Raw genomic sequence first — 72,089 nt, 5'->3', positions numbered from 1 at the left:
TTTATCAAATTAATTTCTGTACAAAACATATCCACGAACACTGGGATTCTATGTCTCCAATTTTGACTTCTTTGGCACCATTTCAAAGAGCACCTGAGTTCAGGATCTGACCGACTGTCCTTTGACGTCACTTGTGTATGGATGAGCCACAATAACAATGAATAGAATAGCCATATTTGGGATTTCACCCAAACATCAGATAATTGCAAATAGATATATGTTGTAGGGACATACGCACCCTTATAATCACAAAGATGGACTTATCCGTAGCCATATAAGTATAAGTAAGTATAGACCGCTCAATGAGAGCTATCCGGATGCCGTACACAGACGACTCCCCATGGACTTACTAATCTTCCTGTATCAGTAACCCTGTTCTGGATATAAATGTTCTTCGTATTCTCCCCAGCCGTCGTGTTTTCCTACTTTCACCTTTCCCGACTCCACTACAATGGTGATAAGGATGTAAAAAAAAGAAAATAAAAGAACTCGCGCGCAAAACTTACACTCTCCAGCTTTACGAAATAGTCAATTGTAAACTCTCTAAGTTACAACGCAATATCTCAAAAATTCAACGACGAAAAAATTGCAACATACAAAAAACGTCTGCACAAAAATGTATCTACTCAAAGAAATTCTGAGTAGAAGTTTTTTCATGCTTGCTAACAAAGAAAGAAGAAAAGAGCAATCTTGATTTAATTTGCCGTAGAACGGGTCAACGCAATTGTTTATCCAAATTACATATGGACTTTATGTTGAAGATGTCTTTTCTGTTACGGAAATTTCGGGAAATGAATTTGTTTTATGACAAAGTAGGTATTGTGACCGACAAGTTGTTTGTGTGAACTATACGGAGAGAGGAAAAGGAAAAGAGACAGTGTGAAAAAGGCACATATTAATTTTACGGGCTTGGAAGCCATTTTTTGTTTTGATTACTTAAAAAAAAAAAAAGTGTTTCTCTTTTTTTTTTTTTCGTCCAACCCATTTTTTGCAACAACATGAACGCACACTGAAAGAAAATGATACCTTCTATTATTTTTCTCACCTATCAATTTTTTAAAGCACTTTAAAACAAAGCCTATTTTCGGTTGGTTAAACTTTTGGTCACCAGCGCAGTGAGGAAAATACTGCTTGCATAACGATATCTATTATTGAAAACTGTAACCTGGAACAATTTTTTTTAACCGTAACTTTGCTGAACACAAGTGGACTTGTATATTTTACATTGTATGTGTTATATCGTATATTTTACATTGTATGTGTAATATTGTATATTTTATAATGTATTCAATATTTCATGCGTTATATTGCATGGTGTATGTAGTACATTGAACTTTTTTTTCTCTACGGTAAAACAAAAATCTGTCCCCATTTCTGAACTATTGACATATAAGAGACAAAAGGAGCCCGTGTCAACGAGAAAATATGTGTATAAAAAATTAATCAATAATTTTTGCACTTCTGTTACAGCTACTGAAGAGTATACTTGTCCATAAATTATAAAAGTTTTCCCTTGCTGTTACTTCCATTTAAGTTACAAATACCCTTAAAAAAAATTTAAAAAAATTCTCTTCGAGAAAATAAAATAAAGAGATACGATGTAAGATATGAAATAGACGATAACCCGTCTAATTGAATTTCAAATGGACCATCAAAGAAGAGCTGACGATAGACTATAGCAGGTAGCATAAAGAATGATCCAAATGCAAAAGAGATTTGATGACAAACTTTTTGCATTGCAAACAGAGCAGAAAGAAAGAACTGAAGCAATCCTCCAGGTTATAATGAATAAGAATCAAGCTACAGAGGGGATACAGCGTTTTCCCAGAGTCTGGTACTAAGTACAATAAATAATTTCAGCTACTGTCCTGAAGAAAATCAAGCATTTGAAACGTATTTCAGACGGTATGAAGATCTGTACAATATCGACTGTGGAAATTGGGCAGACCAAAATAAAAATCCGTTTGTTACTCAGCAAATTAGGTACTACAGAACACGACAAATTTGCCGACTATATCTTGCCACAAATGACTAGCGATAGGATGTTTACGGAAACCGTTAAACGACTAACTGAACTATTTAGTTCGAAATCGTCGCTGTTCCATAGACGGTGAATATGCTTGCACCTTACGAAAAAAGACGACTTGGACTACATGACTTTCGCCTCGATTGTTAACAAACGCTGTGACGATTTTAAATTGTCAGAATTGAGTGCCGATGATATCAAGTGCCTCATATTTCTCCAGGGATAAACTCCGACAAGAGACTCTCAGATCCGTCGAAGAGTTTTGTCAAAATTGGAAAGTGGCCCAGGCTTAACTGTACAAAATATGGAAGAAGATTGCCAAAGAATCATTAGTATCAAGAAAGACTCAAAGAACATCGAAGAAACCGATATTGCACACATAAATAACATACAGAGAAGAACAAAGGGGTACTCTAAAAAAATAAAACGAAAACTAGACGCTATCTGCCATTTAAGCACGAAAGACAAGGTACCCAGAAGCCATCAACCCTTTGTTCCCGCTGCAGAAACTTGCATTGGTACAAGGATTGCCTTTCTCGTACCAAAGAATGTTTTAATTGTAAAAAACTAGGACACAAAAAGCCCACACTGCAAATGTCAGAAGAAAAGTAAAATTCGGGTTCAACAGACGAGAATGAATGAGAAAGACGAAAATAACAGTCGAAAATACGTCTTAGTTAGAATTTTAAACAAGGACGTTAAATTACAGCTAGACTCAGGGTCGGACTTATCAATAATAAATTTACAGACGTGGAGAAAATTAAAGAGACCGACTATGCATAAAACTGGCAAGTCATCAAAAACAGTAACTGTAGAAAAAATAAATTTTGAAGAACTAACTACAAATGTCACTTTTAATGGTACAACCAAAAAACTGAAATTATTTGTGCTCAAGAACACAGAAAATTTGTTTGGGCCGATTGGTATCAAGAATTTATTCTGTAGGATGTACCGATCAACACCTTTTGCCAAAAAGTAGAATCGTTTTCTACCGAAAAACAAGAACTTAAAGTAAATCTAAAAAGGCTTTTTTCCTGAAATTTTTTCAACGGGTTTGGGTAAATGTAGGAAAGCAACAGCCAAATTTTAACTGGAACCCAATGCAAATCCAGTTTTTAGGAAAAAAAGGAACATACCATTCGCTTCGCTAGAGAAAATTAATGAGAAACTTGACAGACTAGTCAAGACCGGCATCTTATGTTAAGTGGAATTCAGCCAATGGGCAGCTCCTACCGTGTACGTAAAAAAAAAATCGAAGGAAATCCGCGTTTGCGCTGACTTTTCGACTGGGCTAAACATCGTCTTGAAAGAATACCATTAACCACTGCCTAGTCCCGAGGAGATTTTCGCAAAACTGAACGAAGGTAAGATCTTCTCTAAGATCGATCTCAGTGAGGCTTATCTTCAGATTCCGGTTGAGGAAAATAGCTCAAAGCTACTTTGCATAAACACCCACAGGGGTTTATACACATTTGAGAGACTAGCATTTGGAGTTAAGGCCGCTCCGGCGATTTTTCAGTAAATAATGGATACTATGCTAGACGAACTGGATCTCGCAATAGCATACTTTGACGATATAATTACCATCATCAAATCCAAGGAACAACATAGAGAGCACATACTGAAAGTATTTTCAGGGATACAGGATTTCAGTTTCAAAGTTAAGGAAAGTTCGAATTTTTCCTGTAAGAAATTAAATACCTAGGATACATAATTGACAAAGAAGAAAAGAGACGAGATCCTGACAGGACAACTGCAATAAAGAACATGCCAACTTCCGGGAACGTCGCCGAACTACAAAGCTTTCTAGGACTGGCCAACTATTACCAGTCATTTATTCCCAACATGCATAATCTGCGGACCAACTTAACAAAATTTTAAAGAAAGACAGTACTTGGGAATTGAAATTTGAATGCCAGGGGATATTCAACAAAATAAACACTGCACTGACATCCGACCTATCTCTTACACATTACAATCCAGAATTAGGTATTATAGCTGCCAGCAACGCAAGCTCTCATGGCATAGGCGCTTGCATACTACACAAAATGCCGGATGGAAGCAAGAAACCAGTGGCACACGCGTCACGCACGTTATTTCCTTCGGAAAAACATTACTCGCAGATTGAGACGGAAGCCCTCGCAATAATATTCGCAGTAAGAAAGCACCATCGTTATTTGCATGGAAGATTTTTTTTTAATTTGCAAACTGACCATAAACCGCTCCGTACTATCTTCGGTTCGACGATAGAACTCCCTGTGTAGACAGCAAACAGATTGCTTGGATGGGGTACGATCTTACTTAACTATAACTTTGTTAGAATGCCTACCCTAACAAAAAATTGGTCATGCTGACGGATTGTCAAGGACAATTCCAAGTCAAAGCGAACCACTAGAAGAGACTGGTATCGCGTCTTAAAAAAATGACAGTGAAATCAAGAATCTGATGTTTACCGTTATTAAAGAACTACCAGTTACCCTACAGGTAACTTGTAGAGAAATGCGTGACTTACCTGGATAGACCACGTGCGGGTCGGTCACCAAAAATAAATAAAAAGAAAGAAAAGAAACGGTCAAGACTCTTATTTATAGAGTAGTGATCACGTGAGTTAGAAGAATATGCAAATAGAGGTGAACGATTTTGCGATATAAAAAGCCTGTGTTGTTAAGAGGAGGGGCAGACTGTTGGCAGAAGTCAGTGCTGTCAGACGTGCTTTAGAGTTTTGTTATTATATGCTGTGTTCGATTGTTGGGAGAGAGAAAAGAGAAGAGGAGGAACCAAGAAGACATTCTGCAGATACTTGACTTTGTGTTGGTTTTAAGCTATTTCGGCGCTTGGTGTACGGTTACTAACAATGGACAGATTCGACATTCGCTTAATACCCGAGTTCGACGGATCTACCACTGGACCGGCTGTCGTTGAATGGATTGAAAAGGCAGAGAAAATCTGTAAACTGTGCAAAATTAAAGAACCAGCCACAGTTATCCCTTTGAGGCTAACCGGAGGGGCCTATGCAGTCTACCAACAACTCGGGGATGAACCAGACTGGGATGAAATCAAGCAGAGCCTGTATACAGCGTTTGGTACAGATCCATTTGTTGCGTGGCAACAGTTCACGAGCCGGACACTTCAACCCAAGGAAACAGTCGACGTGTACCTAGCCGACCTGCGAAAATTATCTGTACCGTTTGGTGGGGTCAACGATAAAATATTAAGCTGTGCTTTTTTGGTAGGCCTACCCGAGGAGGTCAGTAAACTGTTGCGGGCATCATCAAGAATCGATGAATTGTCAACTGATGAGTTATTGGCCCGAGCTCGAAACATCTGTAAGGAACAGGAACCAATTGCAGCAGCAGCTCGTTTTCGACATGGAGGCAATGTGGACTCTCTTCCAGATAGTAACAAGCATGCCACCCCAGTGTGCTATAAATGTGGGGAGGCCAATCATTTTGCTAAAGAGTGCCGGAGTGATAGGAGAGGTGTATATCCACAATCAAAGAGACCAGTACAATGCTATCGCTGCAATAAGTTTGGGCACATATCTCGCAACTGTTCGGGAAACGAAGTTGGGGGCAAGGTACTATCGCTACCCTTGCCCCCTGCCAACCAATAAACACAGGATTGCCTGTAATTAGCGTTAAACTTGATGATGTGCAGTGTTCAGCACTTATAGACACGGGGTGTTCCCGGTCTATAATTAGTGCCCATTGCTGTCCGGTGTGGCGGAAGAACCCAGCCGGCGTTATGACCATCAATGGCTTATCACGGGTATGTTGTGGTGAAGGGACAGTCACAATCTGCACTGAGAAGGGTGACACAGCTAAAGTTGACGTTCTGGTGATGCAGGAGCAACCCCTTGGCTACGACATGTTGCTTGGAATTGATGCAATACAAGCACTAAGAGGCGTTACAATCACAGCAGCTAGAGGTATCAGGCTTGGAGAAGGGAAAGACGTATGTGCAGCCATGTCGATTGAAGAAAAGGACTTCTGTGCTACATTTGATGACAACGAAAGGGTGTGGACTGCAAAGTGGAAATGGGCCATGGGCCAGGAACCAGATCGGCTGTGCAACACGATTCCAGAGTATGCAGTTTCTACCAAGAATAGGGCCGCATATGAAGAAGAACTTCAGATGTGGATTGACAACGGTTGGTTAATACCATACCCACAGGAACGTCTGGGACCACCCAAGGGATTAATTCCGCTCATGGCTGTTGAACAACCTACCAAAGAAAAAATTCGTCCCGTAATGGATTACCGAGAGTTGAATCGGCATGTTGATGCGTTTACCGGAAACGCAGATGTGTGCGCTGCTAAACTGAGAGAGTGGCGTCAAAAAGGGAGCAATGTAGCACTTCTGGATCTAAAGAGGGCCTACCTGCAGATACGTGTCCATGAGTCATTATGTCCGTTTCAGACAGTACTACTCAAGGGAAAACTATATTGTTTGACACGTTTGGGTTTTGGCCTAAACGTAGCACCCTTGATTATGACAACCATTATTAAAACTGTTTTGATGCAGGATGAGACCACAGCAAAAGCTGCTTCAGCCTACATAGATGACATCTATGTTAATGAGGACATAATGTCTGCGGATGCAGTTCGAATAAAACTGAAAGCGTTTGGGTTAATAAGCAAAGACCCTAAGCGCCTAAAGGATGGAGTGCCCGTGCTAGGCCTCGAGGTCTGGGAGGAGGGCAATACGTTGCAATGGAAACGAGGGAGCCCACTTCCAAAGTTACCCAATGTATTAACAAGACGTACTGTGTTTTCTATCTGTGGTAAATTGGTAGGACATCTACCTGTCTGTGGATGGCTCCGATCGGCAAGAGGAGTGGTGAAAAGACGAGTGACTACAGTAACAAAAGGATGGGACGATGTTGCGGATGATGATTCTCTCCAACAAATGATGGCTGAAATGTTGTCCAGAGTGCATAGGAATGACCCTGCCCGGGGGAGTGGCAAGTGTCTGGAAACGAACTAAATGCATGGGTTGACGCAAGTTCGTTGGCTACAGGTGCCGTGTTGGAGCAACTAGGTGTTGTTGTGGAAGATGCATGCTGGCTTCATCCGAAAAATGATGCCCAACATATAAATTTGGCAGAACTTGATGCCACGTTAAAAGGTCTTAATCTCGCATTGCAATGGCAGACTAATGTTGTGCATCTCCACACTGACTCATTGTGTGTTTACCATTGGTTAACCGACACCTTGACTGGAAAGGCTCGAGTTAAGACTAGAGCTGCAAGTGAAATGCTAGTACGAAGGAGACTAGCAATAATTAAGCGTCTAGTTGACGAATACAGCTTGCAGGTAGAAATTACGTTAGTCTCGTCGATGCAGAATTTGGCTGATAGCTTGACTCGAGTACCAAAGAGGTGGATCGATGCAATGAGGCAGGGATCCGATCTTCAACAACAAACATGCGCGACTGTAACGGATCAATTAACACCTGACCAGATCCGTATGATACACCAGCAGATTGGACATCCTGGAATTCAGAGGACTGCATATTTTGTCCGAAGAGTATGCCCTGCAACTACAAAAGCATCAGTGAAAGCAGCCATACGTTCGTGTGAAGAGTGTCAGAGAATTGATCCGGCACCATCCCAATGGCAAAAAGGGAAGCTCGAGGTGGAGGGCAACTGGCAGCGAGTAGGGATGGACATAACACATTATGGGGACAAACATTTTTTGACCATGACGGATTGTGGCCCGACGCGTTTCACAATATGGCGCCTGTTGACACGACAGGATGCAGCCAGCATTATACAACAGTTGAGAGCCGTATTTTTTGAACGTGGTGCCCCGATTGAAATTCTGACTGATAATGCCGCCACATTTCGATGTCAAGAATTTCAGAAATTCGTGCACGAATGGGGGATTAAAATGCATTATCGGTGTGCATATTATCCCGAGGGTAATGGTATAGCAGAACGGTGTCACCACACCATCAAAAGAATTGCAGCCAGGACGCAGTGCTCTATTCCAGAAGCTGTGTACTGGTATAATATAACACCCAAGGACAATGCAACACCAGCAACTGCACCAGCCAATGGGATTTACCAATATGAACAGCGTGTGAAAGGAGTTGATGCCATACCATCAGTGGTGAGTGTTGTCAATACACCATATCAGGTGGGAGACCTTGTTTGGATAAAACCCCCAAATGCTGGGTGCACTACGAAATTTTTCCGGGGAAAAATAGACGAAATCATAAGTCCTCAGACCATGTTGATTGGTGGCATACCACGTCACGTAAAAGATATCCGCCCTTGTTATACCTCTTCTGATTCTGAGGACGATGAGGAGGATCACACACCGTTCAGAGATGATCCTGATCACTTACTGCCCCTTCAGGTGAGCATAGAAACACCACCAACAGAACCAGATGAGGGAATGATGGGATATACTGATGACAATAGTGAGGAGAGCGATGGACACAAGGAAGTAATGTCTCATCGAAATACTCGACAGAGACGAATACTGCCCACCCCCCGTGATTGCGAAACCCCGCGAGAAGGGATGATGGAGCATACCGAGGAGATAACGCCTCCGATTCTTCGGAGAAGTACCCGACAAAGACGGATACTGCCCCCCTGCCCTGATTGTGAGACACCGCCTATGGAACCACGAGACGGGATAATGGAACAGTAATGATGGTGGTAATGAAGAAAACAGCAATGAGGAATTGCTGCCCCCAATTCTTCGAAGGAGTACCCGCCAACGACGATTGCCCGCATGTCCTGTTTGTGATCATGAGATCAGGGGGGAGTGTGGAGAAATGCGTGACTTACCTGGATAGACCACGTGCGGGTCGGTCACCAAAAATAAATAAAAAGAAAGAAAAGAAACGGTCAAGACTCTTATTTATAGAGTAGTGATCACGTGAGTTAGAAGAATATGCAAATAGAGGTGAACGATTTTGCGATATAAAAAGCCTGTGTTGTTAAGAGGAGGGGCAGACTGTTGGCAGAAGTCAGTGCTGTCAGACGTGCTTTAGAGTTTTGTTATTATATGCTGTGTTCGATTGTTGGGAGAGAGAAAAGAGAAGAGGAGGAACCAAGAAGACATTCTGCAGATACTTGACTTTGTGTTGGTTTTAAATGCGAAGTTCAAGAAGACGAATTCATTTGCTCCACAAAACAAAAAATCATGGAAAAACATTGACAGAAAGCGAACATTTTCTCCTTGTATGACAGCGTACTAGTATATAGTGAAAGTGTTGTTATACCGAAGACTTTACAGAAACGAAGAGATTTTCACGCAGGGCGTCCAGGGACGAATACAATGAAAAGCCTTATGCGGAGTTATGTAGTCATCTCAAATTTTGTGGATTCTTGCAAGGGTTGTTCTCTAGCAGCTAAAGCACCACCAATCACCTACAAACCATGGTCAAAGGCAGACTAACCTTGGTCGAGAATACATGTGGATTTCGCAGAACCAGTGGAGGATGTCTACTACTTGATTGTAGTAGATAGCTATTCAAAATGGCCAGATGTACTCAGGTGCAAGAGACCCACCACAGTGGTCACTGTCTCTTTACTCCATGAACTTTTTGTCCGATTTGGCGTTGTCGATTGCTTAGACAACGGAGCACAGTTCACATCAACTGACTTTAAGGAATTCTGCGACAGTTTGCAAATAAAACGCATTACTATACCTCCGTATCATCGAAGATCAAATGGGCAGATAGAACGTTTCGTAGACACTTTGAAAAGAGCATTGAAGAAAGCTTCGGGAACACCTTCAGATAAGGCTTTACAATAGTTCTTACATGTTTACAGGATCACATCGAACCCGAATACCCCTGAAGAAACGTCTCCTGCAGAGGCCATGTTTGCACGAAAAATACGACCAGTTTTCGAAAAACTACTGACAAAACAAGCAAATTCAGGTAGGACTACTACCGTTCCTACAAAATGTATAACCCATAAGAAAAGGCTTTCTTTTAAAGCATACGGAAACAATACATCCTTTTGGAGACAGGGAACAATTGACAAAATAATTGGAAACACAAACTACATCGTTCCATGCCCTACCACCACTCACAAGAGACATATAAATCAAATTAGACGTTGTCGTAACGATGACAAAGGCACACTTCAAGTCAAAGAAGGGGCTAGCGATACGTTATATGATATGTTCGATATCGAGCCTCCCCAATAAAACTTAGAACATCGCCGATCGACAAGGAAGAGAAAGGTTACTGATCCCCTTATCATCGAACCAAAAAGGAAGATATATAAACGCCCCCCCCCCCGGAACAATAAAGCGTGGGAGACATTTTCACTTTAATAGATATTGTTGTGGGGATATACACACCCTTATACTCACAAAGATGGACTTACCCATTAGCCATATAAGCAGCAAGTATAGACCGCTCAATGAGAGCTATCCGGATGTCGTACAGAGACGACTCCCCACGGACTTACTAATATTCCTGTATCAGTAACCCTGTTCTGGATATAAATGCTCTTCGTATTCTCACCAGTCGTCGTGTTTTCTTACTTTCACTTTTCCCGACTCTACTACAACATGCATATATAAAAGTTTATAATAATAGATAGCGTTCGTATACTTTATATATATATATATATATATATATATATATATATATATATATATATATATATCTGGTTGACATAGCTTGTCTTATGGCGATAAAGCATTCACAATAATTACATTCACATTGCTTTAGTTTTTATTTTTATCGTGTAAAGGTGTTTCTGTTTAAGTGCATATTATAAGTATATGTTCCTGCTTATGTCTCCGCAAATGCGCGTATGTTCGGTATTGCATGTTAGAAGCTGAACCACGAAGATTAACGTGAGAACGTTTAAAACAAGATATTTAACAGGACACAAAACCTTTAGTATTTTTGCTCTCTCTATCTCTGTGTATATATATATATATATATATATATATATATATATAACTACTTCATTTACTCACATAAAATTAATACACGAAAGTATAAATTTGTGCGTAAACTTTAAGTATTTACTTCAAAAGAGCTCAATACGTAGGGAGAGCTAGTTAGTAAGTTATAATATATATATGGCGATTTAGTTACACTTAATATTCCGCGTTTCATCCACTCTAGGACTCTTCAGGCCTGAAGAGTCCTAGAGTGGATGAAATGCGAGCTAAAATGGCATATTTTATTTAAACTCTAAAGTACTTCATGATAAGGACTGTGCCATAATATTAAAGTACTTCAGGATAAGAACCGTGACATAATAATTTACTATCATGATTATTAAATACCTATAGAACTCGGGTTCATCCTTTCATATATTATCAGTGCAGAGTTACACAATTACTGCCGGGCGGGAGATTCGAACCCGGAAACGAAGTCATCTATGATTCCATTAGCAAGGAACAACTCATCTCGGTAATCATTAACGGTGAGAAATATCGTTGAAATTTAAAATTTGTTTTTTTAAATTTATTAACGTTTATCCGGTTGATCTATGATTATGACATCATGATCTGCGCATTCGAGTTAAATTAAAGTGAAAGAGAATAAGAACATAATCGCTTCTTTAAGATGAGACGCATCGAACAAATTCAAAATCCAACAAATTGTTTGGAGTTTATATAGATTATTAATAAAATAAGAAAATCACAATAAAAATATATACTAAAATATATTCATTTATACAATAAAGATAATACATTTATTAAGGATGTAGAAAATGTAAGAACACTGTATATCATCTTATTTCAAGCGTAATGCTTCTCATCAGAAAAAGGGGCGAAGCTGCTAGGTAACATACTAGTGATGCGATGTCTAGCGATAGTTACGTTCGGAGCGAAATAATTGTGCAGAGAGATAACTTCTGAGACTTTCGGAGTGTGGGAAAACTAAAGTGATAGCTGTAATATCGGAGGAGTGTAGCCTTTCTTATGTAATGAAGGTAGGCGTATTGCATATTTGTCATTGTGAGTTTAAATATATGTATACACTATAGGTTATTAAATTTTCAGGGAGAATATCGGGTAATTGAATTGAACGAAGATGTTTTTTTAATTATATGTATCAATAGATTATAGCAATGGAAGGGGTTTACTTTACATATGCGATTTATGCTATGACAGTATATTTTGATTGGGTATCGGAAATTATAACCGTATTATAATATAGTTTAAATGATAAGGAATAATGCTATAATAAGATAATAAAGGTGGGGGATAAATTATAAGGTATACTGTATAGATTTTTTTCCATTAAAGAAATATAAGATAAACAGATTATAGAAAAAGGGGGTGAAAATACAAACGCGTATGTGATATATAAATATAACAAAATATAAGAATAATAGACTAATAATAAATAATAAATGTAAAAAATACAATGTTTTGAAATGTAGTAAAATAAACAAAGATATAAAAAAGTATTTAAAAAAAGTTATTAATAAATAAACATAAGTTCCACCGTGAGAAATTTAAACAACATCCAGTTGAAATCGTGATTCAAGGGAACATGTTGCGGTTGCGGATGGAAATTTTATAATCTGATATGCTTATAAAACTGGATATAATGAAAGGATATTACCTCATTTTTTCGGGAGAGAATGGTTTGAAACGGCAATTAATTTCAGGATGTATTTTTTTATTCTTAACTTTTCATGTCCGGAGTAAACGTGCGTTAGTTGATGATGAAGGTATTCCTAGGTTCTAATTGTGTATCCCCAAATCCAAGTAATGTTATTATTACTTCTAAGAGAAAACTTTGGTTATAGTTAATGGATATTAAAATCTACACAATTTAGTGTATATTTATATTGTCATTTTGTTATTTTATTGACACCTTGTGTATGTATATATATATATATATATATATATATATATATATATATTTTAAAACAAAAACATTAAACTGTAAGTTGAGATTTACAATGAAAGTTATTGTTCGACTGAATACTAAAAAAAAAAAACAATATACAAAGTCCTTATTCCGGGGAGTTTAAAAGAATGCTATTCTTGCTATTCTTCTCATCAGAGGATAGAAAGAAATCAGAAAATTATATTTGTAGCAATGCTAGAATATATATATATATATATATATATATATATATATATATATATATATATATATATGTATATATATATATATACATGTGGGGTGGGTTGTGTGTGTTTGTGAAGTGTATATATATATATATATATATATATATATAAATGCTTGATAAATAGGTAGACATAAAGGTAAGACTGTATACACGCATGCACGCACTCTTACAGTGTATTAACTTTATATATGACCACTATTTTGGCCCCATATATGTGTAGCGTGATTATACGATTTATTGGCATGTTTGCTAATGCACGTATTATTAAAACTCAATCAAATTGAGATACTGTCCTGAATTAATCATTATTTTCTTGTATGTATGGAATGCATTGTATCATATTTGTAAAACTCATTAATTCTAAATCGAAGATAAATCCTACTTGTGTAAATACTATGTGTACGCGCATTTGCCTCCCAGATTTTACATAATTGTTTGTGATTTTTTTAATATTACTTCGGCACCATCTTACACACTATTAGAAGAAAAATTAAAATATTTATTAGGAAAAAGAAATAACGGTAAAGATCAAACAAAATATTTTAATTAATCGCGTGACCTCTAAAGATAGGGGTTCTTTTATTCCTATAAATAAAAGCTTAGAAAGTTAAATCCGTATTTGTCTATGTTAGGATTTGCGTGACAGTGGCATTTTAATGTCTATCGGAGTGTTGTTTAAATAATAATTGTATTACGAGTAAATAGCACTATTTAACGTTAAGCATTATTCTAAACACAATAGATTATTTCTTATATTTAATCATGCGGATTCAACGTATTTAAAATAATGTGTGTGTATGTACGTTACGTCAATAAAACGAAAAAAAAACAACAACAGAAATATGATCATATAAGGCCGGTGCATTGTTTAAAATAATTGTACAGTAAAACTTGCATACTTTTTATACTGATGATTCTGAACTACGTATGAATACCAGAGGCCTCCCAAAAGTATGCCTTTTAATTTTTATCATTCTGCTTGAATAAATCAGAAAAAGATTGCAAATTATACTGTTATGATAAATAGAGTTATGCATTCATGAACTGAAAAATCCATGTCTGTGTTGCAGATATTAACGTTTTAAAACTATTATAGGTTGCGTCAAAAGCAGAGATGCGTCATTAAATTCCCGGCCCAAGTGAGTTGATAATGTTGGTTACTATGCAGAAAATTCTGGAACACAAACAGTCACTCGTACTAAGGGTCCGACTCCCGTTATCTGTTCAATTTTTGGAGTTAAAAAATAAAACAATATTTGCTTATGGAAAGACTCTCGTAGGATAAACGGCCCTCGTATTAAAGAAAGTTTTTCCACGCACATCCATTGTTCATAACTTGCAAAAGTGCATTAATAATGGCGGTGACTATGTGGAAACTAAAATCTAAACCAAAACAGGAAACTCGTTTTAATGATACAACTTTTGTGTTTGTAGCCATGCAAATCTTTCAGTAAACAATAGGACACTCTGTGAAAATTTATGTAGTATTTGTGTAGCATAAGGTGTATATTCTGTAAATGAAAACAAAAAAAAAGCTTCTAATTTGTGTGTGAGTCTTACGATCTGAATATCCTTACAGTCATTGAGTGCCCCATTAGTACAGGAATAAAATAAACTATGTATATAAATATCCGTAAGGCCGGAACAATTTTACGCTTGTATAGTAAATTTTAACATTAGCAAAAGGGGGGTTAGTTCCCAGTGAACCTTTATATAGAGAGGATGTCCCAAAAAGATGGACTCACTCTTTGAGCTTTTATTACTGATGCATATTTATGTTAGTACATGCGGCTTGCTAACATTAAAACTTAGAAGTTTAATTATTAAGAAAAATAAATTAATTAATGTATTACGTTGGTGAAAAATTATTATCGTTTTTTACATGGATATTTCTAATAAAAACGACAGTATTTTTGCACCAATGCAATGGAACTTATTACTTAGTATAATGAATAGGTATATTATCTCTCGTTCCGGCCGTGTTCACAAACGTTCAAACTGCCTTCCTTCATTTTCCAAATTGTTTGATATCCTTCAAAATGAATTGTATAGCATTGCTATGCAATTCATTTAGAACCGCAAGACACATTTGAATTTCATTTTAAAATACTCGAGGGACGCTGCTCTAGCAGCATAAACTTCATCTTTGAGATTCCCTCATAAAAAATAGCAGTTTAATATGTTTTTCTTCAAATGCTAGTTGTACATTTGTCATTATGAACGGGTGGCGGCATCTAAAATGCAAAAATACATGATTTAATGCGTGGATTTTAAAACTCACATACAAATTGTGTTTCAAGCAGTTAGTATATTTTTTGGAAGACCTATATATATATATATATATATATATATATATATATATATATATATATATATGTATACACATGTGGGGGGGTCTGCTTATCTAGGAACACGTCTTCATGACCGAATAAAACACGATAGGAGATCAAGTCCTCAAATTTTGAGACTGTAGTCCTCATACTGAAAAAAACGACAGTAATGTACCTGTTGATTCATTTAGTTTTTTTTTGCCATAATTTCAATGAAAAACACCCTCTATAGAAGATTAGAGTCAGATGTAAGATATTCAAAAAAGGAAGGTTCTTTCAATTTGATGGTATTAATCATGAGAGTTGGTCCCCTGGTTGATACAACAAAATATAAGTACCATCTTGTTTCGTAAAGTCCGAATCTTTAATGCATTGCTTGTTTGGCAGTATTGTTAAAATATGTGTATATATGTGTATGTATATATATATATATATATATATATATATATATATATATATATATGCAAATACATAAATATATGTTTTTGATGGATATATAGATAAATAAAAAGATAGATAGATAGATGGATAGATAGCCTGAAAACAAGACAGTTACGTGGAGCGTTACTACAAAGAAAAAATGTACATGCGTACAAGCAGGTTTTCTCAGGATAAAATGAGTAACACTTTGTTGCCTTAACCGCAGCTGTGGACCATATACATCTCTTTCTCGTTGTATTATTTTTACATTTTTCATAAGGTATAATATTTAAGTTATAATAAAATGTGGTCTTTGTAGTTATAGATATATTAGGCGTATTAAACATCAGAGTATTATTAAAACCAAAACAAAGTAAACCGCATGAGTGTATCTCTCTCTCTCTATATATATATATGAACAAATGATTAATAAAACATATTAAAGGACATCTTGAAAAAGAGTTAAAAACATATTTAATTTTTAAAATGAAGCACAAGATAATTGGATAGTCCTTTATCCGCGGAGTTTCGAAGAAATACTCTCTTTCTCATCATTAGCAAAATGCGGGATCGGATTTTGCATGTAAAAGTATTTAATGAAACTACAATTAAGTCACATATCTTACTTGGTTAAAAAAAGGGTGAGGTAAGGGGAGTAAGAGGTAAAAGAAAAATGATAAACAGATTTCACATGAATGGATAGTCCGGTGAAGGGTAAAAAATCCAAGAATGGTAAAATCCAAACACGGTCGAATTAAAAATTTCCAATCAAACAGGTAAGTTCCAAATGGTCCAAAATGATCCAAAAGGCAGAATTCCTTGGAAAAAATCAAAAATGGAAATAGTTCCAAATCATTAAAAGAACAGTTCAAATGCGTACAGAAAAAGCACTGGAGAGAATATTTAAAACACGTTAGTCAAGGCCGGAGGAATCAAGTAAATTAAGGTTTAAAAAAAACCCGGAAAAACGGTAAAAGTTTTAATTTGAAAAGCAAGGTCAAACTGACCCAAACAAAAAGCGCGAAAGTTAGCGTTAATAATTAGGTCAACTTAAATATGCACGTGAAAGAAACACGAGTCAGAGAAACAAATAAATGGGTAAGCTTATGAAATGGAGCGTCTATTATATTAAAAAGAGTAAAAAAAAAAGTGAATAAGTAAAAAAAAGAAAATACATGAATTAAAAATTGAAAATTAAAAATTAAAAAGTTAAGAAAATTTAAAAAACCTATATATACATATATACACACATACATATACATATATATACACACATACATATACATACATACAGACACACAAATGCACACATGCATGTATACATACATACACACACGCATATACATATATATATATACATATATGTATACATATACAATAACACACACACACACACATATATATATACATATATATACAAACAAACACACACGCATGCATAAAGATATACACATATCCAAAAACATATACAACTTAAACAAATACATACATACATACGTACATATAATTTAAGGGGAGGGAATGGCCGGTATCTACAAACTCCGGAATAAGGCAAATAAGTATGCATGTAAATGAATATAGTAAAATATAAGTAAACAAATACATAGAATAACAATGAGTAGGCTGATGTATATATTTAATTAATAGATATACTTATACCATAAAACGAAGACAGCAGATTAGAAACCGGCCAAATAAATAAAATAAATCAAATAAAATTAAAAATATAAAAAGCTTAGAATATAAGATGAAAAAAGAAAAAATATGGGGAAATATATATATTTGAAGGGTTAACTTAATAGCTATGCAATTTCAAATTTACCATATTTAAATGTGGACATATGTTTGCAATAGGAGATCAGTTCGCTTTTAGAGTTTTTTATATTACTCCTTTGAGAGGAGGTGATAATAGTTATAGCTTAAGATGTACAGAGGTGACAAGACTTAGATCCTGGAGTATAAGACTTAACTTTTTTCAGGATGGTCCATTTAATTGAAAAGTGGGTATTGGCAGAATTAAGCTTTTTAACCAGTGTAGTTAGAGAAGTTCCCTGGTTATTATTTGAATTTCATTATTGAAAGAAGAAGTGTGGTTTGAAATTCTTTTCTTTATTAAAGTTTAAGTAGCACCAATATATGTATATGTTTTATTAATAGCTCGGGGTCGAGAATTAATATTAATTTGTTGATTTATACTCGGAAGAGACTTTAAATGTTGTTCATTTTGATGAACAGAGGGTAGGACAATGATTGTGGCAGGATTGGTTTGGAGGGGATCTATTTCGTTTTCGGTTTTATTGAGCTTTTACATCTGGTTGAGATTACTTTACTTGTAAATATCAACTCTTTAATATTTATAATATATTTTAAGTTTACCATTTTGATTACCTTGGTAAACTTATTGTATTATATATATATATATATATATATATATATATATATAATTTACAATATTTATACAAAAAGAACTTTTTATATATCGCATGATTTTTTCCTTTTAATAAAGTATTTAGAGTGCGTTAACGAAGACATTCTGAAGTTTAAAATCTTTCGAATATAAATTAGCATCTTATAAACCAAACATATTGACAGGCAGATGTCTACATCCTTAAGTAAACGAAATAATGTATATGCACACATATATGTATGTATGTGTGTTAGTATGTAAGTATGTATGTATGTATGTATGTATGTATGTATGTATGTAGAGAGAGCGGTTAAGTTTGGGACACCGGGGATCGTGTGTATTGATTTTTAAGCAAGGAAGCTATTAATTTATTGGTTTCCCATTCGAGATTCGTTTTTTTTTATTCGCGATGAAGTCGGGACAAACATTATATTTCAATTTGCATCAATTTTCTTGCGTCAAGTCATTCGTGACTCAATTTATTATGACATATTCACCATACGTCGAAAAATAAAAAAAATCGTGGCATTAGTTCAACATCAATATATCTTAAGCTTCGATCAGCGTTGGCATTGAAGAAGAGAACCGCATGTGGTCAAATGGATACCGATGTATACTATGGACACGAGAAACTAAGTTAAAACGCTTGGAAACTATTTGACTATTAAGGCGGAATGTTTTCTACTCAGGCAAATCTTATTAAATGACATGAAGATTTTTTCTTGGAGGGAGAAAAGTTTTGTTTTTTTTAATAATTCGTCTTTTTTGTGTTGTTTATCCAATCTATCATTTAGAATTTTGATTAAAGTGCTCAATATAAGTATCTTACATTTTGTGTCCTTTTTCTTTTTCTTTTTTTCCTCGCGAGAACTTTTTGTTATATTCATACAAATTAAAAGTAGGATTGACGTAGTAGGATAGAATAGCCTTGGTGTATTTACAAGTTCATTTTAGTATTTGCTTTTAAGATACATCTTGAAAAGGTGTGCGTTAGTATCCGCCGCAGACTTACGCAGCTATATTATTAGTGCATAGAAAATCCAAAAGGACAGAGTCAAACGGCTTATAATTTTTTATGAGTGCAACGTCACCCAACATTTTGTGGGATTTGTTGGAAAGTAGAAAATGAGTAGAAAAAAACTTAAATTCGTTTTGTTTTTTTTTTCGTCTATCTCTAGCCACGCGTGAATTCTTGTTACGGCTGTGATTGTCTTCTCGAAGTGCTTTTGCACGTCACCCAGGTCAGTAACGTGATCGTATTCTTGAACGTACTCTCTTCTTTTTTTCCTAATCGGGACGTCATTTAGCTCACGGCTCCGTCGGTACATATAGCTACCTGCGCTATGTTGCAACAAGGTTGATTACGCTAGAAACTTCAGAGTTGTCTGGTAACGTCATAATTAATGTTCTAACTGCTGTGATTTCATGATTGATATGTTAATAGGTTCCAGTTTTAAAAATGCATTTGTAATACTGATGATTTAACGTAAATCACAAACATTCGCGAAGAAAGAATAGAATAGTAAGTATTCACTCATAGAACTGTATACATGAATTTAACCTACTTACTACGTAAACTGTGCGAAGTATGGAATATTTCTTCATGCCATAGAAACACCCACAAAAAAACTATGTGTTATTAATAATATTTGCCTGTATTATTTATGTACTCATGCAGTAATATTATTTGGAAAAAAAAAGTATTAACGCCTTCACTTCCTTATATACATAGCAAGAATACACAAAATCATGATTTACAATAGATATTTGGCTTGCATTTTGAGTGAAAACAAATTGGCATTCCACAAAATATAGTTGACATACGTAAATATCAGTGTTACGTGGGGTTGCACCGCTTGTAGATGACAGCTTGGGGGTGATAAATATATTGTTCTCGCATTTTACTATGCACAAATTGATTTCTTCGCTTGAAAAAGTTATTACTGTTTAAACAAAGGTTATGCTGTAAAATCAAACAATTTGATGTACTTTAGAAATGAATCTCTTTCGATAGAAGAGATACCTGGATAATCATGTGATTTTCAACTGCTAATTTGGCGTATCTATCTCGAAGAACAGTGAATATCTTTAAATCTGTATTTTTATGTTTAGTTCTTACCCTTTTTCTATATTTCTGTGTGTGTGTATGTATATATATACATACATATATATATATATATATATATATATTTACTAGAAAAAGTACCCGTCGTTGTCTGGGTTGAAAAACAGCCTACAGAAAATGGACTCTGAGTTATGAAAGTATGATAGGTTATGAAAGGGAAGGGTTGTAAAGAGATAGCTTCGAATTGGGGGTATCAAAACCAAAGCAAAATATGATGAAAATAAAAATAAAATATATAAACCCCATAATTTATTATACCATACCTGTTCACACTGAAACACTTATCACAAGATTACGTGGATCTATATTAAAAAACCTTGTTAAACTTTGTGACATATTTCCATCATATGGAGGTCAGGCTCGAACGAACACCCCATAATTTTATTACACTATATTTCTGACAACATGATTATCAAAGTATACTTACGCAGATAGATATGAAAAGTCTTTATTAAGGTTTGTGCCTATTTCCATCCTATGGAGGCCAGGCGCGAACGCAGACCCCACAACTTTATTATACCATCCCTATTTAAGTAAAAACACACTTATCAAAGTATCATTATTGGCATCTATATCAAAGACACTTGCAAACGATTTTTTTTTTAATGTTGTTATTTCCATGCTTTGTGAACCAGGCGCGGACATATACCCCACAATTTTAATGAATCATCATTATGCCAGATCAAACATACGAATTCCTGTGTCTCGATACTTTTTCTATTATTATATGTGCTCAGTTTTCTATAAAATTCAACCATATAGGAGCTTATTCGTGACCAGACACACACACACACAGACTTTCAGCTTTATAGATATACTAAAAACCTTATGGCATTTATGGAGGGGGCCAGCAAGGGGATACTCGATTACTATCTTTTTCGAATATTCTCAATGCTTGTTGATCGATTTAGTGAAAAAATATATGTTAAATCCTTCATATTTCTAATGATATATTTAACTTATTTTTATTTATCTAAATAGATAAACAAGCGTTGTGAATAATGTAAACATCTTGGAATTAAGTTTTCTCTTGCTGTTATTTCAGATCAATCAAAATAATATTCACACATGAAGGAAGAAATTATAATTGTATAAAGCTTGTATCATAACGAGCATATTACTACTTGGAAAGTTAATATATTTATTTTAGATTATGATGCTAGCTTTATATAATAAGAATTTTGTTTTGAATTCCGTTTAATAAGTGTTTATAAAAATGAAAAACAAACTTTTTTCAGCATGTATCGAATACTTCTTATCCCCACTGTCATAGATATATATGTATATATATATATATATATATATATATATATATATATATATTTATATATATATATATATATTTATATATATATATATATTTATATATATATATATATTTATATATATATATATATTTATATATATATATATATATATATATATATATATTTATATTTATATATATATTTATATTTATATATATATATTTATATATATATATATATATACTTATATATATATATATATACTTATATATATATATATACTTATATATATATATATACTTATATATATATATATATACTTATATATATATATATATATATTTATATATATATATATATATATTTATATATATATATATATATATATTTATATATATATATTTATATATATATATATTTATATATATATATATTTATATATATATATATTTATATATATATATATATATATTTATATATATATATATATATATTTATATATATATATATATTTATATATATATATATATATATATATATATATATATATATATATATATATATATATATATATATATATATATATATGCACGTCCATTAAATAACACAGACAACTCTTGCTTGTCTTTCTTGTAATCCTCCTTTTCTCTTTGTCGGACCATTTTCCAAACGTTTTCTTTTTTGCGAGTGAAAACAGAAATTCCCCATAATCGAGAACGCTTTCGACCTCCATTGGTCGACCTCGGGCGAGTAGTAAAAAAGAAAACATAAAAAATGAAATTGAAAAATGAAAATTGCCTCAAAGATTGGAAGGCGCACCTCGCAATACGTGAAAGTTAAAATAGCCGTGTGTTTTATTAATATGTTTCTAAATTTAGGTTTAGGGAGGTGGTGTGCAATGAGGTGCTGATAGATTGAACTATTCGAGGAAGATAGGTGACCGGTGATGCTGGTTCGAGTCATGCCAATGTACGAATTATTTTTGGAAACACATTCTCCTGTGGGGGCATTTAAAGACATGCATAATATTTCTAGTTTTCAACATACTACCATCGGATGTAGGGTTATTATTTATTAGTAATTGGCTAGTTTTAATTTTTTTGTAATAAATAATAAAACACACTAGTAACCATGGGTGGTTTTGCTGTCAGAATAATAACTAGAGGATAGATGTTTTATTCATTTAGACACCCAAAAATACAACGCATGAATTAAGTGATTAGTAACAGAGGCGGGTTAAACCCATGATCTAAGACCATTCTTTGAGATCAAAACAAAAGTTATATACTTAATTTGTTAAGTAAGCCATCGTAGCATATTCTGGACCTATCTGATTAAGTAAAATATATTATTTAATTAATTATTAAATCATAGACACATTCTAGTAATCAATGAACCAAAAACACCAAACGGCCTGAATTACCTCCCTTTGCACATTATAGGATATAAATCGACCCAATTTCAAACAAAATTAACTAACAATACTTAATAATATAATTGGAGTATCTCCCTTCATCTTATCATACTTAACGATATAAACACATTTTTCAAGTAGGATAACAATGAATCTTAAAACATTAAATAACAATAAATAGATTAGAATACTTCACCCGTAATATTATACAAGGATATTAATATATATCTTTAATACACCCATTTTATTTACCCTCGGATTTAAGACATTTTCAGTTTCAAAGTTTAATTGAAACTTTGAAGCTGAACGGGTCTTAAATCCGAGCACAAATATAATGATTATCTATAAACATTACCTGCCACTAATACGAAACTAAAACTAACCGTAACATTTTTGCAAGACTGTTACGGCCATAATATCGCAACAAAAATTTAAAAATTAAGTATTGGGTAACAAAGAAATACCAAGATCTTATTTAGGAACCGAAAAAATGGGATATATATATATATATATATATATATATATATATATATATATATATATATATATTAAATGGCTTAGGGCTCTTTGTAGCAACTTGTCATGACTCTGCTCTTAAATAAGGATATGAAAATTAGGCGATATAGTAATATTTAATTGGGATTTTCCGTAACCACAACAAAGGTAGATGTTTCTCGCATGCCTGTCTAGCGAGAGATTTCCCCTTCCTTCCATCTCTTCAAAAAATGCTCCATTGCCTAAAATTTGCTTATTCATGAAATCTGAAGAAATGCTGGTTTTGAAAATTTTCAAACGACATAATGCTTGAAATTGTCGAACTGGACATGGAAACAATTGTAACGCAAATTGAAATAATTTTTTGTTACCACCAACACCTTGTTTTGAAGTCTTGTTTTTGCTTACACAGTATATATATATATATATATGTATATATATATATTTATATATATATATGTATAGTGTAAATATATAATCATCATCATCATCATCATATACAAATACATATATATAACTACATTTACTCACATACATTAATATACAAAAACATAAATTTATGCGTAAACTTTAAGTATTTACTTCAACAGTGCTCAATACATAGGTAGAGCTAGTTAGTAAGTTATAAAATATATATGGTGATTAAGCTACACTGAATATTCCGCGTTCCATCCAGCCTGAAGAATCTTAGAGTGGAGGAAACGTTGAATATTTAGTGTAGATTAATTGCCATATATATTTTATAACTTACTATATATATATATATATATATATATATATATATATATATATATATGTGTGTGTGTATGTGTGTGTGTATGTGTGGGTATGTGTGTACAGACTGTCCAGACTGTCCAAAACGTCACTGAAAAGTTAAATTTCCTTGTCCTTTTACTATTAATGATTATTTTTTCTCTGTTTCAGATATTTTACAGGAAATAGTTTGAAAAGTAATTATGGATAAATACAGTACAAAATAAAGTACACAAGATATGAAATTATTTTGCGAAAATCATTGAACAATTACGTTGACTAGGAGAGCTTATCGACGTCATTTTCATGTCAGAAATTGCCAAAGTCACAACACAATTCAAAACATTGTTCGCCACTTTGAAGACCCAAGAGCTCTTGATTATCATCCGCAGACATAAACACGTTACCACAAATGAAAATAGGAGACGAGTGCGAGAGAGCCTGGAGCAGCATTCTGAAATATCGATTCTAGGACACTACACAATACAGCTACACAATATTCTGTACAGTTTAAAATTCTTTCCTCATGAAGTGAAGCTTGTTCCACACTGGAATCTGAAGATTTTAAAATAAGAGTTCAATGTGTAGCGCGAATGCAAAAAACTTGTCCGAAATGACTCCAATTTTCATGTTGAATATGTCAGATTAAGCCAATTTTCATTTGAATGTATTTGTTTACAAACTAAATGACAGATTTCAGAGTATCTGAAAATCCAAAGGGCAATACGTCAGAAGAAGTTACATCATATAAAGTGCACTGTATAGTATACAGTAACGGGGAAGAAGATCATTCGACCTTATAATTTTTTAAGATCAAGACAAAAATGCTGTCATTGTTACTGAAGAGACATAACGGACTATGATTACAGACTTCCTGCGCTTACAAATTCCAAATATGCCCGGATTATGATTTTATCAAGATGGGACAATTGCACATCCAACGAGAGACACACTGGGGCTTTTCACGCAATGCTTTGGCGACAACATTCTTGCTCGCTACGGCAATGTCAAATGGCCACCACGTTACCCAGACTTGATTAGCCCCAACTTTTTCTTGTGAGGGTATATTTAAATCGACGTTATGATTACAATACCCAACCCTTGCAAAACTTTAGGGAAAACATCAGAAACGAAATAAGGGAGTTAAATCGTAATTTAGAGATTCTGTAATCTGTCATGAATTATATTTTGGGAAAAGCGTGTTTGTGCCCTGTGTAGGCATGCGCGACAACAAAATTTGGTTTTTTATAAGCGGAAGTCTCGAGGTTGTCAGGAATCTCCGGGCGCATGTGCAAGAGGAGGGATTGAGAGAGTGATATAAAAGGCAGGTAGAGTGAGAAGGTTGTTGTTTTTGTCATTGGACGTTACAGTGACGCGTGCGTAAGCAGTTGATTTTAAGAAGTTGTTTTTTTGTGTCAAGTCATGCACCTCGGTGAAGGTCATATAAGTCGTGCACCTCGCTGAAGGTGAAGGTCATAGCTATTTTGGCTATTTCGTTTTGTCTCTTTTCCTGGACACCTATGGCTGGGGCAAATTTGATTTAAAACTGATACCCGAATTCGATGGATCCACTTCTGTTGTCGACTGGGTCGAAATGGTTGAGCTGACCTGCAACCTCTGTGAAGTAAAGGGGTTGCATACTGTAATTCCGCTGAGATTAGCTGGAGGCGCCCTAAGTGTGTATCAGCAACTTAGTACGTGGAGAAGGCTGATGTTACCTCTATAAAAAATGCTTTATACAAGACATTTGCCATGGATCCCTGCACGGCCTACGACATATTTGCCTCTAGCAAGCTCATGCCAGGAGAAACCGTGGTCGTCTTCTTCACGGAGCTGAAGAAACTTGCAGTTCTATTTGGCAATGGAGTGTCAGAGCAGACACTGGCGTATGCGTTTGTGGCCGGCCTTCCCACCCATGTAAAGCAACTGTTGAGGGCTTCCACCAGCGTATCTGTAACGCCCATGGAACATTTGTTGGAACGCGCTCGAGCCATTATCAGAGACGAGGAGGACCTGAGGGAACCGGTTGTAATGATGGTGCAGGCAGCCAAGACTAATGCTGAAAAGAATCCCAGTTTGAGACCCACGACCAATGGGAGATGTTTCTGCTGCGGCCAGCGAGGTCATTTCGCAAGAAGTTGTACTAACAAGGGGCGGGGGCGTCCGCTCTGTTTCCAATGTGGTAGTTATGGATATTTATCCCAAAATTGTGCTGGACATGCATCAGGGGGCAGGACGTCAGCGCCGCCCTGTTCCCCGGACAATATTTAATTGAGGCGCAACCGACAATAAATGTGTACGTGGACCAAGTGACATGTTCAGCTCTTCTCGACTCCGGGTGCTCACACACCATCATGAGTGCCAAGTTGTGTCAAAACTGGACAAAGCAGAACATCAAAGTAACCACAATAGGTGGCAATACGCAAGCTGGCCATGGAGCCGGAACTGTCAAAGTCCACACAGACTCTGGTGTAGCCGCAGACACTAATTTGCGTGTGATACGAGGGGATTTGCTGGGATTCGATATACTGTTAGGGGCATGATGCTATTAAGACACTGGGGGAGTTTTTATCGGAAGAGATGGGACTGTGAAGTTTTTGGAAACCAAAGTGTGTGCTGCAGTTCACATTGATCGGCCTGATTTTTAGGTGGACTACTACCATCATCAAAAAGCATGGACTGCATCGTGGAAGTGGACAGAAGGAAGGACACCAACCGAACTCAAGAATAGCATTGCAAATTATTTGATATCCAACAAGGCCCGCAATGAATACGAGAAGGAGCTTGAGGCATGGATCCAGGATGGATGGCTGATTCTCTACCCCAACAAGTTGAGACCACCCAAGGGTCTGATTCCCTTTATGGCGGTAGTCCAGCATAACAAATCAAATGTTTTTCCGGTGCTGGACTATCGTGAACTCAATAGATACATTGAGACGTACACTGCCGACGCTAACGTGTGCGCCAGCAAGCTGAGAGAATGGCGCCAGAAGGGTTCCAATGTGTCGATAGTAGACTTGCGGAAGGCGTATTTTCAGGTGCGAGTGGATGAGACATTGTGGCCGTTCCATACAGTGTGGTTCCGGGGTCAGAGATACTGCCTTACTCGACTTGGCTTTGGGCTGAATGTGGCACCGCAAATCATGAAGACCATTGTAAATGCAGTGTTGTCCCAGGAAAATACCACTGATGACGCAACATCGGCCTATATTGACGATGTGTACGCCAATGAAGATATACAATCTGATGACGACGGAAACCATAGAGACTGTTGAAAAGGAGGACCCTGCCCGTGGAGAATGGTGTGTCGATGGGGACACTGTGAATGTGTGTGTTGACGCTAGTTCTTTGGCATTGGGGGTGTTATTGGAGCAACGTGGAAACGTAATTGAAGACGCGTGCTGACTGCGATCCGTGAATGGTGCTCTACACATCAACTTGGCGGAACTGGATGCTGTTGTGAAGGTTTTGAATCTGGCACTACAATGGCAGTCAAAGAAGTCGCACTTGTACACGGATTCTCTCTATGTATACCACTGGGTGCCCGACACTCTTTCGGGACGAACGAGAGTCCGCACTAAGGCAGCCAGTGAGATGTTAATCCGGCGTAGGCTAAAACACCCTGAAGAGTCGGGTATCGGAGTATTACCTGTCGGTGAGTGTAACGCTCGTAGCATCACACTGTAATCGTGCAGACCAACTAACCCGTGTGCCTCACAAATGGTATGAAGCTGTGAAGACAGGCGTGAAGTTCGCTGTTCGATCTTGCGCAGTTGGCGAGATTAGCTCATGCCAAACACAAAGAATTAATGTGCAGGGTTGACATCCAGGTACCAAAAGCACTCTGTATTTTGCGAGGCGTGTGGACCCGGTAGTGACAAGGGCAGATGTCAGGCAGAACATCAAGCACTGTGAGGCATGCCAGTCTATCGATCCTGCACCTGAGCAATGGCAGAAGTGGCGATTGGAGGTTGAGCATGTGTGGCAACGAGTAGCGATGGATATTACCCATTACAGTGGTAAGCCCTTTCTAACCCTCATCGACTGTGGACCCACTCGTTTTGCGGTGTGGCAGCAAATTACCAGGTAGGATTCAGCGAATGTTGTCCGCCAACTGTCATCTATCTTTTCTGAGCGAGGTGCGCCGGAAGAGATATTGACGGACAACGATGCTGTTTTTTGTAGCCACCAAGTTCGACAGTTGAATTAGTGGAGTGTCCGACTACGACTGCGAGGTGCTCATGTGCCATCAGGGAATGCCATTGCTGAGTGGAGCCATCGCAGCATCAAGAGAATTGCTGCCAGAAAGCAATGCACCATTACGGAGGCCACGTATTGGTATAGCATCGCATTGTGGATGGGAAGACACTAACAAGAGACCCGGGCAATGCCATACACACATACCGTGCTAGGATAAAGGGCATTGACACTGTCCAGACAATCGACGAGGAGATTCATGACAAATACAAGGTAGGGGATCCAGTTTGGGTAAGACCCCCTTGAAACCGGTGCACCACCAAGTTAAAGCGAGGACGAATATCTGGAGTGGTCAGTCAGCAGTCAGTCCTTTTTGATGGAACCCCACGCCATGTGCGTGATCCTCGCCCAGCTAGTGAAGTACATCCCAAAACTACAGAAAGCAATGAATCATAAAATGATGAGCTGCTGATAAGTGAGGTACCGAGCAAGAGAGTGGTAGTTGTAGTTCGTCTGATCAGGCAGGATCAGAACCAGAACCAGAACCACACCCAGAACCAGAACCAGAACCTGAATCCGAGAGTGTTAATACCACCCTTCGCAGAAGCAAGCGAAATAGGAGGCCACCCCTGGAGTGCACTATGTGATCATCAGATCAGGGGGGGGTGTAGTACTTACCAACAAAACAAACGCCCACGTTTGTGTGCTTTGTGTAGGCATGCGCGACAATAAAACTTGGGTTTTTATAAGCAGAAGTCTCGAGGTTGTCAGGAATCTCCGGGCGCATGCGCAAGAGGAGGGATTGAGAGAGTGGTATAAAAGGCAGGTCGAGTGAGAAGGTTGTTGTTTTTGCCATTGGACGTTACAGTGACGCGTGCGTTAGCAGTTGATATTAAGAAGTTGTTTTTTTGTGTCAAGTCGCGCACCTCGGTGAAGGTCATATAAGTCGTGTACCTCGCTGAAGGTGAAGGTCATAAGCGCAAAAATGCAAAGCTGAAAATTGGCAAACTTTAAAAGACATTATTATATACAGGTTGTTCGAGTTTTGCCTCTTTTAAGAAATTTCCCAATGGCTTAGTCAGATTTCTTAAAGTGAAAGAATGATATCATCAAAAATAAAGAATCTACTTAACTTCAAACACTTCGGCTACTTTTTAACACACTGTATATATATATATATATATATATATATATATATATATATATATATATACGCTCAGCAGAGTATATTTGTTACATAAGTACAGCATAGAATTTAATCGGTGTCTTCTATCGTTAAAAATGCCTGTCGTTCGATAGAGAAAAATGATTTATAAATTCTCACAATAAAAAGATGTAGCTTATTTTTAACAGCATCCTTTTTTTGTTGTTTTGGGGGACACCTTGTGCTAAAATATTGACAATTATTACATGATTGCCTCTGTGATCTAATCGGGCACCGATGATCATGACTTGTACATTAAATGCTCACAACAGAATTTCCGCACATGTACAATATGTCGCTGTCTATCAGTGCATGACGTTTCGTTGCTACATGTGCGACAGTGAACCAATCATTAAATCTCCCCGTAATCACACTGTTTTTTTTTTAAATACAGTTCCTACCTCATCACCGTAGTATTACATGCCTCTGTTTTTTAGAGGTATATTCACAAGATGTGATGCAAGGAACTTCCTGTAGTTTTACGCTTTAACGGACATAGATACGGGAGATTCAATCTTCACTAAATTTCACCTCTTCAGTATAGATTCCCCTATAAATCGGATAATGATCTACTGTATTTATAGATTATTTCACGGGGGGGTCTTTCTCAACAAATCGTCTTCCCACACTTTTCAGATATCATGTGAAGAAATATCTGCCTGCTAACTCCCCACTAACGTGCCTCCCTTTAATATGTTCCTTTGTCACAGTGGCTGTTCCGCTTTAATGACACTATGCTTTATGTTTTTTTGTAAATTAATTTGGGAATAATGCCTATCAAAATAGCAATTACATTTGTAAAACACGCATCTCTTCAAAAATGCAATATGTCATAGCTATGACAATCGGAAACCGCACGCTATTTCATAAACACAAGATTTCATTCAAATAATAAGTGTATCAGGACACACAACTATTAGAGAAAAAACACAACGCCTTATTAAAATAAGAATTGTACTCAGTTGAGAAAAAGAGCTTTAACACGTCTTATCAAAATAGCCATTGCACTCAAAGATTAGAGACACATTAATAACGAACGGATAACGATCTATGAAAAAAAAATCGATTGCACTCAAAGAGTGCAAACACTTACCTGGACGTTGTAATTTTAAAACAACCGAGACAAATTAAGAAAGCAATTTCTTTCTCAATAATTTAAATACATATTGTGCGAAACAGCGTAAACCTCAGCAAATTCATATCATCGTTTTAAAAGTGTGACTATGAGATTGGAACTATAAACAGGTAAATGAATGTGTACAAGGGCAAGGAGACAGATAAGTAAGCAATTATTTTTATAGATAGATGTACATGCAAACTGGTAGGTAGTGAGCAAGTGGGATATATCTATAAAATATATAATCTTTGGACATGGACGAGAAAACCTATCAAAAATGTTTTATGTTAACTAGACGGACCACTGTATAGGCGGTTACACAAGAAAATTGAGGATGCTAAGAAACTCGACTCTTTGGTTTAAACTTGTGCTACTATTTGTAAAGAAGCACCTCTTCCTGTCAGTACTCTTTTTTATGTTGTAGTGGCGTCTTACTGCAGTCGAACACCCTATTTATACAAAAACGGTATAATTTACTGGTTGTAAAAAATATGACTCCTTATTAGTTCAAATCTCATGCTGTGCCAGTCTTTCATGAAAAAGTAACGAGTTGTGGAATAACGTTTGCCGAGCGTTATTGCTCCGTAGGTCGTTAATCCAAAAAGTGTGGGCCCGTAGTCGATAACAGTAAGAAAGAAAATATCCAAATTCACCTCTTTCAATCCATTACTGCTTCCAATCATTCATCTCACCACCGCACCCATATTTAATCAATTGATTGAAATATATCAGTACGTGATGATTGGTTTGGACTCCTGATTGGCCACTATTAGGTCCACGCCTCGCAGGAAATCATTTACCTGCTCTTAGTCTGCATGTCTTGTAAATTTTGTTAGATCATCGCAGCATCTGTTCAGCGAACGGACTCAGTATCCAGTTTAATTGTTTCTACTATTTTGGAGTAATTGTGTCATCTGGTAATCTAGGTTTTAATATGACGAAATCTATCTAATATTGACTCGCAGGTCATATATACAAATTCTATTATGTAAGACATTAAATTAAAGACTTATAATAACGTTCGCTTGTTGGATAGGTGAGTATGCTTAATCTTTCGGTCAGCTTGCTGAACATCAACTGATAGTCGCAAAGGAAAGACACGCACAGATGCAAAATTGTTGCTTGCTAATGCAATGCAGGATTAATATTTTAAATAGCGGGGCCTGTAAAAATTCAATAGGAGACTTATTCATATGTAATATATTGATGTTGGCATTTTCACGATGTTCAGTGTTAACAGAGACGCTCTGATATTATTGTAGCTTTTTTGTGAAAACTTCAAAAGCATTTATCTACGTTAGCACGAACGCCCGGTAAAGCCCGGTCGTAAAGTACGCTTAAATATGATACTTTATTTTTTGCAGATGTCTTATATATTATTATAGACTAAATGTTCTATCGATATTTATTTATTAAAAATTTGCGATATCAAAAAGGAATAACTATATCCATATGACTTGGGTGTATTAGCTTTAATCGAAACCGAAATAAACACACACATATATATATATATATATATATATATATATATATATATATATATATATATATATATATATATATAACTGGAGTTTCGTTCAGTCATAATCGAAACCGGAACCAAAACTTATGAAGAATTATTGATAAAATTATTTATAAAAAAATAGATGACTAAAGTGGCATCAGCTATAGTCGAAACCGAAACGAAAACTTATGAAGATTTCTTGGTAAAATTATTTATGACAAGAATTAGAACACAACAATTAAATGATCCGAATGTAAGCGTGAAACACAAAAGAACACACACGCTATCGTATTAATATATAGATTACCACAATTGACTCATCCAGAGTGATGTGCTAGGCGTTGTTCGCCAGACATATCCTGCAACATAGTTGCACATTTCTATAACCAACTCTTGTAAACAAAATTTTTTTTCACAAACATATCACTCTCCTCGGGAAGAGGACTTCTGGGTTTCTCTTTGATCAGTATCTAAAATTATTCGAACAAAATACGATAGGATGTCTTGTAAACCTTTTGGATTCAATCTTTAAATAAGGATACACATGGCACAATCCGTACTCTTTTCCTTATGAATAGGCATGTTTACTTAATTACTAATTGTAGGTAATTCTTATCTTCTATACCAACTGATTTCATATTTGTTTGTTAACTAATAGTTGTCTGGATATTTTAGATTACAGATTGAAAACTGAATCTACTATAAATTATAAAATTGTTGAATAATGGTGTACGACAGTTAAAACAAAATACCCTTTTTAATAGACGATCTAATGAATTTTTATTATATGATGGTTTAATATATTTTCCAACTGATTATGCCATTTAATATTTGAATTTCAATATTTTCCATATATTTAAGAACACTTTGTCAATGCGTGTCTCTATGTGTTTTTCTCTGTGTATATATATATATATATATATATATATATATATATATATATATGTGAGGGACTGAGTTAATTTTTTAATTAACACAAATAGCTTTTATTTATCTGCAAATGTCTTAGACCGATTGTGTATAGGAATGCTTTCGATAAGTCTCGAATATATCAATAATGAGGAAGATCCTATTAGACCAGACACACCTTGATTTTACTAAAAAATGAACAGTTCATTGTTGAGTAAAGATAACGTCCTCATACAGTTTAGCATTACAATGAATTTGGGAATTTTAGGAGGGGAAAATAAGTTAACTCTGTTATATATTCTGCAGACAGACTACTTTTCATTGTGTAAGAGATCATTTTTTCAGAGTCGTCCATTAAAGAATATACTTAAATATTTGAAGAAATGTAAGGGGTGTACTTACTTTTGTGATACATTGTATATCGGATAGTTGAAATGCAAACTGTTCATTTCAACTTGCAGACATGTTTCTTCAAGTCGTTTAATAGTAAATCTTTCTTACATATCTGTCAATAGCTACATTGATAGGAGATGCGACTGGAGCGCTAAACATGTTAGTTTCGATTTTAGCTGATGACAACCAAGTTACATTTTTTACTTTTGAAATCACTACAATATATTAGCTATAATTTTAAATTGTCTGTGTAATAATACATACGACGTCGCATGAATGAAAATGTATTTAAACCTATTTTTAGATGCAACAATACCAGGTATCTCACGCTAGTACTGCGGAAATCGCATCAAATTAAAAAAAATGCCTTTTATAAGAAACTCGACAAAAGATATTTCCGCAAAACTATGGAGACTTCGTTAAATTATATTGTTCTTAAATATCCATAACATCTGTTGAGCAAGGTATGCACTAATTTATATACATATGGTAAAGAGACACTTGTTGAATAATGAAGAAACAATATTGTAATTTCCCGGACAAAACTATTCTAGCAATATATTTTAAAGGTTACAGAGTTGGAAAGAAACATGTTCATGGAAAATCTGTTATAGAGTTATGTACACGACAGAAAAAAAAACAACAGAATTTCGCAGTGAGCGTACAAGGAGGGTTCCTAGTCTTAATGAATTACAGAAAAGAACCAATGATCTAGTTCAGTAACGCACTTAACATCGAAATGGCGATAAATTATATAAACAGGGACAACAGATAAAAATAGGAACGAAAAGACGTTGACTGCAAAGTGTTCAATATTAAATATAGACTTTATGTAAACCCTGACAGTTCAAATAAATGCTGCACATGTGCCGACTCTCATCTTACGTGTCATCATATATTAATTAAAATTGTATATCTATCCTAAGATTACGTTCAATATCCGGTTTTAGCGATCGTTTAATTCTACGATGACTTTATAATTTTACAAACCTTGATTTTAAATTGCATTTGGATTTTCTTAGCCGGAACATTTGCAAAACTTAAATTCGAAGATTTTCTGCCAAGTCCATGGTTGCAAAAAACTAACTGTAATAATAATTGCCAACGTCTAAATACATTTATAAATAAGTATATGCTTATTATGTTATCTAACATGTGGTATATTTTCCCCAAAAGGTTTATATATATATATATATATATATATATATATATCCATATATATATATATATATATATATATATATATATGTTATTAATCGTTTTATTTTTACTTTTACTTTTACTATTATTATTATTATTATTATTATTATTATTATTATTATTATTATTTATGAAAATACAGTAATATATAAAATATACATGTATTCCCTTAAAGATTCTGATATATATATATATATATATATATATATATATATATATATATATATATATATGTGTGTGTGTGTGGGTGTGTGTGTGTGTGTATACAATACGATGTATATATATATATATATATATATATATATATATATATATATACATAGATACATATATACACATATATATGTGGTGTGTGTATGCAATACGGTATATATATATATATATATATATATATATATTATGCACATAAAATATATTTGATAAAAACAACATTTTCCGAGAGAACCAACTCAACAATATGGTTGTCTAATTTTTTAAATGTTTGGATTTTATTGGGCAAAACGTGTTTCGGTTCAATATTAACCCACACATACGCACACAGGTATATATATAAGTTTAAGATGAAAAAGAGAGTGCGACTTACTAAGTAAGTTGCACACTCTTCATCATCTTAAAATTCTGAAAACTATATATATTAAGACTCTGAGACCTTCTCTTTGCAAACAAAAAGAGAATCTCTTAGGGCTTAATCTAGTTTCTATTTAATAATTAATTCATCACCCCCTTTTTTGTTATATACATATATTTCCCTTACGTTTTCATCTTCGATTCATTGTTCCACCCTTTTCTTTTTACAACGTAATTAAGCTCGACTTTAGCTCGGTTGAGCGAGCTTCGAAACCGGTCATCTGACACATTCATTTTTATTTTTTAATTTCACAATCTTAAATAATGTTTCCGAACAAGTTTAAATTTAGTCTTTACATAGCCATAATAAAATGTTGTACCCCGCAAAAAACATTTATATATATATATATATATATATATATATATATATATATATATATATATATATATATATATCTGAGGAGGACGCTTCGCAGAACGTCTGAAACTCGCGTAAAAACGATTTCAATGACTTAAAAACATTATTACAATGATCCAAACATAATACTCAATGAAAAACCAAGACACATAATAATAAAATAATGTTAAAAAATACACATTGTTGGTGACTACTCCCTTATTTAAATATACAGCTTTCTTTCGTTGGAATTCCTTAACCCATTATATATATATATATATATATATATATATATATATATATATATATATATGCGCGTGTGTGTATGTGTGTGTTGTGCTCTTTGTTTGTAATTCTTTCTATTATTTAGATTAAAATTTCTGTTTAATAACTAGAGTTGCCTTTATATAATAAAGCAATACAGCCAATATAATTTTGATCTCCAATTTTCTGATTTAATGTTATGGGTATGTGTACCTATTTCTTGGTTGGCCGTCATTTTCCAATTTAATATTTAATTAAATCGTTCATTTTCTTATGCCTATTTCATCCAATTAAGCCTTATATCAAAATAATGTCTGATTAGATCTTATATCAAAAGTCGATTACAAAGAAGGCCAATAACTCATAACAAAGCCGATTCCTAATACAACCCAATTATACACTCCCCGTTGTCCTACCATACACTCATCCACCATTGAAGTAGCCACGTAGCTTTTAGTTACATATAAGTGTATCTATTCACAGATGCACTTACACGTATATGAAAATTAATAAATTGCTAGGATATTTTTTATAATAACGAAAGCAATGAATTCCTCTGAATGACAATAGTCTTGTCCATCAGAAAATTATATACTTGTTTAATGATATACAATTTATATAATCGTTTTTTTTTCTGATTTTGAAAGTGGCCTCGTATCTCAGTAAAAGGCGCTGTACGTCGATCGGCATATTAAACATTACAGATGCGTATTCTTGTACTTATTTGGTAATTTAATTGCGCAGAGGAAATGTCAATACGAAAACAAAAAAGAACGATCTAAGAGAAAAGAAAAGTCAGATAACTGGAACTTGGAAGCCATTTCCACATGCAATAACAGTTGCTAAAGGAAGTGACGTCAGACGAAAGAAAATAGGCGCGAAGAGATAGGCTTCTGGAATTGGAGTTGTCGCCAGTAGAGGTGAGGAGAAATAAGTAAAAAATTGACAATAAACAAATATGTCAGTCCTCGAAATCTTCTCAACAATAGACAAGGAATAAGCTCACACTATTACTGCGATTTTCTTTCAACTAAGAATTTGGTGGATTTCTTTGTGACTTGCTTCCGAATTTAATTTCATAACGGGAGTACCATTTACAGAGAAACACTTATAAGTGAGAGGACGCCATACATTGAAAAGTATTTCGGGGGATGGAATCCACTACGCAACGGATAGTCGCTGCTCTTGAGCATGAAAGACACTGGGGATTAATGACTTAATTGTAGTTTATGGCGTGGCAATTTGTATTTGATAACAGACAAACATTTATTTGAAAATGGCATTCAATGCGTATGCTACATTTGAGTCTCAGGAACAAAAACAAATACAACTAACGCTTACGTTTAAAGCATTATTGAATTAACTTATTATACTTTAAATATGACTAGATGTCATTAGAAATAATGTTCACTGACTGGACAGCAAGTTTAGTTTGTTAGAAATCGCATTTCCATAATCTGTCGCGCTCCTACTTAAAAAGACATATTGGTTAATATATAAAAAAACGTTCAATAGCTAATATCTTTGACGCGGTTAATGCTATCATCTTATCCAGCTGCAATTCTATACGTACAATCTATATATCTTTAAAAGTGAAACTCTCTGTGTGAGTACATTTTACTACCAAACTACTCTGTCAATTTTCAGTCTATAAACTCGAGATTTGACGTAAGGAGTATTGAGATTTGGGAAAATATTTCCAATTGGTTTTCTGCCACAAAATTTACTGTCAGGAGGTCAATGTTCAACGATTTAACCTTTGACAACTCTGCCAAACCTCTCCACCAAATTTAGGTTTAAACACTTGAAATTTTAGACGGAGGTTACTTGGATAGGGATCCATTTTTTAATTCGATTTGAGTACAAAACAATAAATGTTAAGGCGTCAGAATTAGGGTTATTTTTTTTAATTTGACGTCTGTAGACGCTACAGAATCAATAAGCCAGTTTTTTGGTCTAAATATTTGAAATTTTACATAAAGTGTATTCAAACATATGGCAAGCATTTTAATCGAGTTTTGACCTAAAATTTGGGTGACAAGGGGTCGTAGTTCAAATGAGTTGATCTTTACGATCTCTATAAAACTATTCAGCCAATTTCGGGTATAAACATTTGAAATTTTACATAAATTGTATTTAAACATTCAGCGAGCTTTTTAATCAGTTTTGGGGCAGAAATTTATCTACCAAGAAGTACAATGTATATGGAGTTGACTTTTGAATACTCTACCAAACTCCTCCGCCAATTTTGGGTCTAAACACTTGAAATTTATGATGTATGTAATCTGGACATGAGATAATTTTTTTTAATATATATATATATATTTATATACATGCACATGAAGTTATAAACAGTACATAGGGTCAGAACAAAGCCGTGCGGAACTGTCAGTTTTTGATATATGTATATGTTATATAGCAAATTCTAGCTCTGTAGTAATGGTGTTGTCTGATTTAAGATGTTTTGTTCGAGAAAGGTTAACAGAAAGTAAGCCTCTTTAGAGCAATGTCGCGATCCAGTTTTTATAGTAAATAGTGTGCATACCATAGGAGACTATGAGTAATTAAAAAAACATTACCATAATATACTAACATATTTGCTTGTCAAACTCTGACATCGTGAATGCAAAGATAACTGAAAAAGTGAAGCATACAGATCCCTGTAATTGTCTACAAATTTTCAGGAATTCGGCATTACATTATCAACGGACGCTTCATTTGGGGTAGTAAATTCAAGTACTTCTACTGCAGTGAATGGGCTTTGCTTTCTGGATCTTAAAAAAGGACCGAGGTGTGTAATCAATCATTGGAAAAAGCTTGGCTCATCTTCTTAGAATATCTTCAAATTCATCGCCCTCACCCGAACACTCAATGCTTAATTGCTCCTGAAAATGTGTCAGCAACCTGGGAATCAATCCGATAATTATCTTATGCATGGGCAAATGGTCATGAATTATAATTTATTAGATACTAAAATAATGGTAACCTATTGCTCCATTTAGGGAATAATTACGTTTCAATAGTGCAATATTACAGGATCGACTCTATCTATAAATGCCTTAACAATGACACCAGATCTGCGATTCGTTACCACAGACTTTCATTATATAAATTGTTCAGAAATAGTTTGATATTTTTATGAATCCAGGAATTTAAGCAGGGCAATGCTCCCTCTAATGCAGCAAATATCTGTAACAACTGGGTTCTCTGGGCTACGGACGATGGAATGATCTGCGAATTCACCAGATTTGAACCCAATTGAGAACCTTTGGAGTATCATAAAGCGACGCCCTTATGCAAGTGTATCCCAATTTAAGAGCAAAGATGATTTGTGGGATGCTCACCAAGAGGTATCTCGAGGAGTAACTGCTGACGAAATCACAAATTTGACCGATTCTGTAGACCAACATCTTTTACATGTAATTCATAAAAAAGAATCGTATACTCCCTACTAATTATGTCAACGTAGAAATTGCTATGTAGTTATTGTGCTCTAAGAATTTTCCTTAGTTCATTTAATGTTCGAAAATTATTTCAATAAAAAGTTATGTGTACATTGTGTTTGTTTTTCTCAACCTCGTTAATAACTTGACACACGGAAATCAACAGATATTCTCATCTTCTGCCATAGTTTCGTAATACTGCTTTAAATACTTTATTTTCTGACTAGAGTAGCTGAATATTATTGTAAGCACTTCTCAAGATTCATGGAGTTTTATTCACTCGTTCATTAAATATTAAAAAAACAATGTAAACTCGTTAATAATCTCATACTCAGTATATATGTATATATATATATATATATATATAATTTTAGTGCTAATAAAATATAAGTATATTATTTTGGTACCAGTTAAATATGAGGTCTACTTAGTTTAATATGCAATTTATTAATGCATCAGAATAACCACGGAATAATAGGGGGAAAATGTCGATTTTTTTTTTAAATTGCTTGGACGTGCTTAAACGTTTTATTAATTGGTACTAGTTATGTTTACTAGACCCTTATCTGTGACCATAATGTAATTGATTATTTTGAAAGGCAACCACCTCATGAAACTGATATTCATAACACTTGTGTGGTAACAGTAGATATTCTGTGAGTCTCAATATGGATGAAAATCTCCGTTTTTCACAAACGTTTAAAATTAAGCTGTAGATAAAATCCAAGTCGAAGTTAAAGGTAAAATGAGAACTATTTGTATAGCCAATTTTTCCGTGCGCACGTTTGTTAGTTTCTTTGCGAAATTGGGCGAATAAAATATGTAATTTCATAGTGCTAAAAAATCAACAAGCATCTTGCTAGTGTGTTATTGTTTAAGTTATATCACTTATTAAAGATGCGATAGAAAAAAGAAAGGCGGATATTATCATCAAAGCCAAAGAGGGGAATAACAAATCACATTGTTACAGCTTTTGACATATCATAATCATGGTGATTATATAACAACCAGCGAGAGCCATTAATACTCATCGATAATCTATCAATATATCTATAAAAGTGAAAGTGTGTGTCTCTCTGTCTGTGTGTGTACATTTCTCTACGCAATAACTCTGTCAATTTTTAATCTACAGACTCGACATTTATTATACAGGGTACTGAGATTTGGAAAAATCTATGTGATCGGTTTTTGGCCAGAAAGTTTGCTGTTAAGGGGTAAAAGTTCAACGATTTGACCTTTTAGAACTCTACCAAACTCCTCCGACAATTTTGGGCCTAAATACTTGAAATTTTAGATAAAGGTTACTTGGGCATGGATTTAAATTAATAACTTGATTTGAGCCAAAAATAATAAAGTTTAAGAGGTCATAATAGGGGTCAAAGTTAAAAAAAATTGACCGTTTTTTTTTTTTTTTGCTCAGCATACACCCCCAAACACACGGGCAACGCCCGGCCGAAATGCTAGTATATCTATAAAAGTGAAAGTGTCTGTCTCTGTGTGTGTCTGTGTGTGTAAATTTCCCTACGCAATAACTATGTATTTTTAGTCTACAGAGTCGAAATTTGATATACAGGGTAGTGAGATTTGGGAAAATCGATGTGATCGTTTTTTTGGCCAGAAATTTGGCGATTAAGAGGTCAAAGTTCAAGGATCTTACCTTTGAGAAATCTACATAACTCCTCTGACAATTTCGGGTCTATATACTTGAAATTTTAGATATAGGTTCCTTATACATGGATCTAACTTAATAACTAGATTACAGCCCAAAACAATCAATTTTAAGGAGGTCATAATAGGTGTCAAAGTAAAAAAAAAAATGACCGTTTTTTTTTTTGCTCAGCATACACCCCCAACTACCCGGGCAACGCCGGATACCCATGCTAGTCTACTTATAAATGTCCCTGCAAGACATAAACAGTTCTTTCTACAGACAAAACATGACAGAAAATCGGTAAGCATTAAGGGAATTTCTTCCATATTGCTACACGTGCGTGGAATAATAATTGAAAATAAATAGATCTCATTTTCATTAAGGTTTCTCAAAATTGTTGTAATTTCTTATTCATAATGCTATATCATACGATGTGTTTTTGCTAAGAATTTACAGATTTCGAGAATAAGAATTAAAGAGATAGTCAGTTGGACTATGATGGATTCCATATGAACTGGGCTGGAACATTACTTGAGAGGAATTGATTTTCAAATAGGCCAGATCAGCAAGTAGTTGCTCAAATTATATTACAAGGCTACAATGCTGTTGTTAATTGAGGATGATGTCCTAAGAGAGATACTATTTTCATGGAAGTTCTGTTTGGCTTTTGGTAAAGAGAAAAATAAATATCAACTTAGCTGTGCAAGTAGCTGGACGAGTTCTTTCTGTACATGTTTTGCTGATAGCATCAAGGATTCGAGCTTAGGATATACGACATTAGGATACAAAAAAAGAGGCTAGAAACATCTTTTCTGCACAGGGGGTAAGAACATATTTTTTAACCCCGAGCGGAACCCATTGCTAATGTTTGTGAGGGTTGGGAAAAACTAGAAAGAAAAGAGTCAGTTAGATAATACCACTATGTTAAATTGATTCATGGGGAAATTTACCACGAAATTAGCCAACACAGTATATGCAATCATTTGCTTATGAGACATGATACTAACAATCCATATGAAATAATTAACTACGTGACTAAATAGCATGTATTTATGTCAATACTATCTAACGTTGTTTCCCAGCTTTGGAAACGCAAGGACAACATCATCCTTCTAAATTGCTTAGTTAATTTCGGATACAGAAAAAGTAGTCCGAATATGTAAGTAGCACCTGTTATTTTTATAGAGTGTAGAAATAAACATACGTAATGATGAAAACTCTAAAGATGTGATCAGATTTTATTCTTTTTAAGACACTCTAATATGAAATTGATTTCGAATTTTTTAAAAACTATCACTAATACAGTGTATCCCATATTTTTACATGGTGTTTAGTAGTTGATTATTAATGCTTCCAAGCATGTTAGCTCATATCACGTTCGACCTCATTAAACGCTACTAGCATCCTTGAATAAGGATTCTTTTGTTTATCTTATTAGTTTAACATCAATTATGATATCACCGATAATGTTTACCCCAATAGAGCTAAAACATAAACATGAAAATACAATTAAATAAAAAAATATGCCACGCTATTTTATTCCTCCAGCAATAACAACGAATTTCATCCGAATAATATAAATAACATTACAGTTTGTAAAAGATACAAAGCCACTTGAAGCCGGTCAGAAGCAAATGCCTAGCGAAACTAAAATACAACCGAAAATGGCGCAGTAACGAGACTCTATTTGCCATTTGATTTGTGGCTATCAATTTAATTCAGTGGAGATTTTTATACAAAGATCAGCTAAAGATTTTAAGATTTATTAATATAGTTTTCAAGTAATCGGAGAGCCATATTTTTTTCTAAACGAACACTGTATGAGAAAGTGTGAATATGATTGGATCCGATCCGAAACAAATATAAAAAGCAAATTTGCTGTGAAGGAACCAGCCAAAATATCTCATTCGGTTTGCGAGAATAATTTCATGATAGAGACGGCAGTCGATAATATTTACTCAAACATACGTATATGCTCGTCGTCATGAACACATATACGTATCAAATATGTAAAAATCAAGACGCATTGACAGTTTAATTTGCTAATACATGCGTGGACAGCGATCTTGTTTCACGCACATAATGGTTTGTTCATCACAAAAGTAGATAAAAAAGACGTCGTTTGAGTCGCGCATTCTCCTTACAATAGTGTGTGTATACTTACTTATTCTATTTCTTTGAAAATATTTCCATATTGTTCTCATGCCAATGAAGTCTAATTCTACCTAGAGTTTCTTTGTCTTCTATTATCTTGATTCGATGGATGTAACTTCCGCACGTGTTCAAGCGTTTCTTCTCGGACTCGGGAATATTTCTGCTGAACTTAAGTATCTTTTTGTCGGGCTCTTAAATATGCACGGAATTTTAAACGGAGCCCTATATTTAATGCACGGGTAGCATGTACTTTTTCCGTCAGCAATGATTAGATAGATACCGGAAGTAATTCACAATTGTATTTTGAGTGTTGCATACACTAACGATTAGACCTTCTACCCCTAGAGGATTGTGACTTACAACTGCACCCATTACGCTACTTATTGCTGCGGAAAATTCTGGCATGAATTTTACAACCTAAATCCTATTTTTATGATACCTTAAATATACTGGTCTACTCGTAATTCATAACCTGGTAGATAGAAAGATGAACGCATAAAATCGGAGGTACATCAGTTGAAATATAGTGAGAATTCCATGAGATCAGAACAGTAGTCTGAACCTTGCAAATAATAAGAACAGGTATTATTATTACTTACAAAAATCTTCTGTTCATGGAAATTCCGATTGACGCTAGTAAAACTGAGAAAGAAATACAAGGTTGCTACGAAAACCAGTTATTTAAGTTCAGTCGAGCATCTTTCACAGAAATACGAATGGAGTAGAAATACAGTATCTACGTTCCCTTGCAAGAAAAAGAATGTGGTAAAGTGAATATATCATTATACAGTAGCAATACAATGCAATTGAATTCTACCAAATTAATATCATTTTTCCAATTTAATATTTAGAGTTACACGTCACCATAAGAATTCCAGATAAAATTAATGTAATTTACTTTTTCATGTTCATTTTCTTTCGGGTGTTTTAAATTTGCCTGGTGTTAAAGAGAATACTAATGAAAGATTAAAGAGCCAGCGGCCTAGTATTTATATATCAATAAAAAAGAAATGATTATATTAATTCACAAAAAGACAGTATAGGACATGTACATTGGGGTCACAAACTGATCTAAAATGGCCAGCAACCTGCCTATAGCTGAAGCATGTTTTCACACTAATATATTTTGATTATTCCTAAATTAAGTCAAAGAAGAAAGGCGCTTTCAAATAAGGCATAGTAAGCAGCAACAGTACAATAATGACTTTGTTATGTCCACCTCTCATCCCAGTTTACAACATAAGCAAAGATTTGAAATTCATGGCAGTACACAGGTCATGCTCGTTTTTAATAATTCTAATTATTGTATGTAATAAAGGTATAACGCCATTTGACTCTTCTGTAGAAGAATAGAAGAAGAAAATACAAATAAAATAGTAAACATTATTGTGAGTATATCACGGTAATGCTAATTTTCTGTTTTTACTTTCACATGTTCACTTACTTCCTCAGCCGATCCCCTATTCGAATATTGATGTTAAAAAAAAGTTGCGATTACAACCTTAAAATACATCTTGTGGCGTGTTTACTATATAAGATGTTTAGGGTTACAGTCTTCTGCAATCTTGTTTCGTCCATTTTGACTTACACTAAGGCAAACCTAGTAACAAAATCGATGTTTAATTTGCATATCATCCAGTTCCTTAAGTAGGACTTTTCGGGTTGTGCTAAGAAACATTACTTTTGCACTGTTTGAAAACACATCAGTTCAGGATTAAAACAGATACTACATTTTGCAGCAAAGTTTGAGAAATAAAGTGTACCTTGTTTATTCAGCTGTGTCCTGTCCCAACATGAGTCCAACATGTTTGTAACGGCGTTGTTGAATACTGATAATTGGAAAAAAGGCATGACTTCAAAACAAATTAATCGAAAAATATGTTAGCAAAGAAAAAAAAAACGAGTTCATAATTGAATTGTGCAAGCAAGATAAATTGCTGATGTAAAAAATAATAATAACAAGCAGGACCTGTGGAAATTCCACATCGGTATATTTCATGGACATTATATGAGCGTTCAGCATGAATAAAGACATTATCATATTATTCTAGCCTTTTGTTAGAATTATATCGCCCGCTTACTAAAATAATAACTTTGATGCATTGTCTATGCTGATGATTTCATTACAAACACACCAATTAATTAACTCACATTTCATCATTTTTCATAATTCTTGGATATGTTACTAATTTCGACTATAATTTTTCATAATTTAACCAACAGTTTCCATTAACCTTACTAAAATAATAACTTTGATAGATTATCAAAATAATAATGAAAAAGTATTGTTTAGTGCGTAAAAGTTTTCAGTCTTGGACAGACTATGGATACCCAGGAAGGGTTGCTTGCGCGTGACATTTTTTGTGGTAGGAGGTGCGCAATCTCCAATCACACCACTCCCGAGTCGAAATTGTTAAATGCCAGTGGCAAGTGAAGTACAGGACGACTAGAAACAAATGCCGAGATAAGCGGAGAGCACATACAGCGCCTAGAATTCCCAAATGGCCACCCATCTGATACTAACCGGCTTAACGTTGCTTAACTTCGGTGATCTTACGAGAACCGGTCTGCAAACGTGATTATGTCGTGTGTATATATATATATATATATGTGTGTATATATACGTGTATATATGTATATATATGTGTGTATATATATGTATATTTATATATGTATATATATGTATATATATGCATATATATGTATATATGTATATATATGTATGTATATATATGTATATATATACGTATATATATGTATATATACGTATATATATGTATGTATATATATGTATATATATATGTATATATATATATGTATATATATGTATGTATATATATGTATATATATACGTATATATATGTATATATATACGTATATATATGTATGTATATATATGTATATATATATATATGTATATATATGTATGTATATATATATGTATATATATACTTATATATGTATATATACATATATATATACTTATATATATGTATATATACATATATATATGTATATATATACTTATATATATATGTATATATACATATATATATATGTATATATACTTATATATATGTATATATACATATATATATGTATATATATATATATATATATATATATATTCGAGAGAACTGTATTTTTTTTTACCTACAGGATAACTATTAAAATCAATTATTACTTAACAACTTTTGCGTGGACCAGAAAGATAAACTCCTACATGTTATAGAATAAAAATAAAATAATATAAAACATTATTAAGAAGTGTAATTCGAATTTGACATTTTAAATTTTCCCTAAAAAAACAATAGCCACTCATACTAAATAGGTTTTAATGTTTTAAAATCGATTAAAATGTATTATGTCTAAATAAAAATTGAGAACATTTGTTATAAGAGTAGGTAGCGTAAAACGTCCGGAATTAAAAACCAAATATTTTTTAACGAAGTTAGTTTTATTTTGTTTCAATAGACAAATAATAGAATTATTTATTTTATTAAACAAACGAGAAAATATAAAATAAAATAAAAACCAATAAAGACTATTATAAACCAATGTAAAATGGCTTGCACATTTTTTTTTAAATAAGAAAATATTATCAACGTGACCCCTTCTTTTATTATGAATTTAAAATATCCGAGTTGAAACAGTAAACCGGCATTTTCCTTTAGTTTTAAAAATTTTTACAAAGTAAATCGGTTAGTCCGTCAAAGATACAGAATTACTTTAAAAGATAGATAAAACTTAAACGACAGTAATTTCGAAGAAAAAAGATGTAAGCGTGACACACAAAATAACACACACTATCGTATTGATATATAAATTATATAGAAGATAGCGGTTCCCGTGTAAATTACATGAAATTATATTTTACATGGTAATTATCTTGTTCGTGTTTGGATAAAATGTGATAAGATTTAAAAAATGAACAGTACATGAACAAATTTTCAAAACTTCTTTATATACAATATTTCTAGTGAAGGTCGTTCCTCTTCTCTGGTCATGAGTAGATTTATTCTGAGGACAAATTTTCCCTTTTACACCGTTCATAGACCTTTCTCGTGAGAAGGCTACATAAAGTTGTCCATAAGTAAAGCAAGTGGTAGGTAAATCCCAACTTTATCGAATGTCTGTCCTTCAGCTTTATTAATGGCCATTGAATATAATAGGCGGACGGGAGATTGAGTCATGTGCAGAACAAATGGAATATTTGCGTCACTGGGATTAAGTTTAATTCTTGGAATTAAAACTCGTGTCTGAGCATTAGATCCACTTATGATTGAAGCTAGAATACTGTGGTTATGAAGTTCCAATACTTTAAAACGTGTTTGATTGCATAGTCCTTGCGTTAATGACAGGTTGCAAAGCAGCATAATAAAAGATCCAACTTTGAGATTGAGACGATGAGGAGGCATCCCCGAAGGCGTAAGTGAATCTATGAATTCCATCGGATAATAATTGGCTTCCATTTCATTGCCTGCTGGTACTGAATCTGTGCTTAGATATGTATTGCTCTCAGTTGGTATTCCTCGTGAGATATCTTCATTAACTTCCAAACAATCTGCATTTTTTGATGACAAAATAATTCTACTTTTCATTTCAGCTTGTGTGCAATTACCAAATATGCTTGATAATAAAGAGTCATCGCTTACACATCATTCTGGAATATAGACCGTGTCATGAGAAACATTATCAAATGAACAATGAACTCGACCATTTCCAATTTGTTTAGAGCCATTGTGAGAAAACTTGTTCGTTTTCATTAGTCCCCATATTTTGTGAGAGCTTCAGGTGATGAAAATGGTGCCACATTGGAGATTTCTTAAGACAAACATGCAATACTTCAGAAGGTGCAGCTCTAGGAACCACATGTAGAATTTGCCTGAAGTCTCCTCCTAATATGATGACTTTACCGCCAAATATACTATTATTGTTCATAATATCCTGTAAACAATTGCCAATGACATTCAATGCTTATCGAGGGATCATTGACACCTCGCCAATAATGAAAACTTTCACCTGCCTGAGAATATTTGCTTGGTCAGAATTATGTGGAATATTGCATGAAAATGGCTCAGTCAAAGGAAAAGGAAATTTCAGGATACTGTGAAGCGTTTTTCCATTTTTCAATAAAGTTGCTGCAATACCTGTCCAAGCAGAAGAACTAACAACCACATTTTGAGTCATCAGGTTATGAATCATATAAGATAGAAAAGTTTTACCAAAACCGCCGGGTGCATCCATATAAAGCAGTCAGTTCTTAATCTCTAATCCGCTATCTATTGCACTTACCGCGTTAATGGCACTTCAAATACTTTTCTTTTTTTAATATTTTGTATTTCAGGATTAACTTCTTGAATTTTCTCAATATATTGCATGACAGGAAAGTCATTGATTTGTTATGGCAGACCAAGCATCGCACAATCCATGCTATTTTCATTTATACTCATGTTTATGTGATGAAGAACGATATTTTCTGCAATATTATTATCATATTGGCGTAAAATATCCTTTATCATAAGATGTTTGTTTTCATTCTATAATTGTAAAGCATTTCGTAGTGTATTGAATAAACAAATCATTGCAAATATGTTAAGAAGCTTTCGTGGCATTTGATATAAAGCTGCCACACTCAAACTCATTTGTAGTTCGTTGCCTTCTTCAAGCAGTTGCAATCGAATACAAGCATCCTTAAAGGTCGGCAATTCTGTACCTCCTACAGTTTTCAAGTCATCAAAATAAGTTGCACCTGGTACATGAAGAAGAAGTATCCTTAAATAGAATTTCTCGGCATTTCTAGGATTTGCAGAGTACATTCTTGTTACAATCTGGCGGTGATGTTGTCTTCCTGGCCAGGTGTTGTTTTGCTTATTAAATACATAATATTCAGGGACATAAATATAAAGGTGGGATCTTGTATCCACGTCACTTTGGTTAAGTTTGAACCATACAGTTAATTGGTTGGCGTCTTTCTGCATAGGCAGCAGCCTGTCTTTGTTCTCATCGCTTATAATACACTTGGTGCTCAATGGAACGCCAGTCGATAAACTGTGTGTCAGTGTCCATACATTTTATATTCTGACAAACGCCAAAATTCTTCAGGCGGTGATACGTATCTACACGAAATATATTGCTTAATTTCATTATAATAATGTTCATTAGATTCAATAGTATTTATATTGATTTCTATCATTGCACAATCCTGTCCTTTATAAACATACTTGAAAATATATTTAACAATTTTTCTCGAGATACACACTTCTACATTAATGCGAGCACCATATTTTCTGACTAAATATTTATTATATGATACTACAAAATTGCAGTCAATCTCATGGACACGCACTCTAACAAAATCTCAATTATTTCTGCGTATATAAAGAGGACATCCAGAAACATAACCCTTATTCCCGAGTGGCTTCCGGGCCTTGATAAGTGCTGACTACCTTGTAAAAAAACTTGTAATAGTCTCCTCCTGGTACGACATAGGACATTTCTACTGACACTCTCCCTCTACCATACAGATTGAGTTGGGATTAAATGTACCGCAGTGTCTATGAATCATGATTTTTTTTCACTAATTGTCTCAATCCGGGATCATGTTCTTCTGATAATTCAACTGAAACAATATTATCAATTTGTTCTTTAGTTCTAATTTTATCTCCTGCATGCAGCATGATTAGCATGTGAGACCTCATTTCTGAAATTCAATTACATTTATCGCAGAAACAGGTGTTCCATGTACATGTCTGCCCTTTATATCAATCATTAATTCATTGAGATGTTGCTTAAAAACGCGTGCCAACAAATCAGGTCTGTTCTGCGCATTTTCATGCGGCTGTAAGTTTTCGATTACTTTTGGACATTTTGGAGTGTAAGAATATGTGATAAATAAATCAGGCCTTCCATATTTGCCAACTATTGTCATTGCCTCTTGGTAGCATTGTTGCATATTTCGTGAGATCCCTGTGAAGAATGATGTGACGACAGCTATTCCAGGATCTTCAGTTTCATTATTTCTTTCAAAATGATCCATGAAGCCTGAATACCTATCAGCTGTTAGTTGTGCTTAATTTTCTGCAATGAATTTCAAACGACAACCTTCTACTTTATCATAAGCATCAACTATATATTGCTGAAATAGTTTTCGACAACTGTGTATTGAACTGCAGCTACCTCTTATAGATAGACGATTTGAATAAAATTACTGCATGAAAACCTTGTACTAACTCTTGTTTTCATATTTCTTACATGAGGAATGTTTATATGCCATCCGAATTCACAATGAGGAAGAAGAAAAGGGTAAATGATCGCGTCAAGATGGCAAGATATGCTCTCTCTCTGTTGTCCTTCTGAGTACACTATGATGTCACAATCGGCAGGAAGTGCGCCATTATCACCGACAAATATTGCAACTTCCTCATTTGTTGGATTATTATATCTCCTCGCATTAGGACCGGCAATAATTTTTCTCGGGGGACATTGTGTAATGTAGCCCTCTGTTGCTCTTCAAGTTCGACAGTTCTCATGTTTTTATATGCCGCCCTACCAACCATTTCTTAAGATATTTTTTTCGAAAACTGAATATAAGCAATCAGAATTTTGATTAACATTTAACGTCAGATTAATGCTTCTTTTGTTTCAATTATATAGAGCTGTCCATAGTTTCTTCTTCATTTACATTTGGATGTCAATTTGTTGATTTTGTTGCATAATGGTGTATTTGTTGCAATTTGTTGCATAATGGTGTATTTGCCCTTGCAATTGGGGATAGTGTCACTGCAGCGCCGAAGAAGCAAAGGCAACGTAGGAGTTATAATTCCTAATGTGTTTTTTAAAGTTGGTTGACTCCCTGTTATTTTCTTCAAACAATTCCCTTAGAATGACCGGATATTCTTACATGGGCTCAAGTAGAAATTTTTTCCATTATGACAGCAATTCAGAGACTCTCCAGTGAATCGGAGAGGGTGGCAGTGTTCACAAATAACATTCGTTGGTCTGATATACAATCAATCAGGATTTATAAATTGAACATCATCTGCATTATTTCTTCCTATGTTATTTCTAGTTCTCCTATTTTCAAGGTTCATGAGTCGTTCTTCTTCAGTCATGTCATTTCTTCTAACTCTCATCTGTTGTCTGTTGATGCTACGTTGCTCTTGTCTTTCTTCTTCGTCCATTGCATGTCTTCTTGTTCGCAATCGTTCTCTTGCTTGAATGTTATACAATTCTCTTTCTTCATTTATTCATTTAAGCCATACTTCTCTGAATTTGTTCTCCACTACGATTATTATATGTATTTCTCTCCTCCTCGCTCAGTTAACTCCTTGTTTTTCGCATTTGTTCTCTGTTTCTATTTTGTTGGGCTTATCTTTTGTCCGCTGCGAACTGATTCCGCCTCCTGTTTTGTCTTTCTCTGGCTGACTGTCTTCGCTGCCTGCTTCGTTCGTCCATATTGAGGGTAAACAACCACGGCAGGTGAAAATTATTAAAACAGACTTCAGCAGGAAACGGTAATCTATAAAGGTCGTGTAATAAGTATCTTTCGTAAAAAATAATTCTCTGTCAGCAATAAAAAAATTTAAATGTGACCAACGTCCGTGAACCAAATCCAAGATGACTGTAATCATCCGCTCAAAAAACAGTCAACTAATCACCTAATAACATGAAATAAAAACGCACGATGCAAAATTGAAAGTTTGAAACCAAAGCCACACTTGGAGAGACAACTATAAAAGTATTTTATTGAAAACAATGTGTCAACAAAAATAATTTATTTAGAAAGAAACAACTGGAATTTTACTGTTTTTTACATTTAATATTTTTATTAAATTATTTTATGTACCAAAAACAGTTTTTTATGAATCTATTTTACTTAGTTTTTCATTAAACAGTCTTACTTAAAACAATGTGGTTATACACTAATTCATTAGGGAAAAAGAACTGTCATTTAATATCTATATTTTTTTTTAGGTTTAATTTTTTTAGAGAAATATTTTCTGTACAAAACCAGTTTTGTTTCGCTCATAACGTGTCGCTTTTTTGGTTAGCAAGGTCAAGTCTTTTCATGGAGTTCAAGGTTTCATAACAGATAGGCATCTTGGCTTCTGTTTACATGAATATGTAGTAGTAGCAGCAGATGTAGTAGTAGTAATAGTAGTAGTAGTAGTAGTAGTAGTAGTGGTAGTAATGTTCTAATTAACGAAAACACCAGTCCCCTCCCTCTATATTTCTCTAGCTCTCGCTCGCTCTCTCAAACAATTACAAAATATAGTACTTCTGTGATGCATTAATTTGTTACCAAAATATTTTAAATTAGAATATTTATAGTGTCCCTCGGCCGAGAGATGTGCCTTAACGTTTATTACTACGGTATAAGTTAAAATCAATTATTACTTAACCACTTTTGCATTTACCAGAAAGATAAAACCCTAAATAGTATAGAATTAAAAAGAAATATAGCGGTGAGAACACGCTAATCGAATGCTGCCTGGAGCGTTCGTAAATGTGTATTCCAAATTAATGTATATTCCGGAATTAAATTCCAACCAATTAAATTTGCGGAAAGTGTGACACACCAAAGAACACACATGCTATCGTATTAATATTTAGATAAACAACTCAAGAAAAGCCAGGCAACTTTTTTCTCATTATGAACATACATGTAGGTTAATTCATAGAAGATATTATACAACAAGTTACTGAAATCGACCAGCTTGAAGCAAATATCTTCTGCCCGGTCAGGTGCAGTATTCTTCCTAATGAGATACAAACGATCTTAATGGTTTGAAGTGTATATCTGAATGAGCAGGCATTTGTATTCCCATTAGTCCAGTAGACTGGCGCTATCTGTGGTCATGTTGTCAGCAGGCTAACGCGCATTTGCCAGTCGTGTTCGTGTTAACGAAATTAGCTAATACACACGACTCGAGATTACGGATGGGGTAAAACGTAATAAAACGCCCAAACCTTCTTGATAATTTACCCATTACACCCAGAATATTTTAAGGCTTGCTCTTTAGTAGACGTGATTTATCCGCTTTAGCGTCAGATGATGTGCTTATTGTGTGATTATTCATTTTTTTTGTTTAATTATTTTTCATATTATTGTCTGAAAGTCTACATTTTGCATAAACACATAAATATAAGCATCGACAGTTGCCTCCCTCTCAGCGGTCTTTGTTTTTTTGTCGTTTCTCTCTCTTTCTATTTCTGTCTCTCTCTCTCTCTCTCTCTCTCTATATATATATATATATATATATATATATATGTATATATATATAAAATATTAAAGCATTATATATATAAATATATATATGTATATATATATTCAAAATATTAAATCATTATATATATAATATTAAATCATTATATATATATATATATACAAAATATTAAATCAATATATATATAGAAAATATTAAATCAATATACATATACAAAATATTAAATCATTATATATATATATATATATATATACAAAATATTAAATCAATATACATACACAAAATATTAAATCATTATATATATATATATATATATATATATATATATATATATATTCATTAGGCATGTATATATGCATATTTTGGAGATCAAGGTTCGGTGTGAGCGTGTGTTAAAAGCATACAGATCTTCTAGCATCATATATAGCTTCTCTCAGTCTAATCACCTCGTGAGTTCTGGTACGCTAACGGGGCTCTGGCGAATGGCGAGTGTTCAGCACCAGTAAAACTGCATCCCCACTGCCTTGCGAATAAGGTTTTTGAACCAAATGTTAAGGGTAAGGTGCCCCTGACAGAACCTCCAGAGAAGCTTAAGGCTTGTTGACTGCGGCAATCATGATCCACCAGCGTTTTGACCATGCTCTGATGCCCAGCTACCTAAGTTCCAGCCATGTTTAAATGTCATTAGCAGGACAACGCTACGGAGACTTGATATAGATATTGCTGCTCTATCAGAGACTCGTCTCCCGGGAGAATGTCAAATGACAGAGGTATCACCAGGATACACTCTCTTCTAGATTGGTAAACCGGAGGGTATCCGTCGAAATGGTGAAGTAAATTTTGCGATTAAAACATCCTCGGACGATACTATGGAATTTCCCTCCAGTATCTGTGACCGTATCATGAAACTTCGTGTTGCTCTCTCACACAACACATTAATCCCTATTCTTTCGGCCTATGCACTAACCCTTCAAGCGAATGAAGATGTTATCTTGTGTTTCTACGAGTCTCTGCGCTCCGTTGTTGCATCTACACCAATTGATAAAAACTTGTAATTCTTGGTGATTTCAATGGCCGTGTTGGAAAAGACTATAAGAGATGGATTGTTCTTGGCCGCTATGGTATCGACACCATGAATGCTTATGGCTTCAAGCTACTAGAGCTGTGTTCAGAATTCAATCTTGCTAATCGTAACACTTTTTTCGCCGTAAACTGAAGCACAATGCTACTTGGATACATCCACGTCTAAAGCATGGTCACCTAATTGACTTCATAACTCGACAACGCAACCTTCAAGATGCAAATATTTTTAGTGTCATGCGCTGTGCTGAATGTGAGACCGATCACAAGCTGCGGGGAGAAAAGTTTAATCTAAGAATCCGTAAAAAAGTTCGTCATGGTGGCGTAAGGAAAAAAGAAGGTTCGTGAGATTTCTTTGTCTGGAGAATCTTCGTGAAGTTCATTCTGATCATACAACTAATTTGCGACAAAACAAATAGATCAAAGCCACATTGAACGTGATCTAAGGAAAATGAAAAAAAAACAATGGTGGATGAATATAACGGAGCAAATCCAAAAGGCGTTTACACAAAGAATTCGAAGGAATTTTATGAAATCTTGGGCCAAGCATTTGGTCTTTCTACCTCTTCAATATCTCCCCTGATGGCGAAAGATTGTTCGATTGTAATTAAGGATCTAAAAAAATCTTGGAAATATGGCAAGATAATTTTACTCATGTATTTCACAATCCCTCAGCAGTAAATGCCGATGCAATTGATAGCCTACCACAATATGTTATCATATTCAGTACGGATCGTTTGCCTAGTTTGGTTGAGGTGAAGTTGGCTATCGCACAAATCAACGGTGGCAAGACACCTGGTTTGGATGGTGGTCCGGTGGAACTTCATAAATTGAAGGTGCGAATATTGCTAATGCCATCTTTGAGTGTGTTGAGGAGATCTGAACAGGTGCTCCTGTTCCACAGGATTAGATTGATGGGATTTAAGTGACCCTGTTTATAGAGAAGGGACAGAAGAATGTTCATGACCACTACCGTTGAATCCCGCTTTTGGAAGCTGCTGGGAAAGTTCTCGCACGACTTCTGTTAAACAGGTTACGTGAGGATGTTTGTCCTAATGCTATTCCAGAGTCACAAAGTGATTTTAGGTCTGGGAGAGAAACTATGGATATTAGTTTTTTTTTCAGCCCGTCAGGTGCAGGAGCAAGGCATTGAACAATAGATATCGCTGTATCAAGTTTTTTTGTGGATCTGATCAAAGCATTTGACACCGTCAACAGGGATGCGCTTGTCGAGCTTAGAGAAAGTAGCGTGTCCTTAAACACTTGTTAGAATATTCAAGGAACTGCACAGGGACATGAAAGCTCGAGTCTCGTTTAAAGGAAAATTATGATGAAATCTCCGCTGGCAATGGTGTCAAACAAGGTGATGTTCCCGCCCCTACACTTTTTACTATTTTTTTCTGCTCTACTTGCTTTTTCGCTTCAATATTGTGATAAGGGTATCAGTTTAGAACCACAGATTGCATTTCAATCTTTGAAGATGTAATGGCAAAACCAAGTTGCATCATGTCTTAGTCAAGTAGTTACTGTATGCATACGATGATGTGTTTTGTCGAACACAGAGACTGATATTGAGCATATGATGGATAGCTTTGCTGACTCCTGCACTAACATTGGTATGAGGATCAGTCTGTCTAAAACAAAGGTTATGTTCACTCCTGCACCGAGTCATACGTGGAGACGAACATCATGGGCCGTGGTGCTATACTGGGAGTTGTTTTTTTTGTTTGTCTACCTTGGTAGTTCTCTGTCGAGGGATGGCTCTCTCGATACTGAAATCTGCGGACGAATTAAGAAGGAATCTGTATCTTTTGGAACGTTGGAGAAGAAAGTGTGGTCTGATCGTGACATCACAGAAAGGGTTATGATTTACATTTATAAGACCTGTGTGCTAACCACACTGTTGTAATTATCGGAGACATGGACATTGCATCAAAGCCAAAGTAAATGACGTGAACGATTTCACCAAAATGCTTGAGACGTATCTTAAACTTTAATTGGCAAGTACAAGTAAACGATACTGAAGTCCTTGTGAGGGCATGCTGATCTAGTGTTTAGATCCTTGGAATCAGATATCACATGCCTTGGGTGGGTCAACTGGTTCAATTCAAACATTGTAGGCTGCCAAAGTAAAAGTTTTACGAGGAGCTGGAAAATGGCAAGTACCCTAAACACAAGCCTAGGAAAAGAGTCAGGGACTCTACAAAGAGTAATTTTTAAGTCTTACAAATCGATATCGACACATGGGAAGAACTTACTCTGCAAAAGCCGAAGTGGCGAAAGTTTGTGCGTGAGAATTGTGATGCTCTAAAGTAAAGAATGCAGACCCACAGCAATCTGAAGAAACAGCTTCGCAAAGGTTTAATAAATGGTCTTAACCATGCCACAAAAACTGGAAACGCGACACTTGTGAACGAGTGCTTTTCTTAGAAGCTGGCAACGTCAACCCCCGTAAGTCGCACAAAATACCTTTTCATGTCAATTTTGCACCTGTTAATCCGAACCACACGTTCTGTTTAATATGCAGCAAAGTTTGCATGTCTACTTCTGGTTTGAGAAGACATGTGATTGTTCATAGGAATATCCTGCAACCTCCAGAGGAAGTCAACTAAGTGGAAATTGCTCAATTTGTCTGTAACATCTGCTTCGAGATGTGCAAATCTGCGGCGGGAGTGCAGTAATCTGAGATGGCAGAAATTATTATATGTGTATTCTAATTAGACGCCCGGCTTTGCCCGGCCATATAATACGCTTAAATATGATATTTTAGTTTATGTAGATTGCGTGTGTATTATTTTAGTATCAATCCTCTATTTATTATTGACTATTACGAGGATTTTTTTAACCATGGACTAAATGGCAAAATAAATAAATAAAATAATAATGATAATGTCATTCATCAAATTCCGTCTTTGTTTGGTAACAATATCACGTCATCTGATATTTGAGCTTGACTGTAAATGAACTTCTGATTAATGTTTAGTTTTTAAATATTTAAACTAACAAATGATTTGTGGCGATGCTAAATGAAACCATTTTTTAATCGTAATTTAAACTCATTAATTAGAAAAAAATTAAAATAGTGAGGTACAATCACGATTGAATAATCTAACTCTGAGCTATATTTTCAGATGTCAATATTTCGGGTTATTTTTGTTTCTATTTTAATTTTTTTAGAAGACATTATTTGCTGACAATTAAATCTCCCTTCAATAGCATAGAATAACTTTTCTTGCCAGGTGTAATGCAAAATATTACCGTGTAAATATTTTTTTTATCTATAAGAAAGGAAAATTGTTTTTAGGATCGAATTTTTATTTTCGATACTTATCAGATGAATTTGTGCACACAATTATATAAGAACATTGCCAGATATTTTAAATACCTTCGTGTGAAATTTACACAAGATGTGCTCTGGCGTTTCGGAACCTATTAGGAAGGAAATCACAAAAAAAACACACACATAGTGACTATATGATATTAGATAAATAATTATCAGTGTAAGAGATGATATAATTATTTGTTGGTTATGATGGCCGTTGTGAGTTGTGATGTTGTTTTACTATATAAATAATAATAATATATATACATATATATATATATATATATATATATTAGTATATATATATATATATATATATATATATATATATATATATATGTATATATATAGTAGCATTTCAGCCCGGCGTTGCTAGAGTGTATGTAGGTGTATGTTGAGCAAAAACAAAAAGTATTTTTTTTAAACTTTGACCCTTATTATGACCCCCTTTGTATTTATTGTTTTGGGCTCAAATCAAATTATTAAGTTGGATCCATGTCCAGGGAACCTATATCTAAAATTCATGTGTTTAGACCCATAATAGAGAGAGGAGTTTGCTAGAGTTCTCAAAGGTAAAATCGTTGAACTTTGACTTTTTCTGACTGAATACGGATTACAAAGATTTTCCTAAATCTCCGTACTCTGTATATCAAATATCTAGTTTGTAGACCGAAAATTGATAGAGTTATTGCGTAGGGATACGTACACACACAGACACGTTCACTTTATATATATATATATATATATATATATATATATATATATATATATTAAAATATAGGGCGTTTAGAATATTTTCCCCGATTTATATACAATTACTAATGTCGATTACAAGTCTCTAAATATTTCACTACGGAAGTCTTACTTTTGCCAGATTACTATAAATTAAAAAAAATGTTAAACGTGCAGATTGTTTAAAAACGTAAAAAAAAAACCACTTGTATAAGAATGTCTATGAAATTAGTTTTAGTGGTAGTTTACAATAAATTAATATTAATTATTTTATCATTACTACAACCCCCGGAAGATTTTAAAAAAATTTAAAAACCTCAGTAAAAAAAAGTCATTTTGCGTATCGGAAGATAGCATAAGGTTTTGGATTTCGATACTCATAAAATTTCGATTTTTTTCGATTCCTGATTCCGAATAATCGCCACAACATTAATATATATTAGTAAGCTATGAAAATATATATGACAATCAAGCTATACAAAACGTTCCTCTTTAGAACGGCCATAAGACGATTTTAGCCATTACTACCAAGCTCTAACCAGAAAATCGACACATAAAATATTGTCCCATTATGACATTCTAAGCGTATGCATGAAATAATAACTAACACACACATATCCCCCATATATATATATATTTATATATATATATATATATATATATATATGTATAGAGAGAGAGAGAGAGAGAGAGAGAGAGATGGAGTTTATATATATATATATATATATATATAAATATATGGATATATATATATATAGATAGATAGATATGGAGTTTATATATATATATATATATAAATATATGGATATATATATATATGGATACATATATACATTTTATATATATATATATATATATAAATATATGGATATATATATAATTTTATATATATATATATAAATATATGGATAGATTATATATATATATATATATATATATATATATATATATATATATATATATATATATATATATATATATACTAGCAGGACGCTCGGCATTGCGCGATCGTAAAATACACTTTAATATTGTATTTTGATTAATGTAAATTTCGTATTTATTATTATTATATTCTATTGGACCAAATACATATCAATGATTTAAAATGTAATAAAGAAAAGTGACTCGTGCACCCCAACCGAGAATCGAAACCAAAGCTTTTAGCTTACGATTTACTTTTACCTTAAGGTCTGAGTTGTGAAGACATATTTTCTGCGAAGCTTAAAATTAGACATGAATCAATAGCTATTACGTTAAGCATGCATGTTCATAATTAACATGGTACATTCCATTTTTTTTTAATTTTCCAACTTTTGGACGGATTTTTCATGCTAAAACACAAATATAAATTTTTGCATGATTTCGGATACCCTATATATTAAGTTTCATATTTGTAGAAAAACACTGATAAAGAAGTTTGGTAAGCACATAGCTAACCAAATTTATATACGCATAGATGAATATCAACAGAAAGAGTTTTATATTTACTATTACATTTTTACACAAATATTACACAACTATAAAACACGTAGAATATCTGCATGAATATAATCTTACGTAATAGTTAAATATCCATAAGAAAACTGAAAAAATACCAGGGAATTAATTAAAATGAATATTTAAAAGAATATGCAAATTATCTTGATCATTTGCAGGTGTATGCAATTCCGCGACCCAGAGATATCAAAGTCGTATTTCTTAAAATAAATAGAAGGAAGTGTATTTAATATGGATATCAATACACAAAAGAAAAACAATACAGATATTTATTTTTAAAAATATACGTTGCATTTTCAAGAGACGCATTATGGTTTCCTTGTCATGAATTAACGTTAATGATGTGAAAGGGATCTTACCACCTATTACAAGTCAATGGCGATTTAAGGAACATAGACAGTTCGATCAGTGGAATTCGACAATGACCGACTTCGTTGTCCAGTGAATTCTCTCAAATGGGCCTTTTGGGCAAAGTACAGATTTAACAGAAGAATTTTCTCTGATGGCATTAGAGTTCATAGCGTTATGAATTGAAAGGGCCAGCGGAGCAATCATGTTAAAATGGGATAGCATCTAGTAAAAGTGCCCCTTTTTCATCCCTTCCTAGACGTAGTTAAAGACTCGCGTTTACTGCCGAGAAATATCAAACTCTGATTCAGGATAAGGCTAAAAAAGTATCCGACAGATCGATTTTTTTTATCTGATTGATATAGAACGGATACAGTGTTGTATAAGAACAGAGCAATTCGTTCCAAGTTGAACCACAAGTTGTTTTAATCTGTGTGTTTTTTTTTACTGCCATGAAGTTAAAAATTATGGGCATTTTTAATGAGGAATTTAGTTCCCTCAAAAATTAAGGCATTTTGTATGGGTGTAATATTTGCCGTGAACGGGGCCGTTGGTATTACCAATAAAAGCTACTCTTTTGATCAGCATTATAACGAAGAAGGTAATAATGCGTGAAGATGATATATTAAACAAAATAGCGCTATCATTCACCATGCGTGTTAATAGAGCTTTCTCGTAAACAATGAAAACTATTGTATTATTAATAAACTCTCCATGACAGCATACAAGGTTTTAATAACTTCTTAATTTTAAGATTTGACAGATGCTTTTAATTACAGTTCAGTTTATATAACAATTTACACACACACACACTCACAAAAAAAACTTGAATATTGGAAATATATTTCCAATAGTATGTAAGCCCTGAAGCAGTTGTTTTTTAATGGTTTTGATTGCGCGGTTAAAATTAATAAACCAGGGATGATTTTGTCCGCAGGCATGGATATGAACAACTGATAGTAAAAAGTGAAAAGTTAAATTTTTACACGATTTAAGCCTGCACCACCAAATTGATAACGCTTAACTTATGCGCTGTCTTGACGCACTTATCAAACCAGCGTACGTCCAAAGAAAGTCAAATTATAGAATCAGAATATTAATTATTGGTACAATTTTTCATTCAATGATCGCTTTTTTAATAATATTATCCTTATTAATTATGACTTTAATTAAAATCAGTTAAATGCTTAATATGCTTTATACTAATATATAAATAGCATTATTATATTAATGCCAAACGAAGTTTTTACGCTACCTATCTATTATTCATAAAATTCTACTTATCTCTTACATTGCATATTCTGACTGACCTACTTGTTGTAACGTCACCATTTACATAAATGGCCCACACGTTGTATGCAGTCTACCTCACAAAAGAGACCAAAACAAAGCATAATTCGAACTTCCTTTTTCGTGCAACAACGGTTTTAAATTTCTTAATCTCCACGTCTGATTTTTCGTTAACGATGAAATGTCTCCCATCTAATTTGATCTCGAACCTCATCTATGCCTTATACATGATCGTCTTCTTAAACGTGTTCTGTTACATTATATATGCCATACCAATGAATGCAACCTTGCGACATATCTGCTTAAAACGCGTGATTACGTTTTACTATCATATACACATCGAGCCCGAAAATATACAAGTGACATGATTTATCGCGGAGGAAGCTTGGAGAACGGATAGATACTGGGTGGACGATGTTTTGCATAGAGGATCTTATAAACCAAATACTACAAAATCGCGTATGCCTTCTTCTAAAATGGCATGTGCTATTGTCTATATAGTCAGCATATTTTTTCAACAGAGATTAATATTATATTCACAGACTTAGGATTATGTTTGCATTCGTCTTTGTATCTGCGTAATAAGCTGTCTAAGCTGCGTACAGATGGTTGTACATTGCCAGACTATTTTGACGAGTGATCAGCCCACTTATGTAGATAATATATTTATAAAATTTTTTTATCCAAAAAAAAAAAGCATATTTTCAATAAAGCGTAAGTATAGTAGAAAGCAGACGGTTTTTCTTGAGTTTAGCCAAATTGGTAAACTCTGCTGCAAGATGTTTGCTCATATGACATTTAAATGTCAGCATTTTGTAAGGTAGGGAAAATAGCTAGCATATATACAATTCCAAAGGCAAACGATCTGAAGTAAAAGGCTATAACAATGCATACATTCTGGTATTTAGAGAATTTTATAATAACGGTTGAGCTGCCGTATAGTTTTAGATCGATATAATTATTGTAAGTTCATGAGAACAACATTCCCTGGAAGTTTTTGTGAAGCAATCACTTGTGTGTAACATCAGCGACCTGATGTATATATATATATATATGACAGTAAAACATAATCTTTGTAGACAGTGCAGAACAAATTATGGCAGCAATTCTATTTTTCAGGCTGTCTAAAATATAGAAGCTAGTGTGTTTGGTGTACGGACCCTTATATGAAAACTGTGGTCGATGTACGGGAGAATATAGAGATTTATAATACAGGTAGATACAATACTTTACTTACCCGATAGACCTGGACATTCTTCTTTAAAACAGACTTGATCTGGCATCTTCTTTGTATAAATTCTAACTGCTGTTGTATGAGAATGCCTGTATTTTCGTTTGTAAATATTATTTTCATTCAAATATAAATATAAACTCTTTATAAGAAGATATAAATTCTTGTCCTTTCTTTAAAGATGGAAGAAATCGGAAAATTGTTCCGATCCAAACTAAATATTTTCGAGAAACAAATCAATCGACTTATATTTTTTATACATACTAGTTAGTAAGAATAAATCTGACAAGTAAATATTATTATTTTGATGACAAGTAATAACAAAGTCGTTGAATTACGAAATCTAGGGAATATATATATATGTGGGGGGTGTTGGTGTGTGTGTGTGTGTGTGTGTGTGTGTGCGTGTGTGTTATCCAACTTTAATTGTGATATATTTACCACAAGTGCGTACGACTTATATCATAAGATCTAGTTTCATTCTGCAAGGATTCCTCTATTTATTCCAGCGTGGAATGTTAATTCGGCAGCGAGATTTTCGCATCGTTTGTACACTGACATTATTTTAATCTAATGATAAAACGTCATGCGGTACTAGAAAAAATGGTGGGTTCAGCAGAGAAAAACTGCAGACTGTTTAGAGCTTCCTTTTTAGAAATATATTATTGTTTTAAATGCATGTCTTACAGGACGATTTGATTCATTTCTGTTTGCTATTTTCAATTTGTATAGTTATTTTATAAACAACTCGTGAAGTACAGACAAGCAAAAGTATTTAGACATCAATTAGAAAGATTCATGAAAATCCAAGGAACCCATGTTTTAAATAAACACAAAAGTTTCAATTTTAGCCATTTTAACCCGAAAAGCACCCTGGGGGGATGGGGTAACCGAAATTCTCCTGGAAAATCCGTTCTATTACCTTTTTTACTCATATTATGTTTAAGGTTGGTGCCAAATTTCCAAAAACTTCCAAGGCGTAGTTATTGAGAAAAGTTCAGACAGTCGAACGGACGAACGGACAGGAGTGGATTTACAGGTGCACTCTCCTTTTTTTTTTTTTTTTTTTACATGGAGTCACAACTTATCAAGGCCCGGAGACCACTCATGGATAAGAGTTATTGCGAGTACAGTAATCAATGAGATAGTATTGTAGTAATCATTAGTATTTGAGGTTTGATAGAGTGTCTTACTTAAGGTGGTGGTTTGTCAGGAGTTTGTTTATGTGGTACTTAAAGACGTCCAAGTTTTAGTCAGGGGGTAAACAGGCAAGCGGCGGAGAGTTCCACTGGCGTGCAGTTCTAAGAAAGAAGCGTTGCTCATAGAATCTACGTTTTGATTTAGGCACTGATAGAGAGTGGGGAAAATTATTGACAGTAGTTTCAGTCAGACGGGTGTTTCTCGTGAAAGATTAACCAAAGGGGGACGAGAGATTGGAGCTCGGGCGAGCACCTGCCATGGAGATAACGATAAAACAAAGACAGGTTCGCAACGTCTCTTCTGTGGGAGAGAGGTTGCAGGGAAGAGAAAAACACATCCTCCACTAAACCACGAAGTCTATTTTGTACTCTTTCAAGGAAGGATAGGCTGTTTTTAGCAGCTCCTACCCAGATGTGGCAGCAGTACCCCATCCTTGGACGTACTTGGCTGTTATACAGATAGAGAATTGCATCAGTAGTAAGATATCTTCTGAAGCGTTAGAAGGATCCCACAATTTTCCCAGTGTCCATGGCAACATATTTGATGTGTGTGTTCCATTTCAGATCAGGAATAAAGGTCAAACCAAGAGGCTTGTCAAAACATGGAGCCTCCCCAAGACGAGAGCCATCCATTTCAATTGATGCCAGATGGGGATCAGAGCGTTGATTATGTAAATATAGTAGCTTGGTTTTAGATGCATTAAAAGTGGCCAGCCACCTCTTCCCTCATTGTACCACGTGCTCAAAAGCAGAGGAGAGAGAATTAGAGGGAACTTTGTCATTTACGGCCTTTGATGTGTTGCCATAGATAGTCGTGTCATCAGCATAGATGTCAACGAATGATTTAGGTATGTGTTTTGGAAGACCATTGATGTAGATCAGGAAGAGAGTTGGGCCCAGGATGGACCCCTTGGGGACTCCAGCATTAATACTTTGGGCCTCTGATTTCTGCCTATCAACCACTACTCTTATGAACCTATCAGGGAGAAATGATCTAATGATTGAAAAAACATTTCCAGTAATACCGTAGCTGAAAATCTTGTGAAGTAGGCCTTCAGGCCATACCTTATCGATATAAAACGGAACGTTACATTTCTTTTTTAAAAAATGAAGAAAAAAAAACCGAAAGTAAGGGAAACATGTGCCTGCGAGTATTATGGTTTTTTTTTCATTTTCTTACGCGCGTGATTCTCGTAAGCAAAAAATAATCCTTGAGCTGGGATCGAAATCAAAACCTAAAGATAATGAGCCAAATACCATATCCATTAGGCCCATTTACCAGAAACTTTGAAAAGTGTTTACAAACCTACTAGTAATTTACATAAGGAACATGTCATCTTTTGAGTCACGCATGAGCTGTTGTATCTGTTCATTCCCAAGTACCAAGTTCTTTAATTTGAACCAACTTTTCTATTCTATATGTTTTCCACATGTCTGAATATTCAATATATCTCATTTGATGTCTATATAAAAATTCGGTGAGTATATGGGTTGAGAGTTATTCCCACACACATATTCTCATTTTCATAGAAATAGATATAAGTATTTATATAGTTGTGTGAGTTTGTGTGTGTGTGTGCGTGTGTGTGTGTGGTGGTGTGTATGTAATGCTATATTCACTGCGAATATGAAACTTCTCTTTTCAGTCTCAGAGAGCCATAGATCAAGAAATACCATTATTGCGAAAGTGTGTGCCATGTGGGTAGTTAACTTTTGTTGTTCCGTGGAGCTGCGGTAATCTTATGATCTAATATTATGGGTAACGTACGTTTTAAAATAGTACATCCAAGTATCTGACCTTTCTGTACAATATTTATCATGAATTATTCATGTAATATAAGGCAATGTGGTTGTGTGTCATTCATGTTGCATGCGGAATGATGGGAATAAAATAGGCGCAGATGGAAGCTCGGTCAATTGCTTCTGTTTTGACTCCTATTGATAAATGATGTAGTATTAATTTATAGGTCATCTATGAATTTTTAGTTCACTTCTATTATGAGTACATTTTATTGTTCACTTAACACATTAAGCTCAGCATACATAATAAAACACACAGATATAGCATAAATGGATATATATATATAATACAATCATACATAATATATACACACATATGTATATAATCATATCTATATACCTGTATAATATATACATATATATATTATTTATATATATATATATATTATATATATATTATATATATATAGATTACCTCATTGTATATAGCCTATCAATGTAGGGCACCATAAAAAAACATTGTAGGTTTTATAAATCACCTACACTTTGTGGAAAAACTGGCAGTATTTTCCTGACACTAAAAATATTGATGAATGAACATAAAATGCGTTAGTGTCCAATCTATACGTCCATAAAAGTTGAAGTGTTTGTCTGTTTGTATGTATGTGACTGTGTGTGTTCATTCCGCTACCAAACTACTCTGTCAACTTCCAGACTACAGACTCGAGAATTGACATAAAGGGGTATTGAAATTTGGGAAATTCTGTTTAATTTGTTTTTAGCCAGAGATGTTGGTATCAAGGTGTTAAGGTTCAACTATTAGACCTTTGAAAATCCTAACAAACTCCTTAGTCAATTTTGGGTCTAAACACTTGAAATTTTAGATAGAGATGACTTGAACATTATTCTAACTTTTGAATTAAATTTGAGCTCAAAACCATAATTGTTAATGGGTCTTAATTGCTGGTCTAATATTTTAAAAAATTGCCCACTGCGCTCACTCGCAAATTCCTCAGCTAATTTTTGGTCTAACCATTTGAAATTTTATATAAAGTGTATACAGACATTGGGCAATCTTTTAAATTTGTTTATGGAGCAAAAATTGTGGGATCAACGGATCAAAGTTCAAAAGATATGACCTTTGCGATCTCTAGTAAACTATACAGCCAATCTGATGTCTAAACATTTGAAATTTAACATAAAGGGTATTCAGACATGCAGCAAACGTTTTAATCTCACTTTGTGGCGAGAGTTTGGCGGCTAAGACTGCAAACTTGACAGAGTTGACCTTTACACACCCTACCAAACTCAATCGCCAACTATAAAGACATTTTTTGTAAGGCAAAGAATTAAACCATGAACCAATAGCTATTACGTTAACATGAATATTTGTAATGCTGACGTTAGGCATTTACCTATCAAATTTCATTTTTCACAATTTTCCCAATTTTGCACCGATTATCCCCGGTTAAAACCCAAATATAAAGTGTCACATCAGTTCGATTACCTTATATATTTATTTTCATGTCTGATAGCTTAAAAACTGACAGAGGATTTTTGTTGGTCATTTTGTTTCGACAAATATATACAGGCATACATAACTATATATAGAAATTTGTCTGATTTTACTATAACATTTTTACACAAATATTACGTAGGTATATGTAAAGTAGAATATCTGCATGAATATGATTAGACGTAATAAGTAACTAAAGATGATCATCTAATAAGAAAACCGAAACACCTTTTAAAATAATGGCAAGAGATGTTTTTTAATATGAATATCAATACACAAGAACACATTGATAAAAGTATATATGTATATATATATGAATGTATGTGTATACAATATATATTCATTTACATATATACATGCACATAAAGTTATAAACAGTAGTATATATGTATATATATATATACATAAAGTAGTAGTAGTAGTAGTAGTAGTAGTAGTAATATTATATACACACATATATATATATACATAATGTAGTATATATATGCGCACAAAAAGTAGTTTATATATATATATATGCACATGCAGTAATGAACAGTAGTATAATATATATATATATATATATATATATATATATATATGTACAAGCCTGTATTTATATTAAAGTGTGTATATTTTCGAACGAACCGGGATATTTGAAAGAAAGATATCAATATATTTCGCACCCATATACACATACTTACAAAAGCGTTTCAATTACCTATAAATAATTTATATTAAATATAAATTATCTAAAAATGGATCTCATCTCCCTAAAAAAAGGAGTTTATCAGAACTATCAGATAACGGGGTATTTAAATCTAGGTTTAACCCCTAACCAAATATTCAAAATTACATAGTATTTGATTCCAAAATAGGCCTTTTTTTTCCGAAACATATGATACCTCCAATGAATAGTGAATATTTTCCTTGTGATGTTGCCGCCAATAATATCACTAGGAGAATTAAAATATAGTTTAGAAAGACGGAAATTAATGTTTATTACTTCTTGACAAACTCTCCAGTTAAATGGAAACAAGCGATAATGTATTAAAATATATTCATGACAAGTAATCTCACCAGAGACGTATGTTTCGTTTCCGAAGTTAAGTGACCAGTATAATCGACATGGATGGTAGTTGAAATTCTGTTTCTAACCAACAAACGTCAGACTAAAAATAATTTCTCTCTGTCTCTCTATTCCCCTTCTGTCTTTCTACGCCTATAATCTTATGCAGATATGTCGAAAAATATAGATTTTATCGTTTTGAATCCTTGCCAAAAACCGCAGTCCAAAACATGGGTCAAGCTGAGACAAATGAGTATTATATTCTTTTATAGATTGTCGTAAATGTGAGGTAGAATTGCTTTTTAATGCCCTAAAACCGACGAAACATCGCTTTTTTCCCTGATATTCGTATGAGTTTTTTCCATTTTAGCTTTGCGATTTTTTATTGTCAGTTTTTACGTTTTTTTCTCATGTATTAAAGAATATACTTTTTATTTTGTTATTTAAGTTTTTACTGAAATTGTTTTCGCTTTTTATTATTTAGTATTTATAAATGGTAGTGGAAAGTTCTTTAATTATTGAGACATAAAATAAACAGTTCGCTCCTATAGCCCGCAGGGGCGAAGTGGCACGTATGTCTGATATAGACAGTAGTTGAAATGCTTTAGCCGTAACTAGCCAATTAACTATAAAAGTAATCTGTCTTTCTTTTGCAATCTCTCTTTTCCTCCCCCCTCTCTCTCTCTCTATCTCTCTCTCTCTTTCTCTTTCTCTCTAACCTAAATCGTATTCTGGTATTTCGGAAAATATAGATTTCATCGTTTTAAATTCTTGTCAAAAACCGAATTTGAAAGAAGGCGAAGTCTGAGAGAACGAAGGGTCATTATTTTTATCGTGTGACTAAACACTGCTTTTAATGTCTGAATACCGGTCACAAATCGCTTATTTCCTAAGTTCGTCCATTTTAGGAATGTTTTTCTTTACTTTTCGCTTATTTCCGTTGCTATAATGCATTGAAAATTATATCGTATTGTTTTGTTATTTAATGAATTAGTTTTTGCTTCATTTTAATTCCTATCTAAAAATAGAAGCAAACAGATTGTTAAATTAATAAAAAAAAATGCCTCGTAATACAAAATGCATGAGTAAAGTGACCTTTATATACGACGTATGTTGAAGTTAACTAGTAATAACATGCAAATTCCATGGTTAATTGTCTATCTGTCTCTTCCTCTCTCTAATATATATATATATATATATATATATATATATATGTATGTTACAATATATTTATGGTAAGCTCTGACGACGTATTGAGCACTGTTGAAGTAAATACTTAAAGTTTACGCATAAATGTATACTTTCGTATATTAATTTATGTGATTAAATTAACGAATCACACACACACACACACACATATATATATATATATATATATATATATATATATATATATATATATTGTAGTCATCGACATACAGCCCTGTTTCGTTATAACCCAACTCATCATTGCCGCTAGACTAACACCTCTTCCAAGCCAAGTGTTTCTGTTGCTCGCTCGCCAAAAATTCCATCATGATATTTTTTTTTAAATAATGATTTTACCGTTTGGAGTTATTGGCAGAATCTACAGTCAGGCTGAAAAAAAGGAAGTATTATTTTCATTTTTAGTTTGTCGTAAATGTGATAAAACATTTGTTTTTATGCCACAAAATCGCCGAAAAATCTCTTTCTTTTCTGAAGTTGAGTTTTCCAATGGGAATTTCTTTACTTTTCGCCAATTTCATATGTATTCAAGACTATAATTCTTTACTAAAATTGTTTTTAATGTGTTTTAAATTATTTTCGAATCTGTAAATGAAAGCGTAAAAATAATAAACCGGTTAGTACAATACGCGAACTCTTGATGCCGGACCTATCTTCGAATGTCTTCTTAAAAAAGTTGTCCCTTTTTCTAACGGAAGAAAGAAATGCATAGTTAAACGATTTACTGTAGCCTCGAAACTCCTAGCTACACTGCTTTGTCCCTTTGCTCTCATCAACAACGAATTAGCCATGTTTCTGAGAAATATGGAGGAAGAAAATGCCGCATACCCGGTCGGTAGTTCTCTGTGAGCAATAGCTAGAGACAACCACCTTCTCCTTTTATTCTTAGTTTATTCTTGTTGCCATTTTAATAAGGGTCTCGGAGCTTAGCGTTTTCCTGTGCTGTCGTAATCTTCCTAATAGTCAGAGATCCGAAACTTGGAGTTACCTAAAAACAAGGCGTTCAAGCAGCAGGTGGATAATACTGGGATCGGTACATTGCCATTAATATATGGAGCCAGAACATTGCAGTAGCTTCCGATAGGGTCTATGGATAACATATGTAGGAACTGCTTAGGCCATGCATTTTTATTGGTCTACAAACGTCTTCCTTTTCTACTTTCATCATCGTCATTATTCTCTCGCTTTTACTTTCCCGCCACCCTTGCTTTATAAAATTCTGCTGACCTCTTCCCATAAGGTTCAACCTTACTATGAACACAATAAAAAACAAAAAAAGTTAGAACTCAAACTTCCAACGTTGACCCTGTAATAGAAAATTGAGTTTGACTGCAGTCACGTAGGTGGGCTGCATGTGCGAACTCGAAACCCGAGTGATGGGAGACGAGAGGGCGACGAAACAACAGGTTCGATTGTGCATTAATTTGCATAAATGAGATAATATAAGACCGGGAGTTAAGATGTTTGGGAGAGTTGAGCCGTTCAGGTTTCGAGAACCCGATGGAACCTGGTAAGCGCGCAGAGTGTGGCTGAGAATCAAGTCCAGGTTTTTTTTTTCTCGATTAGTAGCTATTTCCGCTTTAAATATGGAGCCACTGCGGCCGAGATGAAATGGAAAATTTTAAATGATTCGTGTCGAACATGAAAAATTAAAAGTCGCATTGAAAATTGAAAAGCGTTGTCAAGGAGTGAATTGAATGGGTCGTGTTAAACTGCGAAGGTTGAAAATATGAAGTGAGTCAGACTTTTTTTTGTATTTTTGTTTGTAAATCCAGGTGGGATTCGTTGGATTTCATAAACTATCGTCGTCAAAGGACGTGTTGGAATGCAGTTGGGTCTTCCTGTCTGTATTAAAGTCGTCGTTGTTAAATGTTCAATTTGGAATGAAATTCACTTATATTTCTTAAAAAGAAGTCGTCGCTGTTAACAGAACTTAAAGATTCGATTCGGACCACCTGTGTGTATTAAAGTCGTCGTTTTTTCAACGAGGAATTTAGAGGGAAATCCTGTTGTGTTGAAAGAAAAAAGTTATCGTTTTTAAACGAAGAATATTTTACTCGAGTACAATTCGAGTCGGATTTTATTGTGTTTGAAAAATTAATCGTTGTTAAAAGAACGTGAAACGCGATTCGGATGTCTTGTATATAGAAGTCATATTTCAATGCGGAATTCAAAATGAAATCAAGGTGTCAACGCTCATCTTCCTAATCATAATTAGATAATCGAAGCTGACAAGGAAAAAGGTGGTCGTTTTAAAACGATAGATTTATTTTATAAAAGTACAATTCGAGTCGGATTTTATTGCGTTTGAAAAAAAAGTCGTCGCTGTTAAAAAAAAACTTAAAATGTAATTA

The sequence above is a fragment of the Euprymna scolopes genome, chromosome 3 (genome assembly GCF_053919585.1).
Source record: "Euprymna scolopes isolate OS-2025 chromosome 3, ASM5391958v1, whole genome shotgun sequence".
Classification (NCBI taxonomy): Eukaryota; Metazoa; Mollusca; class Cephalopoda; order Sepiida; family Sepiolidae; genus Euprymna; species Euprymna scolopes.
Note: the sequence above shows the minus strand (reverse complement) of the source record.